The sequence below is a fragment of the Varanus komodoensis genome, unplaced genomic scaffold (assembly GCF_004798865.1).
Source record: "Varanus komodoensis strain SLA01 unplaced genomic scaffold, ASM479886v1 scaffold11, whole genome shotgun sequence".
Classification (NCBI taxonomy): Eukaryota; Metazoa; Chordata; class Lepidosauria; order Squamata; family Varanidae; genus Varanus; species Varanus komodoensis.
In genome coordinates, this window is record NW_025335317.1 from 32379640 (window position 1) to 32448734 (window position 69095).

A 69095-nucleotide genomic window follows, 5' to 3' on the forward strand; every position below is an offset into this window, starting at 1 on the left:
GGATTTTAGGAAAGCCAATTTTAATAAACCCAGAACAATGATAAGCAAAGTCTCGCGGCAAGTGATCCCAATGAGAAAAAGAGGCCAAGATGGGTGGGGATTTTTAACAGAATTCTAAAGACACAATTGCAAATAATTTCAACAAGAAAAGTGGGTAGAAGACAAGCCCATGTGGCTTCACAGAAGCTTAGAGATGATTTGAAAACAAAGGACATGTATAGAAAGTGGAAGAAAGTACAGGCTAAGGAAGAATACAGGCAGGTAGCATGGAATTGAAGGAATGGTGTCAGGAAGGCTAAAGCTAGGAATGAAATGAGGTTAGCAATGGATGGTAAAAGTGACAAAGCCTTCTTTAGATATGTCCATAGTAAAAGACAAAGGAAAGAAATGGGGGTTCAGCGGCTCAGTTGGGTGGCAAAATGTTAACAGATGACAAAGGCAGAAGTGCTCAGTTCCTACTTTGACTCAGTCTTCTCCTAAAAAAGATCTACGACCTTCTTGATGAAGGGAAAAGCTGGATGGCAACTCAGGAATGATAGGCAAATGGTCAAGCTTCATCCAATTGTGTTGAATGAGTTCTGCTAGGGCTTGATAAATTCCATCGTAAAGTCAAAAAGGAGCTAGTGGAAGAACTCTCAGAACCATTGTCTATTATCCTTGAGAAATAATGGAAAATAGTGTCAGATGACTGGACAAGGGCTATTGCCCCCATGTTCAAGAAAGGAAAAAAGAAGAACCTGGGAACTACGCAGCACTCAGTCTGACCTCAATTCTTCAGACAATTCAGGAGCAGATTATAAAGCAGTCAGTCTGCAAACACCTTGAAGGTAATGCCTGATTACTAGAAGCCAATACGGACTTCTCAAGAACAGGTCTTGCCAGACTAATCAGAATTTAATTTTTCACTGGGTAACCTCCCTGATAAACTGGGAATGCTATGGACATAGTATAACTTGACTTCAACAAAGCTTTTGACAAGGTGCCCCATGATATCTAGAATAGCAAACGAGCTAAAAACGGGCTAGATGGAGCAACAATCAGGTAGATCCACAGTTGGCTATAGAATTGGACTCAAAGAATGATCATCAGGCACATGCTCTCAAACTGGGGAGAGGTTACAAGTGGGGTCCCACAGGGTTCAGTCCTTGGTCCAGTGCTATTCCACATTTTTTAAATGATTTGGATGAGGAAGTGCAAGGAACAATGATCAGATTTGCAGATGACACAAAATGGGGTGAGATAGCTAATACCCTGGAAGACAAACAAGATTCAAAGTGATTGGGCTGAAAACAGAATAAAATTCAATAAGGACAAATGCCAAGTTCTGCACCTAGGAAAAAGAAACCAAATGCATCATTGCAATACTTGGCTCAACAATACCGTAAATGAGAAGGATCTTAGGATTGTTGCAGATCACAAGCTGAATGTGAGGCAGCACCGTGTCGTGACTGCAAAAAGGGCAAATGCTATTTAAGGCTGCATTAATAGAAGAATCAGTTCCAAATCACATGAAGTACTAGTTCCGCTTTCCTCAGCATCAGTTAGGCCTCCTCTCGAGTACTGTGTCCCGTTCTGGGCAGCACAGTTTGAGAAAGATGCTGACCAGCTGGAAGGGATTCAGAGGGCAAGCCACAAGGATGATACGGGGACTCGAAACAAAGCTCTGTGAGGAGAGATGGAAAGAACTGGGCATGTTTAGCCTGGAGAAGAGTAGTCTAATGGGAGATACGATGGCACTGTACAAGTGCTCGAAAGGCTTGTCACAAAAAGGAAGGATGGAAGCAAGTTCTTCTCAATCATCCCAGAGTGCAAGACACAGAAGCATGAACTCAAGCTTCAGGAGGCCAGATTCAGGTTAGGGGTCAGGAAAATTTTCCTTGCTGATACAGCAGTACAACAAAGGAACCAATTACCTACTGGAGGCATTTAAGATGCACTTGGACAGTCATCGAGAGGGATGGATGACTCAGGGTCCTACCCTGAGCAGGGGGTTGCACCCAATGCCCTCTGACCCCTTCCAACACCACCGTTCTGTGATACTATAATCCTAAATGCTAGTATCCTACAAATCAGAATGAAAACTTCTTATGTGCTGAAACCTGAAATGGTCTAGAACAGTGATGGTGAACCTGTTTAGAGAGCGAGTGTCCAAACAGCACCCCAAAACTCACGTATTTATCACAAAGTGCCAACACTACAATAAAACCTGAGAACTGAGGTTTTAGTTTAGGAAACACAAGTCACAGCCAGTGCAAGCAAGTATCGGGTGCTAGGGGAATGCAGGGGCGACTTGGCTCATGTGCTCACAGAGAGGGCTCTGTGAGCCCGCTGGGGGACACGTGCCATAGGTTCACCACCACTGCCCAAACCCTACCCTGGTGCACTCCCCAAACCCTAATATATGGGTAAAATACGATTGAAAAGGGCGATTTTGAAAAACCTGTCCATGAGGTTTCTCTGCACAGCTGATCACTTCTGCCCATTCCAAACACATTCCAACCATCAAAATCATGCCAGGACGCCATGTTTTTCTAGCACTAACCCTAACCTGGAGCACACCCCTAATCCTAATATAGGGCTGAAATACCATTGAAATGAGGGTGATTTTGGAAAAGCCTTCCATGCGTAGTTTTCTCTGCACAGCTGATCATTTCTGCCCATTCCAAACACATTCCAACCATCAAAAATATGCCAAGACACCTCATTTTTCTAACCCCAACCCTATGCTGGTGCACACCCCTAACCCTAATACTTGGGTGAAAGTTCCATTGAAAAGAGGGCGATTTAGAAAAACCCTTCACTGAGTAGATTTTTCGGCACAGCACATCATTTCTGCCCATTCTAAACACATTCCAACAATCAAAATCATTCCAGGACACATCGTTTCTGTAACCCCAACCCTATGTTGGTGCACTCCTCAAACCTTAATATAGGGCTAAAACACCATGGAAAAGGGGCGATTTTGGAAAAGCCTTCCATGAGTAGATTTTTCTGCACAGCGCGTCATTTCTGCCTATTCTAAACACATTCCAACCTGCAAAATCATGCCAGGACACCACGTTTCTTTAACCTTAAACCTACTCTGGAGCAAACCGTAGCCCTAATATAGGGCTAAAATACCATTAGAAAGAGGGAGATTTTGGAAAAGCCTCCCTTGAGTAGCTGTTTCAACATAGCTCAACATTTCTGCCCATTCTAAACACATTCCAACCATCAAAATCATGGCAAGGCACCATGTATTTATAACTAACCCTACCCTGGAGCAGACCCCAAACCCTAATATACTGCGAAAGTTCCATTAAAAATTGGGCAATTTTGAAAACACCTTCCTCGAATAGATTTTTCTTCACAGCGCATCATTTCTGCCCATTCAAACCACATTCCAACCATCAAAATCATGCCAGGACACATCGTTTTGGTAACCCCAACCCAATGCTGGTGCATACCCCTAACCCTAATACTGGGCAAAAGTTCCATTGAAAACAGGGCGTTTCTGAAAAAGCCTTCCTTGAATAGCTGTTTCTGCACATATCAACATTCTTGAGATCTGCGGGAGAGGCCCTTCTCCGGGAACCCTACGTGAAAGAAATTAGGAGGGTAGGTACTCGGAGGAGGGCTTTCTCTGCGGTAGCGCCTAATCTATGGAATGCACTCCCCAGAGAGGTCCGCCTGGCGCCGTCATTACTTGTTTTTTGGCACCAGGGGAAGACCTTTTTATTTAAGCGTCATTTTAATTGTTAATATTATTGATTATTTTATCTGGCCTGGACGACTTATTTTATATTGTTTTTCTTGTATTTTAACCTAATGTTGTGAGCTGCCCTGAGGCTTTGGCGAATGGGGCGGCATAGAAATGTTTTAATAAATAAATAAATAATAAATAAACACATTCCAACCATCAAAATCATGCCAGTACACCATGTTTTTGTAACCTGAACCCTACGCTGGTGCAAACTCCTAACCCTAACATATGGCTAAAATACCACTGGAAAGAGGGTGATTTTGGAAAAGCCTTCCATGAGTACCTTTTTCTGCACAGCTCATCATTTCTGCCCATTCTAAACATATTCTAACCATCAAAATCACGCCAGTACACCTCATTTTTCCAACCCAAACCCTATGCTGGTGCACACTCCTAACCCTAATATATGGCTAAAATACTATTGGAAAGAAGATGATTTTGGAAGAGCCTTCTTTGAGTAGCTGTTTCTGCCCAGCTCAATATTTCTGCCCATTCTAAACATATTCCAACCTGCAAAATGATGCCAGGACACCTCGTTTTTCCAACCCCAACCCTACGCTGGTGCACACACCTAACACTAATACTGGGTGAAAGTTCAATGGAAAAGAGGGCAATTCTGAAAAAGCCTTCCTTGAGTAGCTGTTTCTACATACCGCATCATTTCTGCCCATTCTAAACACATTGCAACCACCAAAATCATGGCAAGACAGCTCGTTTTTCTAACCTTAACCGTACCCTGGTGCACACCCTGAACCCTAATATAGGGCTAAAATACCATTGAAAAGAGGATAATTTGTTAAAAACTTTCCTTCAGTAGCTTTTTCTGCACAGCGCATTATTTCTGCCCATTCAAAACACATTCCAACCATCAAAATCATTCCAGGACACTTCGTTTTCGTAACCCCAACTCTACACTGGTGCACACCCCTAATCCTAATACTGGGCGAAAGTTCCATTGAAAAGAGGGAGATTCTGAAAAAGCCTTCCCTGAGTAGCTGTTTCTGCATAGCTCATTATTTCTGCCCATTCCAAACACATTTGAACCATCAAAATCATGCCAGGAGAGCTCGTTTTTGTAACCCCAACCCTACGCTGTGCACACTCCTAACATTAATATAGGGCGAAAGTTCCATGGAAAAAGGGTGATTTTGGAAAAGCCTTCCATGAGTAGATTTTTCTGCACAGCATATCATTTCAGCCCATTCTAAATAAATTCCCAGCATCAAAATCATACCAGGACACCACGTGTTTCTAACTCTAACCGTACCCTGGAGCATACCCCAAACCCTAATCTAGTGCGAAAGTTCCATTGAAAATCAGGCAATTTTGAAAACGTCTTCCTTGAGTAGATTTTTCTGCACTGCTTATCATTACTGCCCATCCCAAACATATTCCAACCATCAAAATCATGCCAGCACACCTAGTTTTTGTAACCTGAACCCTACGCTGGTGCACACTCCTAACCCTAATATATGGCTAAAATACCATTGGAAAGAGTGTGACTTTGGAAAAGCCTTCCTTGAGTAGCTGGTTTTTCACAGCTCATCATTTCTGCCCATTCTAAATCCATTCCAACCATCAAAATCATGCCAGCACACCTCATTTTTCTAACCCAAACCCTACGCTGGTGCACACTCTTAACCCTAATACTGGCCGAAAGTTCCATTGAAAAGGGGGTAATTTGGGAGAGGCCTTCCATGAGTAGATTTTTCTGCACAGCGCATCATTTCTGCCCATTCTAAACACATTCGAACCATCAAAATCATGCCAGGAGAGTTTGTTTTTGCAACCCCAACCCTATGCTGTGCTCACTCCTAACATTAATATAGGGCGAAAGTTCCACGGAAAAGGGGCAATTTTGGAAAAGCCTTCCATGAGTAGATTTTTCTGCACTGCTTATAATTTCTGCCCATTCTAAACACATTCCAACCATCAAAATCATGCCAGGACACCTCATTTTTGTAACCCCAACCCTACGCTGGTGCACACCCTTAACCCTCATACTGGGCGAAAGTTCCATTGAAAAGAGGGAGATTCTGAAAAAGCCTTCCCTGAGTAGCTGTTTCTGCACAGCACATCATTTCTGCTCATTCTAAACACATTCCAACCATCAAAATCATGCCAGGACACCTCATTTTTGTAACCCCAACCCTACGCTGGTGCACACCCTTAACCCTCATACTGGGCGAAAGTTCCATTGAAAAGAGGGTGTTTCTGAAAAACCCTTCCTTGAGTAGTTGATTCTGCACAGATCAACATTTCTACCCATTCTAAACACATTCCAACCATGAAAATCGTGCCAGGTCACCATGTTTTTCTAACCCTAACCCAGTGATGGAGAACCTTTTAGAGAACGAACGTGCAAACTGCAACCCAAAACCCACTTATTTATCGCAAAGTGCCAGCACTACAATAAAACCTGAGAACTGAGGCTTTAGTTTAGAAAAAACAGCTCACAGCCAGTCCAAGCAAAAAATATATATCCTTGGCAGTGCACTGACCGGCCATGCGAAAGCTCGAACGAGTTGCGGTTAATCGGTCATGGTTTGTGACACCATCACCTGGCACCGCAACTTCTTTCCAGGCATGCACATGGCCCGTACCTGCACAGTTATCTGATGCTCAGCTGCTGAGGCAAGACTTGGCTCGCCTGCCGACAGAGAGGGCTCTGTGTGCCCGCTGTGGCATGCGTGCCATAGGTTCGCCACCACTGCTCTAGAGGCATTTAAGTCGCTCAACTATCTTGGTTCTTATAATAATGATAATATGCTGGCTATTTCTGTTTTACAATAAAGGAACTAAAGCCCCTTCAAGAAAAAGAGAGGCACAAAGCGGGGGAAGGGGCAAAAGCGTTTCAGATTTGAAGGAAAGGTTTAATGGGCCCTCTCCGGGATGCACTGAAGATTAAATTGTCAAAATAACAGCAACCAAGCAACCAACCCCAACAGAGGCTTCGGCGAATGGGGCGGCATAGAAGTCTCCTAAATAAATAAATAAATCTGCTGTGGCTACAGTTTTTATACAGTGTTTGTGCTGTTACATTTTTAGTAATGTCCATAGCAATGTTATCAACGCAGGTCACCATTTATGCAAGGGATTGTGCCTGATTGGCTATCTAATATTTAGCATCAATACTCAGTGCTTTAGTAGAACTACGTAGTCCCTTGACTGGAAATATAACTGGGGTGGGGAAGAGATGCTCAGGGCGAGAGAGGGCTACTTGCCAAAAGCCATGCTGTGCCTTCTGGTCTCTTTCGCTCGCAGCCCAACCTACTAGGCAAAGGATAAAGCTGCCCTCCTAAATGGGCTCCTGAACTGTAACTTGCACAGGAGCATCACAGCATATGTGGAGGTCCTCTTCCACATACGCCGTCTGCAGGAAGTACCATCTCTAGTTCAATCTCGAAGCCATCAGTAATTCACCCAGTCCCTGGGAATGCCAGAACCTGGTGTTTGATGGAGCTTAAGATAAAAACAAGCAAGTAAAATATTTTCTAGAAATGTTCGCTCGCAGTTAGCAAGCCTGGCAAATGCATCTTCAAGGGCTGGCAACAGTTCCCCGTTTTGGTGCATCTGTGCCTCTTCTAGCCAAGTAAGCAGAACCAATTGGGAAGACAGAAATCCCTGTTGGCAGCTTCTTGTTGGTGCTGAGAGCTGTGCTTGCCTCCAGAGGAGAACTGGCCTCCAGGGCAAGGAAACGGACGGGTGGTTCTCTTTGCCAGCCTGGCAGCTGGCTCTAGCAGCCTGTTCATTTGAGAGCAATTCCTGTATACAGAATACACTATCTGTATTCGGGCATTTAACTAGCCCCGCAGTATGCTGCTGGATGGAGCAGTGTGATTTCAGATGCTAGCAGACCACAGGAAACTCCAGGCCCAATTCTGTCACCCCAGAGGCACTGCAGGGGTGGCTGCACTATAGCATGTGTTAGTAGCCTACCTGGGAGGGCAGGCAGGAAAGAACACAGCAAGCTGCCTCACATCAGTCAGGCCCTTGGTCCCTCTAGCCCAGTGTAGCCAACACGGATGAGTTGTGCCTTTCCAGAGTTTCAGGCAGGAAATTTTTGTTACCTCTGCTTGAAGATGCTAGAGATGGGTGCCGGCAGCTTCTGTATAAGAAGCAGGTGTTCTCCCACTAAACCAAATGCACCATATTAGCATCTTCCAGTCCTTGCTTCTCGTACCAAAAATGGTTGCTGATAGAATTTAGAAATCACAGCTGAAGAAGCCCCTTCTAAAAATCAACTCTACAGTAGTTCTTTGTAAGGCTAGCCGTTGACCAAAACCATAAGGCAGCAGCTTCAAATTACTTTCAGCTAGGAAGTGCATCAGAAAGTGAAGAGAAACTAAAGAGCCTCTTGATGCTGGTGAAAGAGGAGAGCACAAAAGGTGGCTTGAAACTCAACATTAAGAAAACTAAGATCATGGCATCCAGTCCTATCACTCCCTGGCAAAGAGATGGGGAAGAAATGGAGGTAGTGACAGATTTTATTTTCCTGGGCTCCAAGATCACCACAGAAGGGGACTGCAGCCAAGAAATTAAGACACTTGCTCCTTGGGAGGAAAGGTAAGGCGAATCTAGACAGCATACTAAAAAGCAGAGACATCTCCCTGCCGACAAAAGTGCGTATAGTCAAGGCTATGGTTTTCCCAGTTGCAATGTATGGCTGTGAAAGCTGGACCATAAGGAAGGCTGAGCGCCGAAGAACTGAGGCCTTTGAATTGTGGTGCTGGAGGAGACTCCTGCGAGTCCCTTGGACCGCAAGGAGAACAAACCGGTCAGTCCTAGAGGAGATCAACCCTGACTGCTCTTTAGAAGGCCAGATACCGAAGATGAAACTCAACTACTTTGGCTACCTAATAAGAACGGAGGACTCACTGGAGAAAACCCTGACGCTAGGAACGATTGAGGGCAAAAGGAGAAGGGAATGGCAGAGGATGAAGTGCTAGATGGAGTCACTGAAGCAGTTGGTGTGGGCTTCGGTGGACTCTGGGGGATGGTGGAGGGCAGGAGAGCCTGGAGGAATGTTGCCCATGGGATTGTGATGGGTCGGGCAGGACTTCGCGACTAAACAACAGGCAGTGCTTCCTCTTGTGGTGAGAGGGGCCGAAGGCAAAACGGGCAAGCCAAAAGCACCAATATACTTCAGTTTAGCCCTCTTACTCCCAGTACGCACGCTTTGAGGAGAGGCTTCTCTAATGAGGGGGAGAACGACAAGCGTGAGGGCAGCCCCAAGCGGGAAGCCCCCGATCGGAAGCCGGAGCACCCGCACCCCACTGCCGTAAGGCTTACACCGCCACCGCGGCTGCACGAAAGGCAGGAGCTCGCCAGATGAAGCTTCGCCTGCCGGTCCGACGCTCACACAAAGGAAAGCGCGCCCCGCGAGCTCTTGCAGCCGCCCGCCTGCACGCACCGCGACGCCCCTTCTCGGCCCAGAGGGTGCCGGCGGAGGAGGGGCCCGGGGCCAGGCGCCCGTCCCTCCCCGCCACGCTGCGCTCGCAAGCCGGCTGCGCTGAGTGGACACAAAGGGTCTGACGGCCCTCCCCGCCTCGCCGGCGGAGCCCGGGCTGCGCAAGGCGGCCACGCCACGCCACGCCCGCCGAGGGCTGCTCCCAGGCCGGGACCTCAGCTCCGGGGAGATCGCGCGGCGGGGCGGGCGGCCCGCCCTGCGTCGCGTCTCCCCGCGGCTCGCCTCCCGAGGGGCGCAGAGCGGCGGGGAGGGGCCGCCGAGCGCCCGCTCCGGCTCGGCTCCGTCCCCCTCCCACTCCCCGCCCCCGGCCCCGCCCGGCTCCGGGCTCCTCGCTTCCGCCCGCCGCTCGCTCGCTCTCTCGCTCGCTCGCTCCCTCGCTCGCGCGCTCTCTGTGTGGCGTCCTCGCTCACTGCGGCTGCGGGCGGCATCCATCGGCAAGGAAGGAGAAGGCACCGAGCCCGGCGCCGCCGCCGCCGCCGCCGCCATCGCAGCCCGCCTTGCTGCCGAGGCAGATGCAGGCCATCAAGTGTGTGGTCGTGGGGGACGGGTGAGCGGCGTCGGCGGGCATGATCGCCACCGGGGCGGGGCGGGCGGGGCGGGGCAGGGCCGGAGGAGGGAGGAGGGGGCGAAGTTGGCGCTCGGCCCGTGCGGCAGCCCATGTGCCGCTCGCCTGCTGGGCTGGGCTGGGCAAGGCAAGGGTGGGGCGCAGCCGCGAGCGCATGAAGGCTCCCGAGCGGGCGGCGGGTGGTGGTGCATTGCCGCTTCCCCGGCGCGCTGCCGCTCCGGGAGGCTCCAGGGGTGGCGGGGGCTGCTAGGTTCCCGCAGCTCGGAGGTCCGAGCACACACCCATTCATCTCTTGGCAGGCATCTCGCCCCCCGCCCCGCCACCTATTGTTGGCCCAACCAACCCGTCGCCCCCACCATTCCCGCTCCCGACCCCGATAGAAGGCTGCCCGTCCCCCCGTTCTTCTGTCCCCACGCTCCGCCCGCCTGCTGCAGTCTCAAGGGAGAGCTGCCGACTCTCCCCCCGTGTCTTTGCCCCCCCCCGCTCGCCATGTGGTTTGATGGGTCTAGCGAAGGAGTCGCTCGCTGTTCACCCAGTTCCGTGCCAGCTAGGAAGAGGGCCGGGGCGGCCGCTGAATGCATTGTGGTCCGATCCCAAAGCCCATCACGGCCATTGTGTTAGAGAGTTGGGAGAGATGCGCTTCCCCGCGTGAGTTCGAAGGTTAGACGGGTCCGCCTTGCTTCCAGGGTAAAGGAACACCAGCTCCACCAATGCCCGGCGCTGGGAGAGAGCAGAATCTCAGATGCCCAGCCCTTCTTCACCCTGAAACGAAGCCATGACTTTCCTTTTTCCTGATTTTCCAATACTCCAGCTGTGGGGTGGGCAAGCATTACCTCCAACGAGGAGGATGTGTGAAAAGGTAGCTTCGCAAGCTGATCCTGGTGGGTGTCAGGAAAAGGAGAGATTCAACCAGAGATGGTTTCCGGGCGCATGAAATGATTGGACCCGCAAAGGCATTTTCACAAAATGAATGTTGCAGAATTTAGGAGTCACTTGATGCGATGGCTACAGAATGCGTGGCAGTGATGATAACAAGTTGGAGTTGGAGCAGACAGTCCTGGGTTCAAATCCCTGCTTGCAAAGCTGAGTAGGTGGTCTTGGGTCAGTTGCTATCCTGCCCTATTGAATTATTATAAGGGAGAAAGGGGAAGACTCCGTGTATGACCCAGCAGCTCCTTAGAAGAAGGCTACAGTGCAGATGTGATCCATCAAAAGTGTGACATGTATTCAAGTATCACCTTAGCTGTGAACTTGGTGGATAACCTCAGGGGACCGACCACTCTTCCATGCAGAGAATCTCAGTGTGAGTGCACAACACACACCCATTTTGTGCAAAGCACCTGTTTTTCTTTGCTTGTCTACATCCGCCTAGGAAGGCCTCTGCAATTATAGGCAGCCTATAAATACATGTAAATTCCTGCCCTTGCAAGTTTATACCCCACTGCCCCAGACTCTTGAGTTTCAGGCTTCCTGTCCCAAGCAGAGCATTGGTCTTCCTCGCAGTAGTGGTGGCGATTAGGATCACTGAGATAATGTATGTGATTGCTTGGAATCATGAATGCAGAACAAAAATAATTGGGAACCAAATTGCCTCCCGCCAGGCCCCCTTTGCAGACTGGATGATGTCAGTGGGTGTGACCCAGTGGGGAGGGGCAACAGAGCTCAGGGGGATTCCCAATTGTTTTGTCAGTCATAACAGGTGAGTTGTCCAGAGGGGGAGAGAGGCTTGGAGGCCATGTCCTGCCCCCTGAAAGAACCCATGGAGGTGCCCCAGGCTGAATGTAGAATCTGTAAGGGGCGGATTAGGGATGCAGGCTACAAGTTCCACATCCCTGCTTAGTCAGGATGCAGTATAGAATGACAGAGGATAACAAGACACTAGATCGCAAAATGCTAAGACACTTGCCATTAGGTCTTTAATGCAGTCTGTCCAGAATTTTGATTGAGGAAGAGTTAAGTTAAACCTCAGAGCCATACTCAGTGAAATGGGGAAATGGTGAGGAATCAATGAGGCGTGCAGGGAAAAATGCTGCACATGGCAACAAATTGCTGTGAGTACAAGTGATGGGTCTCTCTCCCCATCCTTTAGTTTGTCAGTCAAAAATGCTAGTGCTGATCATTAGGTAATCAGTTTGTGAAAATAGAATAGAAGCGTGGGGGGGGGGCAGGATATATGTGGAACAAAAAGAACAGGGAGTGTAACAACCTCCTGAGACGTTGTCACAAGTGTCCTCATCTATGCAGTATGCCGCTCTTTTCTGTTGCTGGTATCTGCCTCGAACACGACGTTTTCTTGTGATCACATTGGTGAAATTGCCACCTGTGCCTACAGTTTTGGTGCTGCCAAGCCAGGCAATTGTCTCTTCTTGATCAAACCAGGAGAGAGATGGGTATGTGACCAGTAAGGAGGCATGCTGACAAGTTGGACTAAAATAACAAAGAGTAAACTGTCATTCTGCATAATGATTCAGAACTTGAATGTCTACTCTTTGATTTATTGATGAGTGCTCACTTTTTAGGTGGATTCTGTCCTGGTAGTCCATCCAGTAATGTTTTAAACTTGAACTAATGATGAATTGAACTGGGGTTCTGTTGAAAGTTTGTTTGGCATACTGAGCCCAACACAGAAACTTAGGTATCTAGACCTGATCACGTGACCTGGGATCCATAGCACATATTTGTCCTCCAGGTTCCACCACCCACTACCATACTACTGTGTCTGTTTTTGAGGCTCTCTTTCCCTTTTCCCAGGGCTGTGGGGAAGACCTGTCTGTTGATCAGCTACACGACAAATGCCTTCCCTGGAGAGTACATCCCCACCGTGTAAGTACTGGGAGATCAGGTTGCAGATTTCAGTACAGAATTGTTGCATAAGAAGATGCATAAGAAAGCACTGTGGTTTGTAAGAGTACCAAATGGGGATTGTGGGAGTCTAGGTTTTAAAAGAATTAGACACTCTGAGAGTGTACCTTGAAGGCCATGGAAATTCTTCAGATCTGAGTCCCTAGGATCTCGGAGCTGGGACTCCAAAGGCTGAGCCTTCACAGCCCTGGGCTTACACCGATTCCTGTTGGCACTGCAGCCTCCTTCTGTCTACCTTCCTGGTCCAAAACAGCTCTCTAGAGGAAATGAAAGGTGTGCGGTGCTGTAGCAGTGACAGATTGCTGCTGCACCTCGTTCCTCCCACTGGATGCCCAGAAGCCTCCCAGTTCAGTGGCTGATGAGCATCTACTGTGGGGGTGATAGGATTGCGCCCCTAGAGAGTGATCCTAAAGGTTTGGTCTTCGATAAACAGAGAGCTCAGAGTCCTTTGTCTTTTGAGAGCTCTCCTGGCAAGAGCCAGGCAGACAGGAGGAAGGAGGCGGCTTTCACGGGCTCTTGTTGCTGTTTTATGCAGCCAGACAAGCCACACAGCCTCTCTTGTTGACTTGCCGGGCCAGAAGGCAAGCTGCCATGGTGCTTTCTGTGGTGACTGGGAAGGGTAGAAATGTCAGACTCTAGAACTTGCTTCCTGCCCCAAGGAGCGGTACCCCATGGGTGCTGTGCCCTGGCCAATTCTGTTATGCCATCACTGATTTAGTGGCCCCTTCCAGTGATTCTTTCATGCAAGCAGATCCCACTGTCTGGGCAATGGAGATGTAACGGTTGCTAGAGGAAGCCCCTAAACAAGCAGGCATGCTAGTTTCTTGATTAAGACCCACTGGCAGAGCCCTTTTATGTGAGCTCCGCTGACATGCCCCATTCCTGAAACGAGCAGTTGCTCCTGAAGCAATAGATCTGAATTGTGCGGATGGTGGGTCCCACTTGCAGGAGGGAATCACAGCACCATAGAATCAGCAGCATGCAGCACCCCACTGGATAATGGCCATTGCCTGTGGCCTTGGGAGTGTGGAATGCATACCGTCTATATACTGTTGGAGAAGTTATAGGATTGTTCTGCCTGGGATCCCACAACTGTGACATGGATAAATAGTCTGTTCTATAAGTACGGCCACTGAGAGTTCAAAATTAGCTATTGTTTCCCAGTGTGTTTTCACACACAACAAAAATGCTCCTTGTGTAATGGTTGCAGAAGATGATCTATGGAGGGACCATGTGCTGTCTCATATATGAGATTTTCAGTGTAGGAATGTTGCTGCATCAAATAGCCCTAGCTAAATTAGAGCCAGTAACCCAAACATAATTTCATTATGAGAAATGTTCATGAGATTCAGGCTACTTACCTGCTTTTTTGGCTCAGAGAGTCCATGCAGAGACATGGTTGATTTTTAGCTGCTTTGATATATCTGCTTGTGAATGTTGTTCAGTAACTTGCTGCAATGTGATAGATTAACTAGGGTTGCTTCTGTGCTAGAGTCCACTAGCACTGCTAAGGCCTTTTTTTCCTGCCATCAGTAGGACAGAATTAAAACTGGTTTAGTGCAGCACTTGATCTATCTACTGTGTGATCCAGCAGAGCTGATCCCCATGGCTAAGATCATTCCATTACCCTGAAGTAAGTCCCACTGAGCAAAGCACCCCCCCCCGGCCGACACTTGCAAGTTTCCTGTTTGGAGGTTCCATGCTTTAGGGGTTCAACAGTGGGTGTACTGATGAATAGCCCGTTACCTGTCCCTTGAATGGCCCCTTTTAGGGTGCAATCCTATGCATATTTGGTCAGAAAAAGTCTGGTATGTCCCGGTATTCTCCAGCCTAGCAGTCTGGGCAGTGCTGGGAGTTGTAGGAAATAGGATTCTGTGATTCTCTAGAGCATGGGTCCTCAAACTAAGGCCCGCGGGCCGGATCCGGCCTGCCATCCTCATTTAACCAGCCCGCCCCACAGGTTTGCACTCACTGGGTGCGCAGCTTGCTTGCAAGGAGGTCATTTTGGACTAGCTCGGAGAAAACAATCTCGCGAGCAAGCCGGCACCTCGCTCTGCACCCCCCCCCACCCCCCCTTCCCCCCCGTCCTGTGTTCCTCTCCCCCCCCGGGGCCCGCCCCCCCCCCCGATGGCACCACCTTGACAGCCCGTGCCCACCACTGGCACCTGTCAACTGGCCCCCATTAGAAAATGTTTGGGGTCCCCTGCTCTAGTGGATGGCTTTAATTATAGAGTTTCTAGCACCACAAATTATTTTCCTTTTTATAAGGTGAAATAGTACTATCTTAATTTATGAAAACAAAAAAGAAAAAAGTGAGAGAAATTGGAAGGATGCTTGCACAGAATAAATGTAAATATTTTTAAAGTATATTAATAAATCAGATGGGGTAGAAATACCATGTTTTTACTAATCTTTTCTTATGTATGCAACAGAATGTGTTGGGAGTTAAATAAGCAAGTGATTGAGAAGACACCTTAATTAAAATTCATTAGTTAACTGATTGAGTCAAGAGAACTAGAGAATGGGAATTATTTTAGCATAATTAATCTGGTATGAAACTAAATGACCTTGAGCATATAGTATTGGATGGGGAGCAGGGTTAGAATTTATCTGTTGCTTGACAAGAACATTTTCTCGCCAGGTTTGATAATTATTCTGCCAATGTCATGGTAGATGGAAAGCCAGTTAACCTGGGTCTGTGGGACACAGCAGGACAAGAAGACTATGACCGATTGCGACCTCTTTCCTACCCCCAGACAGTAAGTGCTGGGTTTGTTGCCAGCATCATTAGCGGAGTTGGACTGTGTCCCTTTGCAAGCAAGACAAAATATGACCAAAATAAGCAGTGCTCCTGTAAATTCTGCACCAGATACATCATGCTTCATAGCAACTGAGTCTGGCTAATGATGCAAATCTTCAGCCCAGTTTAATGCACATTAAGCATATATTACATCTCCTTTCTGTAAAAATCTGGTATTCTGAGAGAGGGTGGAAATGGGCTAGAATGAGCAATGACCTCCGAGTGGCTGGTATGGGGGACATGGCCGAAACCAACTAAGGCTGTGCGAGGGAGTTTGCTGTACAGACTATTCCATATGAAGGCACATGTTCCTGTCCCTGCAGGATGTTTTCCTGATCTGTTTCTCACTGGTGAGCCCGGCTTCCTTCGAAAATGTTCGAGCCAAGGTAATATGCTCTCTCTTATAAGCATGGAGAAATGACCGTGCGGGGCGGAACAGGGCTGCTGGTGGCAGCCATGCTGCAGATTGGCAGAGGGAACTTCGAGTTAACCAAGGCTGACAAGGGATGGCTCCAGAACAGAATTAAAAAGCATGAGAGCTCATGGGGAGCTTGCAGGGAAGCACAATCAGCCCCCGCTCTCTGAAGCCCTCTCTTGGCAAAGAGTCGTCATGCCCTGCCACCGTTTTTCTTCGGCTGGACCAGCTCCCCAAGTCAGCAGCCGAGGAGATTGGCTCACCTGTTCCTTTCGTTTTTTTTAGTGGTACCCAGAGGTCCGACATCACTGCCCCAACACACCTATCATCTTGGTCGGCACCAAGCTGGATCTGAGGGATGATAAGGACACCATTGAGAACAGGGCTGCTGGTGGCAGCCATGCTGCAGATTGGCAGAGGGAACTTCGAGTTAACCAAGGCTGACAAGGGATGGCTCCAGAACAGAATTAAAAAGCATGAGAGCTCATGGGGAGCTTGCAGGGAAGCACAATCAGCCCCCGCTCTCTGAAGCCCTCTCTTGGCAAAGAGTCGTCATGCCCTGCCACCGTTTTTCTTCGGCTGGACCAGCTCCCCAAGTCAGCAGCCGAGGAGATTGGCTCACCTGTTCCTTTCGTTTTTTTTAGTGGTACCCAGAGGTCCGACATCACTGCCCCAACACACCTATCATCTTGGTCGGCACCAAGCTGGATCTGAGGGATGATAAGGACACCATTGAGAGGCTGCGTGACAAGAAACTGGCACCCATTACCTACCCCCAAGGTCTAGCCATGGCCAGGGAGATAGGTGAGTCATGCTATTGCACCCCAGGCCACGTAATCCAACCATAGCCTACCTGGGGTTTCAAGTTGCCCCCCGGGTTTCCTCAGATAGCCTTCCCCCTGCTCACCTCCGATCACTATGTGGTATTCCCCTGAATTTCACATTCTCTTCCTGTCGCTTTCTGAAGGGCTGAAATGCCTGCCAAGGATTTGTTACTTGCAGGAAGAACTTTAAGTGCAAATAGGCTGGCATTTGGGCTAATCTGGTCCCTTCCCATTAGCCTTCTGCCCCAACCGCTATTGGAATGCGATCCCCAAGAGCATCTCCTAAAAATTAGGACCTGAACTGAGCTCAGCCTTTAGCTGAAAGAGGCTCCATGTCTCTGGAGAAAGAGCTCTGAATTGTGGAAGACCCAGCATTTTACCCTTAGAACAATTCGCTTCTACAGCTTCCCTCTTTTTGCTGTCAGGAGCACCAGAAGTACCTTGCTGCTTTTTGACAATGCTGTTAATAAGGACCTAGGATCCGTGAGTGAAGGAGAGAAACCTCAACTTCCTCCCAAGCCATCTCATCTCCTTGCCTCCCGCAGGTTCCGTGAAGTACCTCGAATGCTCTGCCCTTACACAGCGAGGCCTCAAGACTGTCTTTGATGAAGCTATCCGTGCTGTCCTCTGTCCCCCACCGGTGAAGAAGCCTGGCAAGAAGTGCACTGTGTTCTGAGGGCATCTGAGTTGCAGCATGTTATGGGTGTCTCCTCCTTGCCTGTGCGAGGGGGGAGCGTTCGCTGGGTGTTCCCGCAAAGGGAGTGGCGGGGCCCTTCATCATGTACGAAGTCAGTGTTTTTTAAATGTCTCTTTGATTTAACGTCTGTGTCGATGTAAAAGGGCCGCATGGGAGGAAGAGGAGCTCGATGCTGTCCCACCCCCAGGGGCAAAGCAGTGGGAGAAGCATGCTCCCTGTGACTCCATGCCAGGGGTAATGCACGAGTGCACAGACCAGCCCTTTCTTACTACTTCTATTGGTGCTAGAGCATTGTGGTGGGAGCAGATAAGAACCCCCGCAGGGGCAGGAAAGACAAACAGGACACAGGTTGAAGAACTAGCCACTAGTGCTTTATTGTGCGAGACACTAGCTAAACTCCATGATTGTGCAGCTCTGTACCACCCGAAGCTGTCTTCGCCTTGCAGGGATTCAGCTTGTGCGCTGCTCCTGAGCTGGCTGACTGACCATCAACTCTCCCAAAGGTGGGGAAGAGAAGGACGGTCTCTTTACCTTGTCCAGCCCGGGCAGAACAGAGCCACATGACAGGAATCTTTCTGTAAGATTAAAAGAAGAAAAGTGGGGGGAAGGGTGCCAGTGGGAGGGTGATGGCCAACCCCTTCCTTTTGTCACGAGTGATGGACTGGGGGCTGGAGCAGAGAGAGCTTCGGAGGGGTTGGGATGGAGACGGGTCCAGTTTTTAATCATCGTGTAGAGTGATGAGCTGAACACCTCTTATTTTATACAATAAACATTTCTCCATAAGTAAGCAGGCCTGGTTTGCTTAGGGGCAGCAGCAGCAGGACGGACACCTCTGCTTCACTCTTCTCACAGATCCCAGAAGCGGAGCTTCGCCTCCCACGGGATTTCATTCCATGGCTCTGCGGCACTTTTGGATGACCATTCGGACTAGACTGCACGGGGCACTGGGAAATGGGGGTATAAGCCACCACTGTAGCTTCAGCAGGCAAGGAATCCCCCATCGATGGGCAGCATGGCACCGGTTGTCATGTTGCTTTGGTCACTCAGCAAGAAGAGGATGCCGTTCACCACATCATCCACCTCTGAAAGGAGAGAGTTGCTGAAGGAGAGTCTGGAGGCAGCCGTGACAGCAGAATCACAGGAAAGTAGGAAGCTGCCTTATAATGAGCCGGACCCTTGGGCTGTCTAGTCCAGTAATGCCAACACTGACTGGCAGCAGTTTATCAGCACTTCAGCCAAGGTTCTTTCATGGCCGTACCTTGAGATGCCAGGAACTAAACTCGGGCCCTCAGCATGCAAGCAAACCAGGTGCTCCATCAGGGCCAGCCCTCCCATGGGATGAGGCGAGGCCTCACCACTACGTCCTGGGCAGCAGCATGGCAAGTGGCGTGCGTCGCCCACTCCCCAGGCCCTGCTGCTGCTGACACGCCACCCTGCAATAGGCACTGGTGTCACCTCGTCTGTGGCTCTGCGGAGTGAGCAGGCACGTAGCCAGGCTCTCTGAAGGGCCACGCCAGCCAGAGCATGAGCACCTACGAACCTGGCTGCGCAGTCTTTCCGTGGAGCGCTCCAGGGCACCTCCCTCCATGCCTGACTGACTGAGCCAGGCTCCGCTGCCCTACAGCAGTGCAGTCGGTAGGTAGGAGGGTGGAGCTAGAGCAGGTCTGGAGCGGGCCAGATGCAGGAGAGGAGAGGGAGAAAGCGGGGCTTTCCTGCCTCAGGCACAAGGGGATAAGCAAAATTAAGCCCCTGTCGGGAAAAGGGAATGTTGCAATTTTGCTTATCCCCGGCAGGATGTCCAGTTGCCTTGATCAGGAATAGTGAGGACATCAGTGGGAAAGAGGGAGGCTTTCCCTCCATTGCAGAGATGTCCGTGGCTGGAGATGCTCCCTCCCGGTCCCACCAGCACAGGCAGTGTGGCTAGGAAAGCACAGGCCTGGGCCCAGATCTGGCCAGTCTTGTCGAAGCGGCCCCAGTCCCTGGGCTCCCTACTCCCAGGAGACTGCCGTGCACAGGTAGCCCTTCTTCCACCAGGTTTCCAAGTTTGCACAAGCCCCCCTTGCCCTTTAGCCCGGGGACCCTCTGCCCCCATTTACCTGCAAATTTCCGCATGGGGATGCGGCTCATCATCGCGCCAGCTTTTTGGGGATCGGTCCAGTTCAGGCGCCCCATGTCAGTCATGACTACAGTGGGGTTGACGCTGTTTACCCGAATCTTGAAAAGCAGGAACAGCAGAGAATGAGAGGAGGATCAGCCCATGCATGACAGCAGCTCACCTGCTCAGCCTTCATTCTCCACCCCCGTTGTCCCTAAACAGAGCTCTACCTTCCCACTGGCTTGCAGGGGGGCCCGCGGCTCACTCCACCGGCTCACTCCAGAACGAGGATCCAGCCGAGTCTGCCTCTTAGGTCAAGGGTACCTTTCCCAGCCTGGGCCCTGCTAGACGTTTTGAACGACAGCTCTCCTCATTCCCAGTTGTGTCATGCTGGGTGGGGCTGATGGGACTTGTAGGGCACCAAGCTGGGGAAGGCTGGCCGTGATGAAATCCTGTATCATGCTTCAACCATTATTTTGTATACACTGCTTTGTCTGCCCGGCACTCATCACAGACAAGGCCGCTCCCGCTCCACTTGCCATGTCACAAATCTGTTGTTACCTGATGGGGCCCCAGTTCCAGAGCCATTGATTTTGTCAGCATGTCCAAGGCGCTCTTGGTGGAACCTTCAGTAAGATAGGAAATGAGTGTGTGAAGTTACTGCCTGCTTTTTTCCTCTCACCCGACTGTCCCTTTTCACTCTCAGGAGCATAGTTTGAGGCAGAGGGGTTTTGGGGCAACCTCCTAGAGCTGGGGCCCCAAATCTCTGGGAAGCCCTCTCTCCTACCACCCTGCTGTCCATGGGCACTTCCTGAAACAAGGGTCCTGTAGCTCTGATAATCCATCTCTGCTCAACTGTCTCCTCTGGATTAGCCGGGGTCTCACCCACTTTACTTCCCCTGCCGCCCTTCCTGGAATCTTTCTGCCTGGGCTTTTTTCTGCAATCAAATCCCTCCTCTCCCTGTCCACACAACCCTTTTTACAAATAGAAGTGTCCTTAGGAAACAAGTCCTTAAAGACTCTCCCCACCACACGCACACAGACTTTAGGGCATATGTAAATCAGCAAGTGCAAAGTTGAGCTTTTGCCTCAATCCCATATTCTCAGGACACAGCATCATCCCTGACTTGGAACAATGCTGGCCTTGCTGTCTACTCAGTAATTGCTTGCAGTTTCCTTCTGTGTTCCACTAGAAAGGTCATCAGAGGAACTGGGCAGCTATACTCACAGTAAACGGTGTGATCAGTCAGAGCCCGCTGAGATGCCTGACTGGAGACATTCACAATGGCACCTGGCACGCCCCTGGCGATCATCTTCTGAGCAACAATCTGAAATGTGTGACAGCAAAGGAGGGCTGGGAGTCAGCATCTCCAGACAAATCTAAAACACTGCCCAACAGTGAGGTGGGGCTGAGTCCCACGGAACTGAGTGGCTGTGTTCCCAGGTGACACTAAGGAAGACCATGACGCCACCTTTCTTGCCTGGTGTCCTGTGTTCACACATTCAGGAGGTAACTACTCCTGAGTAGTTTCCATGCACCTCCATCTTCCCTCAGATGGTTCCATCACCCCCCACCCTGTGGCTGGGGGCCAATCCCAGCGTCCACTGCTTCTGCCTCGCCCCAACTGGTCTGCACGCTCTCCTGGGTGTGGCCTCAAGCAGCTGCCTTTTCCCCCCTGCTGCTCCACGGAGCCCCTGTTGACGAATTGCAGTAGCAGGAGCGGCAAAGCAGCACCCATCACCCTGTTGCTGGCACTCTCTCTGTGCATGCAAAAGCACCCACCCCCTACCCACTCACACGTCCCCCTTCCTTGCAGCATGTGCGCCCAGTGCTCACCTCCTATGCACAGAACTTACGCAGTTCAGCACAAGGAGAGCAGCAACACGGGCACGAGTGCCATGGGTGGAGGGCTGCCCCCATGGTTGCTCCCGCGGGACATGCCTCCCCATCCTTCCTCCGATGCTCAGCTGCCCCGCCAAGCCTGCTGCCTTGCCCACTTCATGCACTGCCATGCTGCCTGATGGGGGCCTTGCACTAGGGTCACACGAGAGGCTGGGCGCATTCCCACCCCGCACGCTTCACACAAAAGGTGGGCCCTTGCAAGGCGACAGAGCGCCACCACATTGCCAGGCAGGCATCTTGGCAGACCAGCCAGGCCAGGCAGCGTGTGAGATGGGCGAGGCAGCAGGCGTGGGGGAGCTTGCGCCAGGAAGGGGGACGGACAGAGAGCACAGAGAGAGCCGATCACTGCCTGCCCGCTGGCAATTCAGTCACTGCTAAGTGAACACGGCAGTGGGAAGTGGCAGCTTGTTCTTGCTGCCAAGCTTGCTGGCTGAAATGGGGAAACCACGGAAAAACACTGTTACTGACTTCACACAATGAAAAGCCATGCTGACATATGGAAGCATTAGAATGAGCTGTTGATTCTCCATGGTGTTACATGGTAACCAAATGTGCCACCCCTCACCATGCTTCAGCCATTCACTCACAATGACGGACCATTCCTGCCAAGCACAAAGGACAGAGCAGTCTCATTTCTCTGGGTCTGATACAGCCAGAACGCCAGACCAGTACTAAAGATTGCCACTTCAGTACTGTTCTGCTACTCGGGAGTGAACATGGTTATCCTAACACTGCACGGACTTTTTCTCACCTTAGAAACATGCAGCACTGCCCGAACGTTGACACTAAAAGACCTATATAAAATTAAAATCAGATTAAAATGCAAAATAAAATAGACAACGGTATAGGAGGATTTCTAAAGCCCAACCTCTGCCCAGGGCAGAGGCTGTAATCTGTAAACTGACACCCATCTTGTAGAATACTGACCATGGCAAGGCCCAAGCAGATCAAATATAAACTTGATCCCAGAGGAGAGGAAAAATATGTTGTTCCTCCCTCTGTGGTCGAGCTATTTTCCTTGGCAAGCTGTGTGACAGGTTAAAATGTAAGCATCTATCAAGGGTCAAGATTTTATTACACTTCTCTTTCCAAATGGGATGCAAATGGCATCCAGAGAATCAAAACCTAGAAGGTACATTGGTATCTCACAGCTTGCAACCCAAAATATCTTCCCCAAGCTACCTAGTACTGGCCATCAATAACCACAGTTGTGTTGAGGATTACCTGTCAAAGGCTTCCTTGGTCACCTCTAGGAATGGCTGCAGCAATGCTACAGCTGCATTATTCACCAGCAGGTCAGTATCTCCCACTTGGCTCAATGCTGCCTCTGTAGCTTCCCAATCTGCTAGGTCTACGCATAGTATCTGGATGCCAGGGCACTGAAGGACAGAGAAATCAGGAAAAGATTGAGGCACAGTTAGCAGGCTGGAAAGGGAACTTGTTTTAGCATTTAGGGTCCAATGCACAAGAAAGGGAGATTACATAGGTATGACGTGAACAATTTATTATTATATTCATCTCATTTCTAATTTGGGTAAGAGGCTGAGAACATGTGATTCCTGTAATTAGGGGACTGGTGCTTCAAGAATAGAGTTGTCAGGGCCAGTCTTAATTCTGAAGATGATCCTGTTGTTTCAATACAAACCCCAAAGTGTGTTTTGTATGCTCTGCATTTGTAACAAGAATGGAAGATCTTTTGATTTCGCTTGCTTCCAGAGAAGCACTCTTCCATTTTGTATCTTGCATTAATAATTGCACATCTCACAAAAGGCACTGAAATACCCTCTCAGTTTCATGTGCGAAAATATTTCAAGAATTGCACAGAAGGCAAACTTGTGCTAGGTGCGACTTCTCCTGTCATAGTGATTTTGTGATGAAACAATTCTGGCAAGACTCCTACATCTTTAATGCAGACAAAATGTTGAGAAATTCAGTACAATTAGAATTTCTTTCCCCTGCATCTCTATGCTGGAGAAAGGAGGATTCAGCACTGCTTTTGTCCTTGTCGTGCAGGCTGCATGGGGAGGGCAATGCTGGCAACTGTGGCCACATCTGACCAGAAGCCATCCCGAGTCTGGCAATCCTATCCAAGATCTTCTGAAGGTGGTAGAGGAGAAGTGCTGCAAATTTAGGTCAGTGGGCACTTGCCGGAGTGTCTTTCTGGGGGGAGGGAACAGGGTGAGCAACTTGTGACCTTCCAGATATTTTGGCATCCAAAACCCATGCTGGTTTGGACTGGTAGGATGTGCAGGTTACAACACCGGAAGAGTCATCAGTTGCCCTGACTTCACATGAGCTGAGAAAACCTACAAAGAAGTGTGAACTGCTGTACTGCTAGTGAGAAAAGGTGAAAAGGTTTAAGATAGGTGGGGTACAAAGGCTATGGGCCCTATCTAGTCTAGCTATCTGACCCCACATTGGCCAACCAAATGCCTTCGGGAAGACCTGAGGGGAGCAGCACTGTGGCACTTGTCTTCCCCAGTGATTCTGCCTCCGGTACCACAGGCAATATTTAGCTACCAGGACTAGTAGGTATTGAAATGAGGAAGTCTTCCCCGGGCTATGGTGCATAGATGGGTGGAAAGGGTTACTAGGTGGGGGAAATGAGCTCTACCTCCTTTTGCAGGTTGTCGAGATCCGCCTGGGTCCGGCTCAGTGCGACCACCTGAGCCCCAGCACGGTTCAGGGCCACCGCCACAGCCCGGCCAATCCCTGCAAAAGCAGTAGAAAGACAGGTAAAAGCGCAGCTCCCGGCGTGTCTTCGACAGGCCGAAAGTCCTGCAGGCGATGCTGGTGGCTGGAGGACTTGGGGGCCGTCTCAAGAGGCCGAGGATCGCACCCTCGAGGGCACAGCTTTCCACCGGAAACCCTCAAGATCAGCCCAGCCACAGCGCAGTCCGGGGACCATACCTTTGCCCGCCCCGGTCACCAGCGCCCGGCGGCCCGAGAAGCGCTCCATCTCCTGCGGCGGGGCCAGGCGACGAGGCTGGGAACGCCCCCCGCGAGCCACGCCCCGCCCCTCCCCCGGTTTGAGCCCCCGGGCAGACGGGACGCCCCCCCCGCCCCCGCTTTAAAAATGGATCCCCGGCAAGAATGGCTCCGGTTCCTGGCTTCTCCCACTCATAGAGATACGGAGCCTTTTTAGAGTGACCGGTCCTTTGTGAAAAGACGGGTCTTCCCGGTGACTTTTGGCGCCATCTTTTTTCGCATGCAAGCCAAGAAAATGCCACCACTGCTCCTTCTCGGAGGCACTGGAGAAAGCGCGAATTTTATCACAGCTGCGTGGGTGTCGCCCGCATCCGTTGCCGAAAAAGTAGAGCCACTCAAGTCTCCATGAAGATGAAATTCAATTTTTCTCGTGCGTATCGCTCTGTTTAGAAAGTTTAGATTGAGGGAGCCTGGTAGGGTGAAAAGGGCCGAGAGTGGTTTATAACAACCCTACAATACAGCCCGTTGTAAGCACTGTATTACCACATTGCCCCCTCCTCGAGCAACCACATCGACACCAATGAGCAACCTTTAATTGAAGTTGACTGCAGGTGTGTCTTGTGTTTGGTTCGCTCACAGGAAGAAACTGTACCTAATGAGGACTCCCAAATAAAATAAATGAAGTCGCTTCAGCTTGTTATCTATATGGCAGCCATTCAGTTGTTTTTAGGCCTGTAGACTAGAGCTTCCTTATTCCTCCATTTTTCTTTTATCTGATTGCTGCTGAAGTCCCTTTTTATTATGGTGAAGGTCCTCTCATGAGTACTGCTTGTGTCAGCTCATGAAGGCTGCCAAAGGATGTATCAGTGTATATTTATGTTGATGCGGGAACATGTACATGGCCCATAAGGTACCCAGGTCTCAAGCCATGCAAGGCTCGAAAGGTATGCCACTGCAACAGCACTTGGAATTGTGCTCAGAGAGGAAGCCCTTTTATCACTGGCAAAATGTGTTCACAAAAGCTAATCCAGTAATAGTTTATCCAATACATTAATTAATTGCCAGTTTTCAACAGTCTTCAAAGACAGCCCACATACAAATCTGAGAGGTTATCCAAAAGTGGGTAACTCTGTTCAGCAGTGGGCTGCAAGAGGTCTAGCGCTCTCTACAAAGTTTGAAAAGTTTCTTCTGTAAGAGTATATGGAGCTGTTATGATTAAATACCTGGTGCCAGAATAGTATTTATTTCTAAAAGTACTGACAACTTGTACTAATTTAGCACCACCAAACATATTGACCTCAGTGATCCTTATTTAAGGTACAACACTCCTATATCCTTTAGAAAGAATGCGATATAAAATATTTTGCTGACAAGGTTCAGTAAAAGTTACCAACTACTTTGCTATCTTTTAAAATATTTCTAGACAACTATCTGTAGCATCATGGCCTCTTATAAACTGAGTGGCATCTGTAGTCCTCCCCCACCAAACCTGGTTTCTTTGCCAGGATTGAGCATTAGACCACCCTTTCTAACCCACAAAGCCATGTGATTGCCCCATAAAACTTGCCACACACCATGTGCCTGGACATTACTTGCGGTACTTAAGGACGCCAAGGCCTTCATTTAGCAGAATGTTTTGTTCCAACCGCCCTGTGGATTTGGTAGAATAATATACTGCAGTTTATGTGGGTATGGGATGGTTGCTTCAGAATGTTCCGGAACAGCCTTGTCCCTGTGACGTCACTTGTTGTCTGCCACAGAGCTGGAACCTTCCCCTGGCCCATACAGGCCAGTCTGTGACTGCTGCTCCCTCCCTCCCTGTCAATGTTGAGCCGCAAGCAGCTGGTGCAGGCAGCGCAGCTAGCAGAACAATGTGGCAGATACAAGGACATGGCTGCTACCATGAGGCAACTTGTGATGGAAGGGAAAGAGCCACTAACCCATGAAGAGAAGACCCTGCTTTCTGAGGCCTATAAGCTCTTAATACAAGAGCGCTGTTCTTCTTGGAGACGGCTAAAGCAGTCAGTGGAGCAGGGGGTTGGAAAGCAGAAGGAACAAGCCCAAGCTTATCGTGAGACCATAAAGAAGGAGCTGGAAGCGCAGTGTTGGGAGATCCTTAGCCTATTAGATTATGTACTACTGAAGCACTGCAGTGAGGCGGATTATGAAAGCCAGGCCTTTTACCTGAAGATGAAAGGAGATGGTTACCGCTACTTAGCTGAAGTGGCCCTGCCTGATACCAAGGAGACGCTAGTGAAATCTGCAGAGAAAGCCTATGGGGAGGCTCAGGAAATCACTCAGAGGTACATGGAGCCTACGCATCCTTTAGCCTTGGCTGTGGCTCTGAATTACTCAATCCTTCATTATGAGGTTCTCAACAACCCGCAGCAGGCAACAAAATTAGCTAAGGCTGCCTTTGATAAGGCCATTGCTGGCCTGGAAACCCTCAGCCTAGAGTTCTACAAGGAATCTACAGTCATCATGCAACGCCTGAGGGACAATATTGTGCAGTGGACTGGTGACCAGCAGCAACAGGTGGAGAGCAACAGGGTTGAGCTTGAACACTAGCAGCTGGAGTTCCCAGACAAGCACTTAACCACAGTAAAATGAATTGTGAGAGTCAGCGACGGAGAGCAGTGATTCAGATTCCATTATCACTTGCATTACATTCATCCAGCTACCTGATCCATTCCATAAGTGACTAATCTAGCTGCAGGTATCTTTGGTCTTTAACTCCCTAATAAAAATAAAAGTCTGTTCCTGATTCACTTTGGTTGTACTGCTGAAAAGCTTTAAATCTTATGGAACATTATGCAGTGCTGGAGACTACCAAGAAATTAATCTTGCCATCATGCCCTACTAGTTGCCTTTGCCATCTATTATTTTCCATTACCAACTTGAGAACAGGTAGAAGTCATGCTTCAGTGAAAACCAGCAACAATGAGAAAGATTCTGCAAGTATTCATATGATCTGGTCAACACTTGCTTTTCATGTGTGTTTGAACACTGTACTTTCCAGTGTATGCCTACCATGGAAAGTGTTCAGTCATGGGTAAACAGTATATTGTGTTGTAAGTTGTGTAGTTATTGCTTTAAGGAATCATTATTTATTAGTGCAAAATCCTTTTGCAGACCTTAAGAATTTAATTATCTTCTTCAGACCACGTGCAGAAAGAGTGCCCGTGCCATTAGGTTATAGCTTTACCACATTGTCAGGGTGGAAGTGTCACATCTAAAGCCACAGATATTTCTAAATGTACATTTCCACCATTTAAAATTAAGCACTAAAATGTAAAATCGTTGTAGATTCTCAAACTAAAATGAATCTAAAGCGCTTAGAATCTATCTAATATTCAGCTGTTAGGTATACTAGGTAAAGCTTTGTTTCAACTGGGGAAAATGTGCAAAGGAGGAATCCTATGGCACCAAGGCAGCAGCTGAGGGACCAGATTGTTCAGGGCCTCCATCCCTCAATGCCTGAGACAGTACTCCAACCCGGGAAGGGGGAGCTGGAGATCGAGCCCCTGAAACTCTTCCCACCAGCACAGAAAGAAGCACACCAGCTGGCTTCAGAGGTCAACTTTTGAGAGGAAAAATGTGATACTTCGTGGGGCAAGGAAGAACCCAGGATGAAGCTATCCTGAGCCTCTCCCAGCTTCCTTGCACTCCTGCTGAAATGTTTTCACCAGTTGGGCAAAAAACCCCAAATAGGCAAAAATGCAAAGCAGGAGGCAAAGGGGGCTCACGATCACCAAGGGTGAAACTGATAGAACTGCACCCTTAATATATGTTTTTAGCAAGCACCCATTATAAGCAATGATGTACACACCTTAATTAGCTGTTGAAGGCAGTCTAACAAGACAAAATCAATTCAGTGCAAAGCCAGCAAATGAATATTTTTAAAGAACCAAATCAAATATGTGTTCCCATCTAGAAGAGAACTGTGAAAGCAATTGAGCTAGTAAATGCAAGCGTCATTTGGTTAACAAGAAAATTGATAGAGAAGCAAATCGAGCATAACTTCCTTGACAAAGTGGTGCACGTGAACCAAGTAATGGTCTTATTGACCTTACTGAGCCTGGAAAACTAGCACTCTCTCATTACATACTTGAGTGCTGTCAGTTTATTCCTCCTGTACTTCAAAATTATTTTCTGTCCGTGAGTGACATCCAGTCAGATTTCTCTGTATGTCACAGACATGGCTTCTGATTGTATTCTGCTACAGCTGTAAGACATGGCTAGGGAATGTGTGGCATTCCAGGTGCTGGTAGACAACTCCCATCAGCACTAGCCAGCATAGTCACTGAAAAAGATGATGGGAGCCCCAGACCAACAACACTGGAAGGGCCTCACCCCCACTTTAGCGCTGCTATGTTCATAGAAAGCCATTAGCAATATCATGCTGAAGATGCTGGGTCCACACAATCGTATTGCAGTGCTGTGTATGCATGCTTATCACCATTTCAACTTTTTTCACACATGGTAAGAAAACTGTGTATTTCTACAGGAGCTTATTTTTGGAAAGTGATGGCAGTTTCACAGGGAATGTTCCTGCATTCAGTCATAGAAACAAAGGCTGCAGCACTCCAAACATGAGTCTGAGCAGCTCAACCTACACCAGTGATCTACACTGGCACAAAAGCAGGGAGACTGTACAGTCCAGAAGGCAAAATGATGTGCCAAGGAAACAAAATTCTGTATCCAGAATTAATAATGAAAACTATATGGAACTAATGGGCATATTTCTATAGCTTTTTTGGAGGGGGATACAAGTAGGACTGATGATGAGCAAAGACAAACTAAAGACCATTGTAAGGAGGAGGTATACAACCAAGCAGTGTGAGGAAGAGATCTAAAGGGAAAAGCAAAGATCGATGCAGAACAAAAGCTACTTTCCACAACAAGAAAATGATACCTTGCCCTGCCCAGCTCTTTACAACAGATTTGTACACACCTGCAGTTACCAGAGTTTTTTAGATCACCAAGCTAATGTCAAATTGCACTCTCAAAAAAGCTTCATAGCTAATAATGTGATCCATTGCTGCTTCAGCTTCTAGGTGCCAATTCTGTCAAAAGATGCATCAAAGTGACAGGAATGCCTAAAATTGAGATAGCAATGCATACAATTGTCATCATAAGAGCCAAAAGGAGTGATGATGGAAAACATCAGAAGGCTATTATTTATAACCACAACTGTTATTCTGGTTCTTGCAGCATGCAGGCACGTCAGGCACAAAAGCTGCAAAAACAAACATTTAAGGAAATTCCTTCTCCTTTGTGAAGAAGGGATGGGTGCAAAGCCTCTGGAGAAAGGATGGAACAAATAAATATTTCAAGGAAATACTGTCTCCATCACAACCAGAGTTGCTCACTTAGTGCTTTCCCAAACACAAATTTCAACACTTACCGTAAAAGGTTAATGCATAAGTTTTCATGTTAAAGATCAGACTATCACCCTTGTTGCTTTCATGGGGGAAACAACTGCTAAGCTGTCAACATATCAACTACTATTTATTTCATCTCAGGACTCAGCACATATTATTCCTATTCTTTCACCTTATTTCAAAACATAACCTTCTGCCTTTTGGTGAACATTACTACAATATTTACAAGGATTATTACACCACATCTGTACGTAATGTATCATTTATGCTGGCCAAAGACAAACTGAAGGAGATTCTCAGCTCCGGGCTCAGAAGTGTGCTTTATAGAGCTTATTCACTCAATAACAGAAGACTCAAAGGCTCTTAAAAGAACACACCTTCCCCATTCTCTAAACAAGTTACAAATATTCTTTCCTTATCTATCCAGCCTATTGCTTGTGGATATGAAGATCAGCTGCAATATAAAAAGCAAGGATTATATATATGGTGGTCCAGCCAGCATACATGTTAACTAACCTGAAATACTTAGTGGTTAGGGCACAGAATATTCAAGTCAAGGCTGGTAACTAGTTAGTTTTTAAGAGGCCATAAAGTCAAGAGCCTAAACCACAGGAGCATAATAGTTCTGGGGCTGTGTCTTCTGTAGACACTGGTCGTCTATGCACTAATGGAAAAGCAATCTCCAGCACACCTACTGTGGTCCTAGGAAGATATACATGGAGAGACAGAGCAAACAGGCTGGTTTCTTGAAAGTGATGCTTTCCCAAACAAAACTTATCTTCCCATGTGCAATTTTCTCTCTCACACTAAGCCTTTGTGCTTTGCTGCAGATATACTGACAGAAAATTTGACCCTCAACCATATTGCTACAGTGCCAGACTGTTGCATTCCTGAGGTTTTATCAATATAGTCTCAGTAGGACCACCTTCCCTAATCTGGTATCCTCTAGATCAGTGATTCCCACAGCAGACAGTAATGTCCCCTGCCCCTCCCCGGGGCAGTGGAAAGATCCAGGAGGGCACTGAGTGGTTGTTTTAAATTTCCAGTAGAGCTAATTTAAAGAGATCCAATACAAAGAAAGAGGCATGGGGGCACTAGGGTTGTCACCCAAGAGGAAATGGGACAGCAGCCTGAAAAAGTTTGGGGACCACCACTTTAGATGATAACCATTATTTCCAACCAGAATGATGGGGACTGTAATTCAACACATCTGGAGAGTACCAGCTTGGAGAAGGCTGCAGTAGGGATTAGGTTTGATCTTAACAGGACATATATGAGGTTGGATAAGCGGTGAAAAGAGGCTTGCAGAAACAGGTTACAAAATGTTTCAAAGCCAGAGAGTTTCCCAAAGATCATTTCCAACAGTGGCTGACGTGGCTGGAAACTTGCTTCGACTTTTGCTCTTCTCCCGCAAATGCAGCTTTGTCTGCTCAAAGACACAGGAGATACATGTGACTGATGTCATTTCACCATTGGAGTGGGGCACCATACAGTGTCAGGGTAGAGGAGGCAATGGACAGATTTGAATCTGCAAAGAGAGGAAAAGAAACAATTGTCAAAGGATTCAAAGCCCCTTGGCTTACAAATATGCAAACCTGCTACTACTTTCAGGCTAAAGAAATGCCATTTTTTCCTCCAGTGCTTGGATTTCTTGGACAACTCAGAATAGCAAAGGATTTCATTTGGAAAGCAGTGATGTACGCACCGAGTTGGATCTTGTTGTACACTGAACACTTCACCCACGTTCACAACATTATGTTTATTCTCAGGACCACCATAACTCAAGGTCACCTGGAACAAACACACATGAGCAGACTCAGAAACTGCACTGGCCACAGCATGGCAAACAATACACTTAAGTGATCTGAGGAAAAATTAAAAGCTGGATGAGGCCAGAGAGAGGGGAAGCCTCATGTTATTTCCAACATACACAGCAGGAGTCATGTGAAAATGAATGGCTGCCATAAATAGGCTTCTGATGAGGCATTCTCACTCATCTTTCAGGAAGGTGCAAACACAGCTTGGGTCCAGATAAGAAGCGCCCAAGAGGGCACATTTCCCACCTATAGCAAAACGAACAATACCAAAACAAAGCATGTCTTCAATGTCCCTGCCCCAAGCCTCAAGTGGCCTGGAACAGTTCCTAAGTCTTGTCCCAAATCAAACAACCAACACCTCCAATTTTTAGAAATTATGCTTCTGAATTTAGTGTTCCCTAGCCACATTAGAGACCCATCTTTAAGAGCTGCCATGCATGTTTTTTGTTAATTCCAGCCAATAAAATTGGCCTTGAAATTATAACCACACTCATTCAAGTCAAGTCTAATCTTACTGAGGGTCAGCTTAGTATTTACATTTTCCACATGGAGTTTGTCAAAATGCTTTCCTATGACACTTCTCCATGGGGTATTAATAATGTTCGTTTTTTCAAACTCACATACCACCAGGCACCAGCCCTAATGGATATAGCACCTCCACATCATTGCAATACATTTGTAGAGGCTGCTGACACAGGGACAGGGATAGAGATTATGTTTCAGCAAATGGACACAACAAGATTTAAAACATATGGGACATTTCCACAGATAAACTCTCTTAGGAAGCCCTTCATGCGGGACAAATTTAAATTAGCCTCACTTTTAAGAGAGACTGCAACAGACATCTGATCCTTGGTGGAAAACTTTATTAAGCATAGGCTTGAATGTGCAACAAACTTTTGGAAGATTAGTATTTCTGCTGCTGTTAGGATATTTTGTTCAGGGGAGTATGTCTGAGACAGCCGCATAAGATAACCTGCTGGCCATGAATGAGAATGCAACAAAGCTATTCTCTTTTGCTACACAGAAATAGGATGAGCAGCAAAAAATGGAAGTGTGTGCTTTCTTGTTAAAAAGCTGATACAAGATGCGGCTCATTCCCTTTATCTGGCAGCCACCCATATCCACTGTTGCAGAAAACTTCATTAGGAAAGTTCTAATGTATTATCCTAATACTCAAGGATAGTATGGATCTAGAGAGAGAAGCAAAACAAAAACCAAAAAACACCAAGTGACCACAAGCATACAAGTAATTCATAGGATGCTATTTTAATAGTTATTGCCATCATTTGAGAAGAAAATAGAGAACTGGCTCTACTTTTAAAGTCTTCTTCAAAACCCACTTGGAAGCTCAACATCTCCCCAACTTTTCTTTGATGCACCCTGCCCTGCCACCCACTTTCGCCCCACTACAGTAACTTGAATGCACATTGATATCTATGGATTTTGGTTAAGCACCTGTACAGATTTCCCTTTTTCATTGTTTCCCTTCCTTAGTCTTCCCATGGTTGTGCTATGCCTTCACAAGCGTGAGGTTTTGCTGCCTGTGTGTGTTTGCATCTTCAGCATCACTACACCCAGTCAATCCTTAGACTAGGCTCATCTACCAATCTATGTAAATACATCTATTTTTAGGAAAGGACAAGAAAAGGCTGGATTTGTCTTTACCTGTTTGAGCACAGCCTCACCACGCAGCCGTTGCAGGTTTTCCAGATGGGAGTGGAACAAGGGGCTGTGCAGCAGTTTCACTTCCAACAGCCCCTCGATGATATAGCCAATGGTGCAGTCATCAGGGAGACGAATCCTCTCTGCAGTGCTGATGAAACTCCCCAGGCTGTTCAAAGAAAGGAACCAGAGAATGCAACTCTCCTAGACCCTGTCAGGGTTAGGACTAACTCAGAAAGTAACTCAGGGTTGTGGGGGTGGCAGCATATTTTCCAGAACGTACATACCTAGCCCAGGGGCTCATCTTTAGGGCAAGGCCTCTGCTGATACAGAATCCTGCACCACCTGTGGCAAACCAGAACTTTGCAGAAGTCTAGCAAGATAAACAGAGATGTGTGAAGAAAGCTAAGTGCTCCCTTTTTAGTCAAAACCTATCGAAATAACAGCAGGAAGTCTAAGAAAGCTTAGTCTTGATTTGCCAAACATACTTGATACATTTGCCCCCAAAACCTTGGTCTGTATCACAATCTGATCCCAGGATCAATCCGTTCGTGTTAAGCTTTTATTAAGGGGGCTTAGAAAATGATCTGACTTTCAATGGACTCAGAAATGCTGAGAAGACAATAGTGCAAATCTAGTTACACCCCAGGTCTTGCACTCCTTGTATGAAACTATTCATAAAACTGCAGCCGAATGAGTTCAGTGGACTTGCCTTCAAGTAAATGAGTACAGGACTATAAGTGTATATGGGATTACGACAAAGTGGCATAATATACACAAAAGTGACATAATACAAGGCAGAATAATCAGCAGCTTTTTTTCCCTACAAAGTACAGAATAGCAAGGACAATAATAAGCAATGGAAATATGACTTGCTTAGTGCAAGCACGGCCTAATCCACAAACTAGTTTGTTTTCCATTCCACATGGAACCCTAACCCATTTCACACTGCAGCAATTTACTTTCCTGGCTTCTTTACCCCAAAACCTGAGTTTTGCCGCTGTATTGTTATGTGTGGAGAAATCATATGTAGCTTACCAGCTACCTATGTCCGCTAAAACTGGTAGATATGTTTTTTACTGTTACATCTAATTAGCTCAGTAAAGTATGCCTTACCACATGCTACAGGTGAAAGACTACATTCACCTGGGCTTATGGCGGTACTGTCTGAAGATCTGCATCAGACACATCTGTCTGTAATGCCTGCACAATACAAATGCACCATGGCACTGACATGTACATCAAGAGCAGAATCACTATGCTGTGAAAGAGGCTTGTTTCCTTACAAAGGCTGGGTAAACAGGTCCTCAGAAATTATTAGCTTGCTTGTTGACAAAGGTGGGATGCCACCTAGGTTTCTATGCTGGGTGCAAAGGAGGAGGCTGAGCTCTTCCAGCATCCCCCGTTTTCTATAATGGGCTCATTGGAGAGATGAAGCAGTACATTCTTGCTCAGCCTCCTCACTCACCTATATAGAATTCTGAGCACTTACATGCATACCAAGCTGGTGCTTAAATATAAGACAAGCCCTGAAATTGTAATAGGTTTGGATTTCCTTCAGTGGAAAGCTCAGAAGTTACACAATGACTGCTAAAAAAATTCTTAGCTGACTGTGTCACTGACAAATGTTTCTGCTATATTGGCTACTGATGAGATGGGCAGCAATTGTGTATCTTGCTTTTGAAGGGTACAATATTTTTGTACCATTCACAAATGGGTTGTATTTTACAAAGGAATGCAAGTAATCACTTTAATTCAGGGAAGTGTGCATTTCCATCTGAGTCACAGACATTGTGTCCCTTCTCTCATATCAATATAGTAGAGAAGGCTATGATGATATTTGAAAAAAAAATCTGAATCTTCTTTTTTTTTTAAATGTGAAAAAAAATTGACTCTGAAGCTGCAGAAATTCACTTTGGGTCATGTATTACATAAGTGTTCCCTAGCCCCATGCTAGTGTAGAGTGGAAAGTAACAAATAACAAAGGAGGAGGAAGAACTCTAGATGAAAATTGAGAGTTGCTCCATTTTGGAAAATAAAGTCCCAATTTGTGTGCCTGCTTACTGATCCATCATTCTGGACATGGCCTACTGCTTCAATAGGATGGTCCAGACTTGGTCTTCCCAAATATACATCTTGACTGTGTGAAAAAGCAGATAAGAGACGCAGAAGATTCTTCAGGTTTACATAGTTATCATCATCCACATGACAAAACCACCTGCAGAAAAAGCAGATGAGAGACACAGAAAAGGTCAGAGCATGAAGTGTTCTTTCTATCAAACTTCCTTTGGGAAGCTCTCTACTTCTCAGGATTAATGATGGTAAAAGACTGATGAAAAGAGACATGTGAAGAAGCTTTTCTTAATTGCATAAATTTAAATCACAATCATAACTTGACTGGCTACCCATGCTTTCAGCCAAATTTGTTTTTTTTCCTTTTAGGCTTATAAACTGTGATCAGGGTAGCTTGTTCAGTCCAAAAAGGAGAATGTCAAGCACCAACAGACAAAATGTGTCTCTTACTTACTTTCGCTCAGATTCTAGGAATTTATCATATTCTACTGACATCTTGCAGCAGAGAGCTTGGCGGGTGTGAACAGCTGAGCAATTGGTATTGATTACACGGTCCCCTGTAAAACAAATAATTACAATGGGGGAAGCTACATGATTAGTAGAAGTCAACAGACATTGTGGGGCTCATGTATGTAATGGCCTGCCACATATTCAATGGGAAATAGAAACCTGATACTAGCAGAACAGGATCCTGACCTTGCATCTATGGGCTACAGGAAATGCAAACTGGAAACAATAAACATATAGGCAAGACAGTCTTGCTCAACATCATGGACATTACAATTTTCCATTGAGTAATATGGGACAGTATGCATAACAAAAACAAAACAAATGCAAGCTAAACTTTAGATCTACATTAGCGGTAAGTTGTGAACTTAAGACAGCAAAGTTCATTTATACAATCAGAATGATTAGGATACCCCTCAAAGAAAGCACATTCAAGGAAGGCAGAACAAGCAACTAATTACACAGGGACTTAATCTCCTTGCATAATCATATGCACAGTAGAAAACAAGGCCTTAAAACACATACTGCTTCTGCTCAAAGCAGTTTACTTTATTTATTGCAGAGCTGCAATACACAACAAGAATAATAATCTTCAACCACTGCGATCTTAGTCATATTTGTCAGACCTAAAATAGTTACAATAGATGCTTATGAAATTTTCTTTACAATATGAAATTTGTATACTTTATTATTGTCTACAGACTCAGTGAAAGAACGATTATGTTGAGTCTGGCAAATCAAGGGGTTGCAGTAAGTCTCCATGAGGAAAGGTTACAACATCTGGGACTACGTAGTTTGGCAAAAGGGTATCAGAAGGCATGGCAGAGGTGTACAGAATGATGCACACTGTGCAAAAAGTGGACAGGGAGCCCTCTCCTCCCTCTCCACTCTACAACCCAGAGCCATCCCATGAAGCTTATTGATGGGAGATTTGGGATGGAGAAAAGCAATTCATGCTGTGAATACTTAAGCTGTGGCATTAATTTCCACAAGATGTGGTGACACCCATCAATTTGGATGGTTTTAAAGGGGGACTGGGCGGATTCATGCAGAAAAAGGCTGCTAATGGCTACTGTATGCTACTACAAGAGACACCTATGTATGTCAGTTGCTGAAGATGATAGACAGAAACGTGCTATTGCACTCATGTTTTGCTTATGAGTATTCCATGGGCAGTTGCTGATAAGAGATAAAAGTTCCCCAAGGACAGACAGGGTAGAGCCATTGGGAAAAGCTACTAAGTAATTCAGTTCTGCTTCTGCTTCCAAGAAGACATGCAGAGGCTTGTCCTTTCCTGTGAACAGACATTATGCTCATGCTTATTTCTGAGCAGACATGCTTCTTACTGTATATGTATGCATAACAATGGCATTTGGGAGTAATGAATTTTTCAGCCCCAGTCACTTTTGTTTGTGTCCCTACCCACTAGAATGCAGCCCCAAGATCTTCTTCAAAATGAAATTTTGACTCTCATTGACTCTCCCCAATCTAGCCAAATATTGAGAACTCCTCCAAACAGAGTAAACAAGAGTCTAAAGCAGAGATAGTTTATATCTCCTGCTACCTAAAAATACTTCCACTTTTTCCACAAGAGATGCAAGAGACCAAAACATGGACCTCCTGCATGCAAAACATGTGCTCTATTGCTGACTTACAGACCTTCTCTTAAGACAGCAGCAACTTTAACATGTCATAGTATAAATACAAACCTCCAAACCTACTTTGAGAAATATGGGAAGCAGCTCACCTGCTCTAAGTCTTAGCTCCTGATCTTCCCAGTCAGTGAATATAAATGCCTGTAGGAAACATGAAAAATAAACAACTACTCCACTTCTTGAAAATTTCAAGGAAAAACTGATGATGGTTTCAGTCAAGACACTGAAAAGAGAGAACATTCTATGGGTTTCCAGGTGCTTCAAGCAAAAGTGTCTCTTTCCTACATGTTGGGCTGAAAAAGAACTTTCTAGTTCATTTCTAAGCTTTTTTCTGGTGGGGAAGGAAGGTTTCTCACCACATTAAAACAAAATATACAAATAGCTAGGTTTATAGAGTAAATGTAGCTGAGTACTAATATGCCTATCTCAAAACCAAAAGGTAAAAGTAAATATATTATTTGTTTAACTCAGGTCATGCTACAAAAAGTATATTTTCATTGTCACTCACTGCTCAGTTAGCAGATTTACAAGAAATATTAGATTTGTTCTTTGACACTATTAAGTCCTTTCTGTTGTTTTTGTTCATGTGCAACCACACTTTAATGATCTAAAGTGTTATGAGTGTGTTCCTTTAAATGTTGGTAAGTTTCAGAAGTGCAAGGAGGGGGTAAAAGGAGGGAATGAGTGAGGTGATTGGTTGGTGACTGAGTGTGCAGGAGCAGAGCTTGAAAGTGTACAAGGGGAGAGAAATAGATACTAGCAGTCTTCTGGCTGTTGACAGTCAGCGGTCTTCACAATCTGACAAGGCAGCCTTCTCATAAGAATCTCATAGGGTGCTTTGAAAAGCATTGTAAGATTCAAAAGGAAAGGGAAAGAATAGTTAGCGGACATATTAGCAACTTATACTCATGTCCAACTATAAGTGATCCTATGGCCAAATCTCACCACTTTTCAATCCTGTGCCACCTTTTTCAGCTGAACTATACTCTGGCCCGCATCCTCTTTGATGACTATGGAGAATCAAAACCTAATATTGTCAAATATTATAAGGTGTGAAAGTCAGAAGCTGACAGAAACCTAAGTGCAGAAGGGAAAGAATAAACTGAGATAAATAGAATAGACTGGTCAACGTACTTATTAAGAGAAAGAGAGGGAGATAACAAGAAAGTTAAAGACACTCCAGTCCAAACATATTAAAGGAGAGTAAGCAGGACATGCCTCTTCAGATTCTGCAGACGGCTGACTGACCACACCTGACTGGCAACTGATGACAGACTGCTAGTATCTCTCTCTCTCCCCTTGCACACTTTCAAGCTCTGCTCATGCACACTCAGTCACCAACCAATCACCTCACCCACTCATCCCCCTCTGCCACCTCCTTGCACTTCTGAAACTTACCAAAATTTAAAGGAAGACATGCATAACACTTTACAAACCTAACACTTTAAAATCATTACACATGTACTAAATGTGCAGTTCCAAATGTAAGTAATGTAAAAGTTGTATTATGGTAGCTGATAGCAGCATGAAAAGTAAAGTTAGCAGTCCAGGCTCCCTGAGAAACCTGAACTCTAACCAAATATACCCTTTGCTTCACCCATTGCCAAAGACACTCGCCACAGACTCCGCTGTTCCTGTTTACAGAGTGTTTCATTCTAGAACACAGGGAACCCGTTTTTGTTAAGTCATGTGAAGTTGTCACTGTTATTGGAAGGGTGGTGGTGCTCAAGCAATCCAATATGACATCTTTAAGACTGCTGCACTTCGTTTGTGTTATCTGTTCTCCCATGCTTTGTTCTTGGCTTTTATTTTAAAAATATATTTCTTCTTCCTAATATAGTCTTTTGGAGTTTATAATGCCTTTTGTATGAAGTTTATGTGCAATATTGTCCACTGGTGCTGTCAAATTCACAGAATTTTCTGCCAGTCTCTTTAGCCTTCTAAATATTATGAAATGCAACTCTAAACAACAAAGTGCACATAAAAGTACAGAAGTGCATTGCAGTGGTGCTTGATTTTTGACAAATTAGAATCACTTTCACTATATAAAATGTCTCCTCATCCCTTTCAGTAAGAAGATGTGAAAACTGAACTGTAGACATTACAACAGCGGATAGATAACAGAAGTTTTAAATCACATATGCTCCATGGGCCCCCTAATGTCCAAAGTTATTGTGGTAAAATATTAGAGTTGGCAAAATTAACACACTGTTAAGTTAGTTATTTGTTATTACATTATATTTATATCCTTTCTTTTTTCATCTTGTGAGGAATGTGAGGTGACTTACATAGTCCTCCTCCTCTGCACTTTACTCTCACAACAACCCTGTAACATAGATCAGGCTGAGACTCAATGACTGGCCGATGGTACTTGGTGAGTTTCATGGGCAAGTGGGTACTGGAACCCAGATCTCCAGAGTCCCAGTTCAGCACTCTAACTGCTACACCACACTGGCTCTAAATATTTTAGCTTTCTTACCTGCCCCTTGGCTTGAGAAATCCATGTTTGGAAGAGCAAGCTTAACCTTGTTTTATGGTATTTCCTTGTTGTTTTCACAGCAATAAAAAGATCCTTTAACTCCAGCTTTTCTTTAGTAGTGATTTCATCAAGTTCCATATGGTCTTTCTTCACATCGTACAATGGATGACTTGGTCTCCTGTTCATCTTATCATTAGTTTTCAGTCTGGATCTGCCAGTGTCTATGATATACGGACTCCATTTTTCTACTCGTTCCACTTTCACCAAGGGTACTATATTGTTAGTCTCATCATCCAAACGATCAATGGAGCCAGACTCCACCTGCTGTGGTGGGGTATCGCTCTTGCTGGAACCATTAACAACAAGTGGTGGTCTTGGCTGTGGGTAGCTCTTAGATTTCCAACTGGTCTGGTATTTGGGGATTAGCAAGAGGAGAACTGCACAAATGATAACTGAGAGCAGGAAGCAGATTTTACTAAGCCTAATGCAGGAAAAGCTCATTCTTCAGCCCCAAGGGCCCTTGCCATATTGTAAAGCTGGGACATTGTTTCCAAGAGACAATGAAGCTTCTGAGAACGATCATGAATTAGCTCAGTTGTGTGTCTAGTCCTAGGAATTTTCCAGCCATGCCACATCACCTTTAAGGGACTCATACACCACAGGGGCTGCCAACTTTCAATTTGTGAGTTCTGGGATGACCATCCTAATAATAAAACACAAAGTCAGTGCTTGTTCCATGGAAGAGAGGAAAATATCTCAAGTCATTTTATATGTTAATTTGCTTTAACAAAAAACAAGCTTTAATCCTGATTATTGAGACCAAATGTTTAAAGACAGCATAAAACAAAAAGCAAGCCAGATTAAAGCTCAGCAAAGAGGCGGCTTTCTTTGCATTTTTTCCTCCTCATGAACCCATGAAGCTGCTTTATACAGAGTTAAACCATTGCTCTAGTGTTACTGTGATGGGCAGCAGCTTTCCAAAGCATAAAGTAGAGGTGTCTCCAGTCACTTATTACCTGATCCTTTTGCAGGAGACTGAGCTAAGAAAAGTCTGCATACAAAGGATTTCCTCTGTTATGAAGGTACTGCCACTTCTTGGCATTGTGTGATGTCAGTATCCTAAATTTGCATCTCTCTGCAACGGGTGTGCCCCGCAAACAACTCCATAATATCTATCTAGATGTGATTTTCATGTACTTCAAAAAATAAGACTTACACTGAAGTAAGCATACATAGAATCAAGTTGATCGTTAGGACTATGCTAATTTTGGGCAATGGATAGGTTTAAAGTTGGGGTGAGCCAACCATTTCTAATAGACTAGATTTGGTCTCGTTTCCCCATATTGGCTCATTAGCCCCCGACAACGCCTGAAGCAGATAGAATGAATCACGGTTTATGTCTGAAAGCCCCCGTAGTAAAAGCCCTTCCAGGCCTTTAAGGCTCCCCAGGCCGGTTGTCATGGGAACCACTGCTCTTCCACACCCCCTGCTCGTCGCCCTGGCAACAAGGACACATACACCTGAGCATCCCCTTTCTCCCGTAAAGGGAAAGGACGTTCTGCCCCTCCTCTCGCCTCCCACCTACCTATGAGCAGCAACTTCAAACAAGTTTTTGCAGCGACGGAAGTTTGAGCCGCCGCTTCGCAATCCTTAGCAGCTCCTCAGCTCATGATTCGGAGCCATCATCAAACAAAACTGCAGCAGCTACGCGGGGGAGGGGGCGGGGGGAGCAGGAGAAGCACAGAAGGTGCCGTGGCCCCTTTAAGGGCTTCACCTGTAGAACGGACGTGTGCAAGTCTGAGAGAGCGACCCGGAAGTGGAAGTTGGAGGAGGGGCAGGAAGTGGCCCGGAAGTGTACGGCGCGAGGGTCAATATGCCGCTACCCGTTCAAGTCTTTAATTTACAGGTATCGTGGAAGTTTCGGGGGCCGAGTGGGGGGTTTCTTCAAGAGATGTGTGGTTGTATGGCCAGCTGGATAACGTGCGCAGCGGGTGGAAAGGATCCTGCTTGGTGGCGGGTGGGGATCGTGTCAAAATCTGCAAAAGAGCAAAAGAGCGCGCGTGTCATTCGCTGGGCAGCCACCGCAGGCTGAAATCTTGAGGACGGGGCCGAAAGGGGGATACGTATCACCACCAGACTGGCTTGGACACCGGCTTAGGCCCGTTGTCTGGATTAGGGAACGGTCCGCTGGCGGTGGCTGTGGCGAAGCAAAGAGGCCTCGCAACCTGCCCTGCAGTCCCATGAATTTGGTTCTGCGTCTTGCGCTGCGCCCCAATTCTGCTTTTGTAGGAGCTGCTAAAGCGACCTCTGAAGGCGTTAGTGCTGCTATCAGGGGAAAAGAACCACTCTTGGTTTTCTCTTATGTAGGTGGGAGCCACACCATGTTGTGGGATATAGAAAATTAAAGACATATTGTTTTTGGGATAAGTTAAGTGTACTCAGTTTGGATGTTTCGTAAGATCTTTCAATGTAAATTTCTAGTATGAAGAAAAATCCTAGTATCAGTTGTACGCTAAGACTGCAATGCAGCTTGAGAAAATATCTTTATTGTTTTGTCTGTACCCACTTTGCCTTCCCACTTCCTGATCTCCAGTTATGTTAATGCAAAGGGGCTATAATATAACTACTTAAATAGTAGAGATCTGCTTGATTTCACAACTATGAAATACTTCTCCAGACTGATTATGTATTTACTAGTAAGCTCACATAATAAGAAAATAAGTACTGCCACTAGAAAGCTGGAATAACTGGATAATAAGAATTATCTTAATTCTACTGGTGTGTCTGTTTTAAAGTAAACTGGTTCTTTGGGGTGTGCCTCCCTAATTTATACATTTGTATCTAAAGAGTAGCAAGATCAAAATCAAGAGAGACATGGTATCTGAAGTCTAGTAATTCTTGCATACTGTAACCTCTGCTGTACATGTGAGAAATAAGGAAAAAAGTAACTATATTAGTATGTAAGAACTTGTGTGCCAAGCTGCAGCTCATTATCATTACATTACATCTATATCTTACCTTTCTTCCTTTGCAGAGAACCCAAGGTGGTCCTCTTCATTTTGTTCTCACAACAGCAATCCTGTCGGTTAGGTTAGGTTAGGTTAGGTTAGGTTGAGAGTCAGTGACTGACTCAAAGTCACACAGTGGGCTTCATGGCAAAGTGGGGACTAGAACCCATATCTCTTGAATCACAAATCAGCACTCTTAGCCACTATATCACATATGTTCTCCTTTCCCATATTGTTTAATGTAGCCATATTTGAGTCTTTATTTAGGATAGGATTTGCATGAGGGACAAAGTTATGAATTTACAACTTATGCAATCCTTTAAGGTGTTCAATAGGTTTAGGTGAGGAACCACATTTTTATTTACTGGACACTCCATTGGTCAGGTGATGCCAATTGTTATGGGTGCATATCATATCCCTCCCTTCACCTATTTGAATTTTCTTGGTGCCTTTCTCAGCCCAAAGAAAGGGACTTGGGAAGTGATGGGAAGAGGAGCAGCATTGGCCAAGTTTCTGGCTTCATGTGGCATATGTCACTTGCCTTCTCATTGGAACCAAACTTCTGTAGGCTGAGTGGGGTACCCTTCTGGGCCAGGGGTTTCCCATCCTTTCTATAGAACATTTTCTAAAATGTATTTTATTACAGATATTCAGCTGAAATAGGCATATGCCTCTTCTAGCATCTACTTATATGGTATTCCTCTACCCCCACCCCACTGAAGCTGACCTTTTTCGGTTGCAATATCTGGGTTGTTACTCAGTTCATTTTTAGGGTGTAAAGATCATATAATTCTTTCAGACCATGGTTCATTCTTTTTCATCCTGACCTCTGTGGCTGGCTGGATAGGATATTTCTGAATAAGTAAAACATCTGACTGCATGTGGAAGTTAAGGCTAGGACACAGAACAGATTATGTTCAGCATGAACTTCTCTGTTCCTAGCTTTCAGCTTCGTAATGGTTCTTCAGCAAGTTCTGCATCATAGTATATCTCTCTTTTCCTGAAGCAGCTTCCCCAGCCCTGATGCCCTCCAGAAGTTGCAGACTTTAACTCTCTCATCAGTTGGAAGTTGTAGTCCAAAACATCTGGAGCATGCCAGGTTAGGGAAAGCTATCAATCTCCTGCTGAAGGCATTTTCTGCAGTGGAAATGTTGACTAGATTTAATTCTCATACCAGAGGTTTTCTGAGACTATAGAGCACAACTGAGAGAAATTAATAGTAAATGGCAGTTATGTGACCTAGCATATTTAAGAAATGTTACATGCATGCCAATGGTGTCTTGGAATTTGTTGCTCTTTCTCTGGTTGACACTGGAAGACAGGATCATTGCATTCAGGCCTATCTTTCTATAGTTCACTTACAGTGACCCTTGAATGCTAATGATGAAAGGGCATTGGCACAGTAAACTGTGTGGAATTAATGAAAGCCTTCAGTGCAAGAAAAGGAAAACCAGAGCATATTATACTAGCCCTCATGAGCAAGAGGTGTTTGTGACTGCAGAGCCATTAATTTCCTTTCTTTCCTTTAGCAGCCGGCGAGCTCTATGTCAGGGCGAGGGGTTACAGAGAGTCAGGACAGGATGAGGGATAGTTCAGTTCCGAGCTCAGCTTCCTCGTCAGTGACAGATCTATACAACGCCCCCCGCAGCAGTAGGTCAGACCTCTTCCTCCCAGGTACATCTGGAGACTTCAGCCTGAGTGCCTGCTTATCAGCCTGCACCCTGCTCTATGAGGTATCTCAAAGGAGAAAGCACTCAAGGATGACTGCGTGATAATGACTTGAGTTTTATCAGCATTAAGACATATTTATTTAACTTAGCTTCTTTCTGTGAAATGGATACAACTTTCAAATACCAAAAGCTTTTTCACTGTATTGTTGAGCACCTAGTCAATATATTTGTGCCACTTTATGTAAGAGTGGATAGGGGGTTGGTAGAACAAGGAAAAGAATTAACATAATAAAATTATAATTAACCAAAATATCAGTAGATTAATTAAATCAACAAGATCAGTTGATCACATTGAAGCCAAGAAAAAACAAGGCTTCTGTTTGGCAGCTAAAGGCTAACAACTGGGCCATGGGGAGGAGGGAGAAGGAGCTACCAGTAAGAAAGTCTTTCTTTAGAAGGAAACCACCCACCCACCTTACCTCAGAGGGAAGAGGCAACCAGAACTCGGTTTCCATGGAAGACCTAAACAATCAGCTCTGACCTCTTGGGTGCAACCAGCCTTTCCAATGAATTCTGTATTTAGGTTCCAAGGCTTCTAAAATTCTGTGTTAAATTCTCCAGATTCTTTGTCCACAAACTCCCCAGTTTCCATGGAAGGTTTTAGCTCAGTAGTAAGACAAATTTGGCTCCAAGACTGTGGAAAGCTACTGCTAGGAAGAGTAGGCCAGCAGTGAGGAACCTGTGCACCTCCAGATGTTCTTGAACTCCAACTTCTGTCAGCCCCATCCAGTGATTAGAGATGACGGTGGGAGTTGTACTCCAGCAACATCAGGAAGGACACAAGTTGCCCTCCATGCAGTAGTAAGAACGATGGACCAATGGTGTGACATCATAACAGTATTGTCATATGATCATATCCATTCTGCAGCTTTTAACATGCAAAATTGAGCAAATTTGTTGAAATCAGCTTTATGTCTTTTTTCCTCAGTCCTTATTGACATAGAGTCAACAGAAAGAAAAACAAGGTTCTGGGAGTAATGTGGAAAGCTGTGATTTTAAATATAGTTGAGGCATTTGCTTATAATCAGTTAACTTGTAGCATCTGAAAACTTCAGCACAGGGATGAGGAACGTGATGGACCACAGCTTGTATCATCCCATGCCATTGATTATTCTAGCTTGAGTTTTTTTCATTTCTCATGGAAACATACACCTTATAAAGTTTTTTTAAAAAGTTTACATGGAGAAACATTCAGATCGAGCATCATTATTTCACTTGCCTCCATATCTAAATTTTTGAGATAAGATTGCTCTTTTTTGAGACCAGGATATTATGGCCTTTCTTCCTTTAGGATACTCTCTCTCTGCAGCAAAACTACTATCATGGAAGTCCTGTGTGTTGCAGAGGATTCTGAGCTCTATTCTAGGGTACACATATAGGTCTAAGTGACATGTTACACATAAAGCACATGTGTATTTTAAATGAAAATCAGCCTTGGGAGCCTGTAGGTTTAAACAGAGGAGATGCTGAGGTGCTGAAATCTCTCACTTCCATCTTTCTCTTTTTGCTTGAAGTTGTTTTTTTCCCTAGTTGCCTTCTCCCCCTGCACACTTCCAGATTTGTGTCTTCAAGGAAAGTTATATCTAGAACCCTGCAGGGGGGAAAAATCAAGCTGCGAAGGCAAGGCAATTTTAATGGGAGGGAAGTAACCAGGAATCAAAGAATTAAACACTGCTCCCCAAAAGGCTGCTTTTTATTTAAAATCAATATCATCTTCTGTCACAGCTTCAGTATACACATAACTGGATGGGAGAATGCCAAAAATGGCAGTCCTACCCCCTTGGAAGGTTCCAGATTGGGGAAGCCTGCTTTAGATTAAAGTTTTTCCAGAAATGAGATGGAGATGGTATTTCAGTACACCTGATCAAATTCATGCCAGGGCCATTCTTAGGCCAAGTAATACCACAAGCAAGGAGTACCTTTAGCTTCCTATTCTTTTGTTCAGCTTGTTGAGTGCCTCCTTTTTCTTGCATTTCCAACTTATTCCATGACTTCAGTTCATGATTTGCACACCAGTTTTATCCCTGCCATATATTTTGGTCTCAGTATAAATTTCTCCAAACACCTTGGTGCCAGCCATACCTTAGGAAATGCATTTGCCCCATTTTGGATTAAACTCACTGTTGCAGAAGAGGACTTTCTCTTTCTTCCCTACCACAGAAAGCCTTTAATGCTGCCTAAAAGTCTGCTCCAGAGGGAATTTTGAGGGCACATAGTGGGAAGTGCAATTTGCTCTGCTTCTGTTGATAGAACTACTTCTGTCAGCAGATTCACACCCCTACATGCAACCCAGGATATTTTAAATTTGACTGAAAGTTTTCCATTAACAGTTGATTCTGCATGCAATGATTGGCAAGTAAGAGCATGCGTTATGGTTTCTTGGTGGTTCTGCAGAGCTATAGAACACCCCATTCAGTAAACCAAGATATCCTTTTCCCTTGGATTAGCCTATCAGACCCAACCTTTGCACATAGGGTGGTGGTTATAATTAATATTGTTTTCAACTATTGTATTGAATTTGGCCAACCTTTAATGCTATTTTAAGGGCTTGTCTACATTTGTTAGTATATTGACGCATGCTCAAATTTGTCAAGATGGGTGGACTGTATGAATCAGTATCTACATATAAACCTGGGTGAATACACTGTGAATCAAGAGAGCCACTCCTTTTTTATTATGTCATATAATCCTGTTCTATTGTCCTTGATCCCTGAAAACAAATGTGTTGTTATGTCATGACTTTGTAGAAATGGCTATACACCTGGCTGTAAGATGTTATTGAGCTTCTCTTTGGATTGGTCTTTTGCTTCTGTGATTGCCGCTGTTCAGAAAACCATCCAAACCTCTGTGCTTTCCACCTTGAAAAGGCATTCAGAGCAGGGAAATCTGCTGAATAAATGAGGGATATGGAGTGGGAGCTGTATTTCTTGCAAATTGAGATCTGTGGACTGGAATTCCCAGTATCAAAGAGCCATGCTTCAATTTTTATTCATGTCTGCTGATACATGAGATCCTCTTTCCCATGGGGTTGGGAAGGAGTCTGCTAGCTTCTATTTCACACATGCTTTGTTATTGCAGGGTGCAGTAGAACCCATGCAGATTGATGTAGACCCACAAGAAGATCAGCAAAATGCTCCAGATATCAACTATGTGGTGGAGAACCCGACTCTGGTATGTCCTAGAGAGCCACAATGGCAATCAGAATTAGGCTGTCAAAAATGTAGGTTCTGCATCTGTGATCAAGCAAATGATGTGCCCGTGTAAAGCAGCTTTTGCTTACCAAGTATGCATTGACTATCTGGGTTGCAAAAATGAGTTTGAATAGTACAGTAAAGGGTCCACATGAGAATTGGAAAGTTTATGTTTCCAGAGAATGCAGCATGTAGGAGATGGACAAAGTTGTATTCTTACTGCCAGAATTTTCCCACAAACTACTTATTAGAAGCAGCCAACATTTGCTTTCTTTTCTTCATAGTCAACAGCATTTGTATTACACTCCTCTGTTGCTGTTTCTTTTAAAGTAACACGTTTATGTAGTGCTTTTGAATTTTCCAAATTCTTTGCATTATCTTGCTGTGTTTGTTCATGTGTTACATTTATATTCTGCATTTTCTGCAAGGAGCTGAATAACCCTTTCCTTCTCTGTTCTGTGCTCATAACAATCCTGTGAGGTAGGTTAGGCTTAGCAAAGTCACCTGGTGAGCCTTGTGGTCAAGTGGGGGCTGGTACCTGGTTCTCCGGAGCCGCAGCTTAGTACAGTTAGCACTGAACCATGCTGGTCAGGATGATCATATCCTAGATGGAAGGGTTGAAGTTGAGAGGTAATGAATTATGTAATTCTGCCTAGTGAGTTCATAGAAGAAATGGGATTTGAATTGGGATCTTCCATATTCTTAGTACACTGTAACAGCTGACAGATAAAAACCAGATATTACAAGATTAGAAGGATAATGGCCTCCTAAAATACAATGGCCTGATGACTTCGCAGCACTGATAGTTTATGAAGATGTGGCATATAGATGTCACATTTAAATGGATATTTGAACATTTGGTCTGCTCTTGTTGTGCCTAATTGCTAGATTGCTATATGCACCATATTGGGGTCCCCTTCACAGGTGCCACTGGAAGTACCCACAGGGGCCACTTTGGGAGCTCCTGCTCTACTATAAGTGATACTATCTCTTTGCTTGGTGTTCAGGATCTGGAGCAGTATGCAGCAAGTTACAGCGGGCTGATGAGGATCGAGCGGCTGCAGTTCATTGCTGATCACTGCCCACAGCTGCGAGTAGAAGCCCTCAAGATGGCACTCTCATTTGTCCAAAGAACATTCAATGTTGATGTTTATGAAGAAATTCACCGGAAATTGACGGAAGCTACCAGGTACTGACATGGAGAAGGGGCTCTGAGGTTTTCTTTGGCAGGTGCTATACTGGCTTTTGAGAACCTCCATATTGGCCAAGCGACTGTATGGAACACAGTCCTCTTGTGCTGCTCCTGCTTATAATGCCAGTTGTTGATCTTCTGTAACGTCTCACAAGGCAATGCATGCATCCTATCAAAAGAAAACAAAGAGCTTTTTCTTTGTGTTCTGTGTTCTTCTGCCCATAGTTGAAATATTTGTGAAAAAACATTGAGGTTGGTGAAGAAGGTGAATTTGATGTAATTATGACACTCCAGTCACCTTCTTTCTTCCCTTATTATCTTGGGATATAATCCTTACATTGGGTATTTATTGCTGTTTCTTTGCTGAGACTAGTGATGAAGTAAGGCCATCCTGATTCCTTCTCCACCTCTTCTAGTTGTTCTCCCACACAGTATAATCAGATATTGTGACTACAATCCTTGGATACTTACCTTGGGGTCATTTCCATTATATTTGATGGGATTTACTTCTGAGTGTATATATGCAACATTGCACTGCATAACTCTTCTTACTGTACCTTTGATTGTGTCCAGGCGACCTTACCCTTCAGCAGTGATGTACATAATATGGCACAGGTGCCGTTACACTAAAGCTCTACTATATTGTCCTACCTGGTCATGAAGGTAGCACATTATGAATATGGGTGGGCCTCCCTTGTTCTTCAGTAAGATGATGCATGTTTATAGGACTATATTAATGCCACTCTCCCTTTTTTAATTTTCTGAATCAGTAGCATTTTCAGTAATCTGAAAAGAGCAGGATTATACATTATCTCTTTCTATTCCTAAAGCTTCCTGTAATAGGTACCAGTTAATAGTACCTATTAACAGATAATCATGACCCCCACACACTTATTATCTACTGCTTTCTTTTCAGGGAATTGCAGAACACACCTGATGCTGTCCCAGATGGAGGGATGGAGCCCCCTCCACTAGACACAGCATGGGTTGAAGCAACACGCAAAAAAGCTCTTCTCAAGTTGGAAAAGCTTGACACAGATCTAAAGAACTATAAAGGGAATTCAATCAAGGAAAGCATCAGGTGATGTGCAAAGAAACCAGCTGTAACAGAATATCCAGATATAGCAATGGCAGATCCTAAAGTTTATTCTAAATGGCATTGTGCATCCAGAAAGTGCTTCCTAAAATTGTGTGGGTTTATGCACACTTGAAAAAGCATTTTTGTTGGGATGAAACAATGGTTCCATTCACTTGTAGATAATGCCACACAGTATACTTGGCCCACAATCCAAGTTCAGCTCATGGACTCCTCTGTGTGGAAGTGTTGTACAGCTGGACTGTTCAGTCACAAGGGTTTCCACATCTTTGCACCTGCAAAACCATTCCAGAAGCCACCTTGTGGATGTCAGATGTTTGCCTGAGATGCTTCCCCCTCCCCATCCTCAGACCCAGATCTCAGAGCTCAAATAATGCAAAGTAAAGGAATTGTACACACGCATTCTGCTCCAATAATTCCCATAGAAGCCATTGTGGTTTTGGAGAGTCTGCTAAATTTTGCAATACAAGGTATGTGCGGAAGGACCGTTGAGGCTACGTGAAGGCAACGAATGCTTTGGAGCAAGAGCACATTTTGCTAATTAGCTATGCTCAGCAAACGGGCATATCGAATCTCTGGAAATGGGTTCTGTGTCTTCATTCTGCAGTTTGCCTAAATCTGTGGCCATAAATGCTTTCTGAGTATCTGTAAGCCCCGACAGGAGCATCCTTGCGCTAGAGCATGCTGTCCAGCAGCTGCATTTCTTGGATGAGGGTCAGGCCATTGGTTTGCTTGGGGCTCTGGGTCTTTTTGCAATCCTGCTTGCTTATCTTGCCACCTCCCTCTCCCTCCTTTCCAGGAGAGGCCATGATGACTTGGGGGACCACTATCTCGACTGTGGGGACCTCAGCAATGCCCTCAAATGTTATTCACGAGCCCGTGATTACTGCACCAGCGCAAAGCATGTTATTAACATGTGCCTCAATGTTATCAAGGTAAAGAGCGGTATATGTCAGGGGTCCCTTTTCCAGGGGATGGGGGACATTCCACCTGTGGGGTGCTGCCCTTGTTCAAGGCGTGCTTCCATCCCAACACTGCACCACCACTCTGAAACTCCGCAGTTTCCTCTACTTTCCCCTTCAGCATGAAACATGGAGCCCAGTGTTCCACCAGCAGATTTCTAGGGGTCCCAGACAATTGTTAATCGCTGGCCAGGAGGAGAAGCTTGCATGATCAGGGATGCTCCTGCCGGCGCTACCTTTACACTTACTCAGCTCCTGGTTAAGTGCTGGAGTGTGTCTGCTGCTTTCTTTGCAGGTCAGTGTTTACCTTCAGAACTGGTCCCATGTCCTGAGCTATGTCAGCAAAGCGGAGTCCACACCAGAAATTGCAGAGGTAATGTTTTTTATGACATGCCTTGCCTGCAGCTTTGATTTTATTGTGCTTGTCATTGATGTATCTCAGCCTTCTTCCAGGGAGCTCAGGAGTAGCATAGACAGAACCCCTTATTTGAGCTTCCAAACAGGTTGATTATGCTAAAAGAAAGTTACAGGTCCAAGGTTGCCCATCAGCTTCAAGCTGAGTGGGGATTTGAGCCTGGGTCACTGCTGAATTACATGAACTCTCTGTATGTCGCCTGGTGCCCTGAACTGATGTCTTGAGACGATAAAGGATTAAATCTAATGGAGTGCAAATTGATTTCTGTTTGCTCTTTTTCCCCCTCCTGTGATTCCTCCCGGATCTATTTCTAGTTATCTCCCAGCCCTCCTGAGCAGATCTGGGGCATATGCAAGGGAGTGAAAGTAGGAGGGGAAAACTGTTCTGCTGGCAGGCAGGATTGGCTAAAACCCCTAATCTCCATGCCTGATACACCTCTATGCCTCCAAAAGTTAATAACTTGACTATTCCTTGCCTTGGAGGTGGATTCTGTGAGCAGACTACCTGACACTGGATGTCCCAGTAATGATAGGATTCTGATGCCCCACTTGATAAAAGGAGTGGAGACCCAGTTTCCTTATAATCTCATTAGGCGATGTGTTCCTCTTCTGAGCTCTGCATCAGCTCATCTGCCTTTTCAGATGAGCTGCTTGGGCCATGCTGGCAGCCAGTGAGAATGCACAGCAGAAGTGGCTTAGTGGATGGAGTTAGATAGAAGGCTCCTGCTCATTTGCTGATTCTCTGTCTCCTCCCTCACTCCCCACCCCATAGCAAAGAGGAGAACGTGACAGCCAGACACAGGCAATCCTCACCAAATTGAAGTGTGCTGCAGGTGAGTGAGTGGCTTACTCTGGGCATGGCAGGGTTTTTTTGTTTTTTGTTTGGTGCTAATCCAAATTTGCTGGGTGCAATTTTTATCATTTATTTTATTTCTATTCCACCCAATAGCCAAGGCTTTCCTGGTGGTTTATAGCAAATAGTGCAATGTGCAGGCACAATCAAATTTTCTTCTTGCCTCTCTGATTTTTCTGAGCCAGGGTTACACAAGGCCAAGACCAGTGTAGTCTCTGCCATTTTAGTTCCCTGTTCCCTAGAACTGTGGATAGTTCTGAAGCTGCTCCCCTTCGTTTATGTATGAACTTAGCATTATGTCTCTCCCAACTCACCCCCTTAGTGTCCTGGACAAAAGACTAACTAAGTCTGGTTCCTAGGCTTGGCTGAACTAGCTGCCCGGAAATACAAGCAGGCGGCAAAGTGCTTCCTGTTGGCCTCGTTTGATCACTGTGACTTCCCTGAGGTAAGGATGAGGAAGTGTTGGGAGCGGGGAAAGTTGTGGGTGGGATGAGGGAGAATGGCAGGTGTGATCCCAGGTGCGGTCAACTCCAAGTTGGGCCTGTTTTAGAGGACATCTTTGCTCTTCCTTGGTTACTTTGGGTGTCCTGAAGACCAGCTTTCCCTTGGGTGTATGAACTGGGAGAAGGGCTCAGACTATCTGGCTCTCCTTTGGTCTACAGCAGTGGTTGTGTTTGAAGTGCTACTCTTCAGAAGGGCTCTCTGTTCTCTCTCTCTAGCTTCTGTCTCCTAGCAATGTGGCTGTTTATGGTGGCCTATGTGCGCTGGCCACTTTTGACCGCCAGGAACTGCAGCGTAATGTCATCTCCAGCAGGTGAGTGAGTCGTAGGACCTTGAATGTTCTGCTTTGTTACAACAAAATCCCATGTCAGTTTAGAGTGAAGTAGATGTCCTTTGACGCCCCATGCCCAGTGGGTGGATGGTCCAGTCCACTGACTTTCTCATAGGGCAGAGAAATCCTAGCCAATTTGGAGGAGGGGGGGTAGAACTGGCTGACTTCAGGCCCTGACTCCTGCTGTATCCGCAGCTCCTTCAAACTCTTCTTGGAGCTAGAACCGCAGGTCCGCGACATCATCTTCAAGTTCTATGAATCCAAATACGCCTCTTGTCTCAAGATGCTGGATGAGATGAAGGTAGGTTCTGGGTATTCCAGGTCTCCCAGTGGGTTTCACAGAGTGGCCACAGCATTTGTATTGGTGGGATTAATAGCGCCTCCCTGCCTGGCAAGCAGATTCATAAAGTAAAAGCAAAATATGGATGACTGAATGAGGAAGGAATGAACAACTTCAGCAGTAATGCCGGACCTTGATATGACTGAGCTCGGATAACGAGTGCTGCATTTGCACTCTCCTTTCTCTCCTTGTTGTAGCATGTGAGGAAGTGAAGTAGACCTAAAGTGAGTGAGGCACTGCCTCTGTGATTTTAATTTGCTAGATTTAATGTTGTCTTCCATTATCTGGACATTTTGCGGACGCCACACTCTTGCTGTGTAAGCTCGGTTTGGGGAGTACTTTCCCTGTGAATTCTTCTAATAATCCTATTCTACCTAGGATAATCTGCTATTGGACATGTACCTGGCACCTCATGTGAGGACACTTTACACCCAAATCCGAAATCGGGCCCTCATCCAGGTAAATCCCATCCCAACAGTTGTTCTCCCACTCAAGTGGTGGGATTCTTGCCTTCTGCCTTTCACTACACACAGTGCAGAGAATCCTTAACGGTTTCTTCCCTTTTTTTCTGCACATGTCTCTCTCATTCCTAGTATTTCAGTCCATATGTGTCAGCAGACATGCGTAAGATGGCCACCGCCTTCAACACTACAGTGGCAGCCCTGGAAGATGAGCTCACTCAACTGATCCTAGAGGGACTGATTAATGCCAGAATAGACTCACACAGCAAGGTGAGTATCGATCACACCTAAGGTGACGTCTGGCTACTGTTGAAGCGAATGGCTTGCCTAGGGGCGAAGTGTGGAATGGTTCGCACACTCCTTTTGCTGCAGTGTGGTAGATCAATGTAAAAACATAACAGCTGTATAAGAAGCAGCCAGTGCTGTGTACAGATACAGCCTGCATTGTGTGCCACGAAGTTAGAACAGCTTGGCAAAGACTGGAATGGTAGAAGGAAGGCTGGTTTGGCCCTGAAGTGCATTTGGCTGGATTTGTACGTTTGTAATGGGAAAGGAAAGAGTTGTGCAGAATGCACAAACTACAGTTTCTGTTTATTAGCTCCTGTCCAGATTTGTTTCTGGCTTCTGAGCCTTCAGCCAATACCAGTTTTACTATTTAATTTCCATATACAAACTCTAGAAACTTACTTTCTTTCAAAATTTAAAGATTTGAAGTCCCCAGTTCTACAAAGGTCCTCCACGGAGTCCTGCCTTCTGGCCAGACTTGTATTGCTGCGGTCACTTGCGTGGCTGCTGTCTCAAATGATCGTATGAACTGTTCAACCATTTCTGGTTCTCTCTGTAGATTTTATATGCCCGGGATGTTGACCAGCGCAGCACTACCTTTGAGAAGTCCTTGCTAATGGGAAAGGAGTTCCAACGTCGCGCCAAAGCTATGATCCTAAGAGCCGCTGTCCTGCGTAATCAGATCCATGTGAAGGTCAGCGAAAGGGCTAAGGGTTTGGGTTTGGGTAAAGGGGCTGTGACTTAATGGGCCGGTGGACAAATGGGCCCTGGGGGATGTAGGCTTGCGGTGAGTATCAGCGCAAGCAGAGTGACCAAGCCAGTGGGGGCCAACAGAGCAGCTCAGCCACTGCACGTCCCAAAGGGCCTTATTTAATCTGCGACTCTGTGTGGGCCCCAAGCAGGCTGGGAAGATGTTTTGCCTGTTTTTAAGTACCTGCCTGCCTCTGGGCGAACGTGACAATTCCTGCAACAGCTGCAGGGTTTAAGGTCAAGATGAGCACAGCCCAAATGCAGCCTTTTGTTGGCAAGCACAGACGGAAACTGCAGGCTGTCACAGGAGGCGGCATTTGCCCCTTTCCGATGGAGACAAGCCTCCAAATCCTTCTGTTTCACTACACATTCCGATTCTTCACGAGACCAGCCAGTGTGAGAGATGTGCTGGGCTTTGGCTGCCCGTCCAGGATTCTTCACTAAGGAGAAAATGAAGCCTGTTTAATGGCTTGATTTAGCATTTCCCATCGCTTGCTGCCAAGACAGAGAAATGCCCATTCATTCCTTGATTATTCTGACAGGATTGGAGAAAGCTCTTCTGGCCCGGATTTCCCTCCCCTTTCTGCTGCCATGACAATTTCAGGGTTGGGCATGAGGGTCTCTTTCAAGCTCACGGGGCCTGTGGTGTCTCTTTTGTCCTGATGCAGTCTCCTCCCAGAGAAGGAAGCCAAGGTGAACTCACTCCAGCAAACAGCCAGTCCCGGATGAGCACCAACATGTGAAGCGTTCAACTCATCGAAAGACTCTTCCTCCCCGCCACACCAGGGCCACGTGTATCATCCTGCGTCCGAGCCACCCACTGTCCCGTGGTGCCTTCTCAGCCTCTCTAGGTGTGGGAGGGGCCGGACCGTGGGCGGCATGCCTTTAGAGTCTGTAATTCCTCTTAGAACAGAAACTTCCATTAGGTGCAGCACTCCAAGAACATGTGCACATGGGAGTGCTGGGTGCCTCTGCTCCCTTCCCCAGGGTATTTCCCAAACAGAGGCTTATCTTGGCTTCCTTCAGCTGCCAACCTTTTTGTGGTTTCCATGCAGTAAAACCACACATACATGGCATGGATCTGGAGGAACAAGCGTGTTCCTGTAAAACGTCTCGTTCAAACAAACCCATGTTCTTAGACCTGGAGATTCCCTCTGGGGCCACCGCAGAAAGAAACCTGGCATCGATTCCGTTCACTTGCTCACGAGGCTTGTGTTTGCATTTACCCTGGGCCCGCTCCATGTCAATCTGCTCTTCCCATTTTAAAAGCCCTGCTTGTTCTCATATCCTCTGGCCTGGTTTGGCTTTCATACTTGCAGCTGCAGTGTGGGTGGCATTCGAGCCATTTTGGACTGCAGCGGAGGGCCACAATGGCACAGCAGTGCCTCCCTCTGCATCTCGGCAGGACCCTGCCTGGCTGCCTGCCTGCACTCCTGGCACCACCACTTATTTATCCTACACAAAAAGGGGGTTGTGAACACAGGCCGGGCTCGGATTGTGCTACGTTGATGGGCATGGTTTAATTGTTTGGATATTTCACCGTTACTTCTGTTTGGGGTTCTTTCAGTGGGATTCATCCCAGGGACAAAGTTAACAAATTTGGACCTAGCCCTTGACAGCTCATTAGACTTCCTACAGACACTGTTAATGCTATTAGTTAAAAACAACGTTCTCTCCTATGCATTAAAAGCATAATTGTAAAGATAACTGCGGATGTGAGCATGGTTGTTTGTTTCCCCCCTTCTCTAAACTTGGAAGCAAGGCGCTATTCCGGCACAGATGTCTGAGGAAGTGAGGAGTGCCGGACGCATGCTGTCCCAGGGAACGCGGTCCTTTCCCACTGTGCTGGACATACCTTTTTCTTAGCTGGGTATGGAGTTACAAGCAGATCCTGCAGTCTGCTGGGTCAGTCTTTGGCCAGGGAATATGAAGAGTAAGTAATTCTCATAGAAAAGTATCATATTTATAAAAAATACAGAAGTGAACCCATGACGCAGGTGTGTTTACATGACCCATATTTATTCTGGGCCCTTTGCAGAAGTTGCTTCTTTGAGATAGGAGATTTAAAAGATTTATTTATTAAAATATTTCTAAACTTACTTTATGATATGAGCCTAACCAATAAGCCATACAAAATAAAAATCAAGAGGAATGACCTGATCCTACTAGGGAATATAATAAAACAATAAAGAGTATTAACATAATTTAATTGAAAAGAACCAAATCTGCAAGATGCCTGGACATATTAAAAATCTTTTGACTTAGTGGCAAAAAGATTGTAGTGTACTGGTTGTACCTTTATGGCCCTCACTTCTTGTTATAATCCCACCCATATATTCCTTAATTGCTGAGTCACTGATGAATATTACTACAGAAATCTAACCACTGGTTTTTAGTGAGAATGACTAGAAATTGGATTTGTGTTCTTTTTAAATCAAAACTGAGATTATCAGAATCTGTGCTGCATAATGCACAAAACCCTGGAGGCAATTTATAAAAGAGAAATAGTTTGTCTGAACCAAACTAACATAAAGCAACCTTGCCGATCATTGGAACTTTAGTCAAGGGAGATAAAGCAGAAGGGGGAAATTCCTCTTGAGTTTGAAAGCCTTCCATACTCCATAATGTATTCCCTAGCCCTGATTGAAGTAAGGTAAGGAAACTACAGCACTCATAATTGTTAGTGGTTGCTAATGTCTCCTGTTGTTTAACTTACGGGTTGGGAATTGAAATACTCCTAATTTTGTATAATGATGTGAGTTTGGCCAACAGTAGAGTATAAAATACAACAAGAACGAGATGAAACTTTCCATCCACAGTGAAAGCTCAGCCTGGACAAGGAGACCAGGAGGCTGGCCATACCTCCCGTGTCTCCGCTGAAAATAGTTTTTGAGGAAGTGTCTAGCTTTCATTGAGAGAGCCTGGGGTTTGCCTTAACCCCCACTTGCACCCTCAAGAAAACCAAGCATTCAGAGAAGAGGGCTTGTTAACTGGGGCAGGGAGGAGTATTGGTAGTCTGTGGATGAAAGGAGCGGATTCAGTCCCAGCCACTGAACTCGAGCTTCTAGGAGTGTAGACAACGTGTTCCATGCCGAGGCTCCCGTGAGCGTGCCCAGAACTTGCTGGCCATACTGCACTTCAGCTATAGTCTTCCTGCTTGTAGTCTTCCTACTCTGAAGTGACTGCCCACAACGGATATGTGGACCTTTTAAGAACAGCAGCAGCTTTTTGACAAATCGATGAAAACTGGCCTGGGCAGCTTATCCTGAACAAGTAAATGCTCTTTGCCATCCCATTATTAAATCCTGCAATGTTGATGGCTAAACGTGTGAGCGTTGGGGTGCAGGAGAGCATTCTCCTAAATGAAAGCCAGAGCTCCTGGGACATGAATGGCAAGAGTGTCACACTGTGTGTGTGACCTGCTTGCATTATAAATATACAGTGATGGTATTGTGTGTAATGTCACTTGAAGGCAAGAGGGTATAATTCTACTTTCTGCTGAATGTGTGCTACACTGGAAATGGAAAGTAAAAGTAGATGAGTAGAAATGCTTGTATGACTGGTATTTTCCCTGGGAGCAATAGAAAGAACTGTTGTGAATGTTTGCAGCCACATGGGACGGACACTTCTGCATTTCTAATTTTAAGCTCACATGTACATTTAAAAGCTTTGAGTTTCTTGGTCACTTTTTAGCAGGGTACACTGCTTTAAAGTCCACTACTGCATAAAGGAGAACATTTGGCAAATACAGGGGAACGCAGGATTGGTATGTCTGGAACGCCACATTTCTGACTTATGTATACTACACTTGCTATTTACTGCTGCATGTATTGCCATCCGTCCTGCTAAACCCCACCCCTCAAATGAACATAAAATCATAAAACAGCAATACATTTCCAACTTGAGCAGCTCTTGAAATATCTGGCTCCAGCATCTTATCAGAAAAATCAAGAGTGCATATAAGCTTCGTAGTACCTTACATTGCTTATTATGCTACCCATTTATAAAAGATTGAGGAAGGGCCTGGCCTGCTAACAGATTCTTTCTGTGCATGCTTATGCCAGGAGTAATTCCTGCTGAGATTAATAGGTACTAAAAGGTTTTAACTTCAAAACAAAGCTTTTTGTTTAATGGCTTATCTCTCGGCTTCAGTTTCTGTCATGTAGCAGTTCAAGGCCGAAGTGGTAATTGTACAACAATTGCTAGTATATAAGGCTGCCCAAAACCTTTGGGGAGAATGGGCAGTATAACTGAAATTACCATTATGGTCATTTGTGAAATAAAACCTCATACGTGAAAGCAGCCCAAAAAGTATTGCCTGATGATGAAAAATGTTCCTTAATCTGCTTAATTCTTACAGAGCATATATTGCCACAGAAAAGTGTATTATTCTTTTGTCCCCGCTGTTTCCTGATGGACAAAAATAGTGGATGAGACATTACCTCTCAGCGTGATCCAGCAAGGCTGTAACCTTCCTGACTTGGAGGGTTATGGGCGTTTATCATCTCCACACTTCTCCCACCTTGCTTAGATAGGCAGTCTTGGCCTTTTACACCTGCAAAGATTGATGCTCTCCCAGGATATTCTCTGTCTCTTCCGTGCCCACCAACCCTGGCTCTGAGATTGGCTTGCCATCTGCAAAGCCATTTCCAGAGTCAGAGCTGAAACTCCATCCTTTCCTCTGCCTGGCTAGACAGGATTGTGCCTTCTAAGACTAAGTATAAATGGGACACTTTCCATGTGTAACTTTATTTTTAGGTTCAGGGGAGACTGGAAGAACTGTGTGATTTTGATTTAAAATGTAACTAGTTCTGTTTTCAAGCTTTATTACAGACAATGCATCTTTATGGATTTCTTTAAATACACATTTAAACTTGACAGTTTATATTTCTAGGGACTTGTAGAAGTTGGCAATTCAACATTTTTAAATGAAAGGAAGACACGTTATGTGATCAGCTTTGTTAAATGTGCGCATCTCCCAGGACTGACACTGGGAACTTGTGAATTTCAACTTAAAGCTGAAAACATTCTTATGCAGGGCCCAGGATAGCCCCGGATAATGAGAGAGGCAGCTAGTGACAATACACTCCTTCCAAAGAGCTACAGGAGCAAGGCTGGGGCTGAACTCTGAGCTCTTGCAGTCTTGCTCTTCCCTTGTGCCAGCATCACATGGGGCACAACTGCTGGGGATGGATTTCTGCCTTTCTGCAGCAGAGGGCAGAAACTATCCCTCCAGAAGGCCTGTTCTAGTGGTGCTAAGGCAAGAGTTTAGCTTCAGGGAATGCTTATGCGGAAGGCCAGTGGTATTGGTACTAGCAGGCAGACTGTCGTGGCAGTGCCAGCACTGGAGAGAATGGCATTGAGAACAGCTGCACTGGCAAGGAAGAAGAATTCAGAAAGCTGGCATGGAAAGCTATACCGCACATGCTTGCTTTTACTCTGCATTTTCATGGCAGTCATGGCTTTCTTGGGCTACTAAAATCTGGGCTTCCACCAGTTTTAAAGCTACCAGAGCCATTGTAAGAGGCTGTTGTTGATGTCAGTCCAGGTAGCTTTTGTCTTGTCTATGATCCTGAATCTGAGCCAGTGCCCTTATCCAGAGTGGGATAGCGTATCATGTGAGGCTCAGTCAGCAAGCTTATTCATGCATTTTGGTTCTACTGGAGTAACTAGCTTTGGTTTTGACAGTTCATCAGCTCAGACAGAAGCATTAGTTGTTTACGCTAATGGCCTCTGCATCAGCTGTTACACAGCTCTGTCTGAGAGAGGTGATTGATTCTAATCGACTGTTTCTCTCAAGGCACCTTCAATGGGCCTCCTCCCTTGGTGAACCTACCTTCTCAACACCATTGTCAGTAACTGTTCCTGCTCATCACCTTCTTTCTTCTCATTGCTTCCAATGCTTCTTTATGACTGTCAGCAAGCAGCCCATGGCATCTACTGCTTCTCCCCACCATTACCTGGGCCACCATGAAGGGAAGCAAACAAGCAGGTTGTGATGTCTGCAAGGCAGAAAAGGAGAAGCAACTACTGGGGCTTTTTGTCATTGGGGCTGCTTTCACCAGGTGCCCAGTCATGATTACTCATGATGCCAGCTTGGCGGGTATGGCAGAACACCATGCACAGCACACCAAGGAGCGCAGTTCCATGCTGGTAAGGAAAGATGCACCCATTGGTTTGACTAAAGAGGCAGGTGCAGGAAGCAGCTCTCTTGCTCCTGATAGTCATGAAGTTTGGGATCCTAGACACCCTGCAGCTGCATGAGAATGATCCATGGATGCAGCACAGCATCAGCATGATGTATGACCTTCACTGAGTTTTTTGAATATTTACTCTCAGGGCTCGAGGGAAGGTCTACTGAAACACTCAGGCATGCGTCATTTTGGTGATGCAGCTGTGCAGGCTCTTGAGCTGTTTACCCTCTGTGGTCCTTTGCTGCAGGCAGAGACCCAGTCTTTGGGATAAGCAGGTTGGTCACCCCACAGTAATCCTTGGCAGCATCACTCCAAACCATCATTACAACAGGTCTAATGCTCTGGCTCATCTTAGAAAGCTGCAGGCAGGGGCTCACAACAGTTGGGCGGTGCCCATACGCAAGCTGCTTTCCAGCACCTGATCAAGGGCTCTTCTTAACCACCATCATTGTACAGAACTTGAATCAGATGCACGGCCACCATGTTTCTCTTGCCTGTCCCACTGCCAGTACAAACTAAAATTTGAATTTAGGCCTTTCAATGAAACCATGGGTTGTAGACATATATATGTAGACAGTTAGAGCTTCCTGACGTTGCTTTAGAAGAGTATTATCTAATATAATCCAGAGCACGTCAGGTTCTAAAAATCTTTCAACTAGTATATTTGTAATGCTATGACATTATGAAACAAGGGTGGATCTTTAAAGCAAGAGCATGTGATAATCCCAACATCTGTGCATTGCCTGCCAGACTGGCCTCCCTGTACACTGCACCTGCAACTTGTGCTAAAGGGGTGTAGACAACCTGCAGCAGGAGCGGTCAAGTTTTGGCCTGCAACTCCCTTGGTCCCTCTCTATTGGTTTTGATGAAAGGAGCTGTAGGTCAAATCTTAGGAGGGCCACAAGTTGTCCATCTATAACCTACAGAGATGCTGTGAGCCAAATGTATGATGAGCAAATGCTACGATGGGCAATAAACAGAACAAGATTCATGTTCCCGAAATGCTGAAAGATAGCTAGGTGTGCCTGATGTCCACGAGGAATGTTTTATCTTGGTTCAGTGACAATGTAACTCATAAATGATCCACCTGAGCATTTTATTTACTAAGACTACAACCGAGTAGCCTGATGAAAGCTTAGACTTGCAAAATCAAACTGGCAATTTGGTGAATCAGGAAGCTGCAAGGATTCAGTGGTGAATCAGGAAGCTGCAAGGAACCGTTTGAAAACCTTCATGAATAAAAATGTGGGGGACAACATCTTCTCATATGATCAAACTTTTGGCTGTGGGAAATATAGTTGCCTACATAATTTATTCTTTTTGCTTGCAGGTACAGCCAACTTGGCTTTCAGAATGTATTATATTGAGCTGAAACTAGATTCTTAACAGTTTTAATACCTTAAATGCTTTCTAATTATGTGGAGGTTATGTAAATAAGAACTTTGGTTAAGAAATAACGTATCAAGCCAAAAGCCCTAACCACAAGTGCATTTTATTCCTTTCTCTGTCCTTGAAGGAACTATGACAAAGGCTTTGGCTACAATGATCTTGCAAAACTATCATATCTAAGAACCAAATAAGAGACTTTATTGCATCTGTGGGATGTAAGTGCTACCTTAGCAGCAATCATGGTGTTTTGCAATTAATGCTAGAGACAATGTAATCTTTCTTGCATGGAAAAGGGATTGCCAACCTGTGCTGGCTAGAAAAAATTCTGGGTGTTCTCCCTCTCCCACTCTCTTGTAGGGAGAATGATAGATGGAAACCTGGAATCATGATCAGTAATTGAATTCTTGTTTGTCCTCATCTATTCGCAGCATCAATCTGAACTATGGTGATAGTGTTGGCAAGCACATGAGTAGGACGAATACCCTATGTCATCTGGTATACCTTCCCTACCTTTCTATAATGTCCCTTTCTTATGTATATTACTTAGAGCATATCATTTCTCAAACTGAGGTGCATATAATTAGGCCACAATAGAAACTAAGGCTGCCAAGTCTAAGTACACTTCCTTGGAAGTAAATACCACTGAATACTTACTAGAAAGTTATATTGCAGGAATGGGGTAGAGGGATCATTTTGCTGTTGATAAGGCTGACATTACCTCAGTCAAGCCTGTCCAGGACCAAATTCCAGCACAGCAGTAGCTGAAGTCCAGAGTGAGAAGATTACAGCTGTGACTCTTTGTTCAGTATACCATTTTAAAATGTCTGCACCTAGCTATTCTTCTTCCCCACTTTGTACAAAGTTCCCCACATGAGTTTTATAGCTGGGAGGCAGAGTAGGACAAGAGAAATAATATCAACACCCACAGTGGGACTGGTGAGGGGGGTACCATCCTCAGAGATAGAGCAAGACCTTAAGAGTCTAGACAGAGAGTTCTGGAGCACCATGCTTGGCCCAAGGACAGAAGGTCTCTACCCCAGCTATACTGGACTGGGCTGTATGTTTCTTAACTTTCTGAGCAAGCAGCAACCTTTGCTAAATAAATGACACAGTTCCTGCAAATTTAGGTTTAGGCTGTTAGTCTCAGGCAAGGTCCTTGAGGCTCCTTAGTTGGTACAATAGAAAACCATCACATTAGTACATCCTCTAAGTGTAGGAACTCATGATCTTCTTGTGTGTTTAAAATTAATGTGAAAACACATTGTGTGAAACTATTGCACACTGAATTTTTAACATTATTTTTTACAAGGCAAGTTGAAGCATCCTACGTCATACTGCAGTAAGTTATAATAAGTTACAATCCAAAGGACATGTTTCTTGTTAATTCCTACATCTGGGTGTTCTCTGTTCAGGAACTCTGAACAATGCTTCCTCACTAGGTTTTTTGTCATTCATTTTTCTGGGCAAGCCCTTGCTTCTAGAGTCACCCCATTCCCAAATGCTTTTCCTTGTAATCCAGGAAACTGTACTTATATAAAAGATTTATTTGCCAATTTTAAAACCACACAGAAAGTTTAAATTAGGCAGGTCATGTCTTTAGAGAGGTCTCCAATGCAGCATGTTAAGGCCAGCCCTTCTGGCTCAGTCCTCTGAAGTCTTTCAAACACAGCGTTTCAGTGCTCCCTTTCATTTCTGTTACAGGACATTTCCCTGAGAAAGAGCCTTTTCCTTAAACAAGCCTTGTCCATCATTAAAGAACAGGTCTGAGGCGTCGACTGCTGTGTTCTGGAGGCAGAGATTTCTTTGGCCCAGGGAAGGAGACAGAGGCTGTTGAGCAGATCCTGGTTGAGGTTTTCCAGCCTCATGCTACACCATCAATAGCTTCTTTGAGCAATATAGCAGCTTCTACCTTGCCTTCTTGAGCTGCCACTTCAATATTTTCCATACTAGACTGGCCACTTTTCCACAGAAGGGACTTTTCATATTTGGTTTTAAATAACAGACCATGACCTGAAGGAGCATAAAGGGAAATGCACCTTGGTTAACACGCAGCTGAAGTGTAGCCATTAGGAGTAAAGAAACTATTTAGGGAATTGAGGCATTGGTAAACTAAAATACCCAATATACAAATGATTCAACATAATTTCCATCAGCAGTTAAAATGGAATTTAATCCTTTAACAGGATTCACAGACATGAAAGAGCTGCCAAAGGAAAGCTCTTTGTTATTAATATCTGGAAAGGCCTGAGAAAAAAATATTCTGTAATTAAGGAAGTCATCCAATGGCCTCCCAAAATCATCTGGGAGACTACAGTCTCCACTCTGAGACCCTGTGGCCTCAGAGCTGGGACTCCAGAGGCCAAGCTCCGGCCCTCTCACAGCCACTGGCTGCACCCCTTGAGGCTGTAACTGCACGTGGGAGAAGGGGGGCATGCAGTGCAGGTGGGGAGGGGAGGAAGAAAGGCTGGGAGTGCAGCCTTGCGCTGATTGCAATTAGCACCCCAGTCTCCCTCCCTCCCTGGCATCAAATTTAGATGACCAAAACTGGCTGACTAGCTAAAAAGTCCAGCACAAGATTCAGGTGTAGTGGCAACTGCTGCCACCATACCTCATTCTGGACACATGATGCACGTAAGCTTCTGTATTTGGAGATCGGTATGTATAGAGGACTGTGACCTAAATGCTACATAAAAGTTTAGTAGCATGATGGATATATGTTTAACACTTCCTGGACTACTGAGGGGGTATGTAATTTTCCAAAACTTGCCAAAATTTGAATGTGGGCTTAAACTGATCAACACTATGCTGCTAAAGAGCATCTAAAGAAAACCCTTTCTGCTCCTCTCAACGCGTTTCCCACTTCAGAGACACCATCTGCAAGTGAGCTGGGTTATGTAAAGTCCAATTAGTCAAGATTTGAGATCTAGACTTTATTTTTTGAGCCACTAATGTTTACAAGCATCAAAGTGCTCACTAGGCTCAACCTACTATCAAAATTTGACTTACACATTCATTTATTTGAAAATACCCTCCTATTCTGGAAAACTGACCTCGCCTATACTTACCTGGACAATCTGCTGTTTCTCTAAAAGCCCTTTTCTTACAGCATCCTCGGCATAAGTTAAACACACATTTGTTGCCCTGGCAATGCAGAAAAACTAATTAGCTTGGTTTTCACATTGCAATCCTAAGTTCTCAGTAAACATGTGGCTTTGAAGATAAAGTCCTTCCTTGAAGTGAATGGTATTAGGAAACAAATGTCAAACCCCAGTGATGTTCGAAAGTTTTTGTTAATGGACTGTTCTTTCATGGGGGAAAAATCCCCAGCAAGGTCCATGGGTCAATTTCTTAATGGATGCCAAGGTATAAAGGTATTTATATGGCACCCATGCATGTATGCTTGATTACTAAAATTCTGTTGTATCCATAAAGAATTGTGCCATATGTAGTAATGCCTTTTGTGCTTTTTTGTTTATCAGTGGAAACTCTGCCTTGATTTCTTATAGCTTACTAAGTGCTGTGTGGGTTCTACAAATCACATGGACTTGATCATAGGCACAATTTCTGGTATTCTCAGGATAGGAAGTTGAGCTTAAACACTTATAGGCCAACTTTTAAATAGTAATAAGGCAATCAAGTAGAAGAATTCTTATTTAACACACATTTCTAAGATCTTCTGCTTAATTTACACTACATAGTTTAATTTCACCCCAATAAGCATTCAATCCAAAGCAAATGATCCTTCAATTTCTTGTCCCAAAAACTCACTGATCAGACAGTGGGCCCAACCTTTACCCCTCTACCTCTGGAACACTGTACAGATCAGACATAAGGAGACTTGTAATCAGTTCTGCTGTACAAATTAAATTTTGCTAAAGAGAACATCTATTTTTTTTCTGACTAAAAAATTGTTCCTCTACAAAGCATCAGCCAATCTCAGTCACCAAGGTCATTTAAGTGTCCCTTCTAACTGTACCATGTTTGTGTAATTGTTCACCTGTTACAGCATTGACATCTTCCCCTGCAAAAGGAATTGTCCTCTAAAGGTTTACTTCACTGTATAAAACAAACTCCTATTTGGTGTTAGGAGCAAAGAGTGAGCTCAGTGATCTTTTCAAGCTGCCTTAAAATACCTTCCTCATTTTGTTCTGCCAGTTCTTTCTCACCCTGGCCACCGAGAACGCAAGTTCCTGGCATAGATACTACCATCCTTCACAGAGCAGGTGAGAAGCTGGCTCAGCACATCTCTGGGGCTGTGGGAGGAGAGGATGTGGTTCCATTCTGCAAGTGCTCTCCTATGACATGCACATGGTAGGCCTGTTATGAGCGGAGCCGGCTGGAGCTGGGGGTCAGGCTAGATGACCCAGGAGACTCCTTCTGTCTCGCTCTGGTCTATGTTTCTGCTGGCAAAACCACATCTTGCTGCATCTAGCCAAGGTGTGGGCTAAAACTCACATCTGCAGCCGCAAACAACTCATCACAATTTGATATATGATAAATTCTCTGCAGAGAAACAATCTCAGGGAACAGCTTACCCAATGCCTGAACCTCTTTTTACTCTACCAAGTCCATTAACATTAACATAAGCTTGGTACATTTTATCACTGATCTCTCCCCAGTCCTGTTGGACTTAATAGACTAAAAAACAGCCTAGATTCCTTTCAACCCTCCTTGTTTCTCAGTTGGGAAAAAAATCAAGAGAAGCCAGAAAGGCCACTGGTGGTAAGCTCAAGGAGGCCTCCCAACCAAAATTAAAAAGTCGTATTCAAACCCCAACATTTAATAAACACATGTCTAATTAATCATATGGAGAACACCCCAGCAGGTAGGAATTCCTATCTTCATCTTGTTCCTGAGAGGAATTTGGACATAATCACTGCAGATCTTTATGTAACTTTCTTCTTCGTCACTTTCTAGCATGGAAAGAATATAATGACTGGTTCACTTGATCACCATAGCCCACCGGGATTTGCTTAAGCAACAGGCAGCTAAGGTCACACTAACAGTTATTCCAATTATTCAGCTCCTGACTGGGGTTCCTGTGGTTTGGCGAGTCACCTGAATCTGGGTGGCAGGAACTGTTGGAGAACTGTTGCTAGTTGTGAAGTCATGTCCAACCCTTCGCGACTCCATGGACAACACTCTTCCAGGCCTTCCGTCCTCCACCATCCCCTGGAGTCCACTTGAGCTCACACTGACTGCTTCAGTGACTCCATCTATCCACCTCATCCTCCATCTATCCACCTCATCCCTTCTTCTTTTGCCGTCAATTGTTCCCAGCATTAGGCTCTTCTCCAGGGAGTCCTTCCTTCTCATTAGGTGGCCCAAGTATTTGAGCTTCATTGTCACTATCTTCTAAAGAGCACTCAGGGTTGATCTCCTCTCGGACTGACTGGTTTGATCTCCTTGCAGTCCAAGGGACTCGCAGGAGTCTCCTCCAGCACAATTCAAAGGCCTCAGTTCTTCAGTGCTCAGCCTTCCTTATGGTCCAGCTTTCACAGTCACACATTGCAACTGGGAAAACCATAGCCTTGACTATACGCACTTTTGTCGGCAGGGTGATGTCTCTGCTTTTTAGTATGCTGGAGAACTCAACAACGTTTAACCATGACCCATGGTTGTGGGAATTGTGTGGACTAGGCCAGCCATTCTTGTGTCTTCCAGACATGTTTGGACTCCAACACCCAGAATTCCCAGTCAATGGCCCTGTTGGATAGGGATTCTGGGAATTGTGGTCCAAATACCTCTGAAGGACTAATGTCCAGCAGGTGGCAAGTCACCACCATAAACACTGAACCAAATACCCAGAGCATGAAGCCGCTATAAATCTAAGTCCTCTTAAACCAGGGGTGGGGAACATCAACTCTAATGTCCCAAACTTGTCGTCTTGGCTTCCTCATACGGTAACACCCTGTTCCTCTCTGCTGGCATATACAGGTCTCTTCCTTAAATTGTGCTTTAGCATATTATAGCAAAGCTGCAGTCTCAGAAGTTTCCAGCAGATGGAAGCACATCTGCATGGCTCAATCTAAGTCGGTTCCTTTCTGCAATTCGTGATACTCCATTGGCTTCTAGGGTTGACACTGAAGACTGTAACAAAGATGTTTCAGCAATTAACTCCTGCTCAATAAATTGGTAAGAATGCTTTTTTGAGAAAGAGGGGACTTTAAGACTATCAGCGTAACTAGGACAGAGCTATTTCCTCAAACAACAGATACAGCATTTCTCATGTCCCTCAAGGTTTTAAGGATTAATGGAGTACTGAGGAATACAAGAGGAAAGACAGATGAAGAGAGACTTACCTTTGGGTTTCCACACTGATCACACTTTGCATATTTAGCTGAAATAAATAAATAAAATATTAACTCTCTGAATATTCAAACAACCGCTATGTACAAATAGGAAGAGAGTCCCACCCCACCCCCATCCAGTTCTTGACACACCATTTATGTATTTGGTTTAAAAATTCTAGGAAAGCAAAGTTTCAGTAACTCAAAGGAAATCTGCTGAAAATTAA

General features: G+C 45.5%; 6 protein-coding genes across 10 annotated transcripts in view; 3 read left to right on the forward strand and 3 right to left on the reverse strand.

The window, feature by feature from the left end:
- Window positions 1–9587: 9587 nt before the first annotated feature.
- Window positions 9588–18162, forward strand: RAC3 (Rac family small GTPase 3). Its single transcript, XM_044419932.1, has 6 exons — window positions 9588–9759; window positions 12529–12600; window positions 15281–15398; window positions 15763–15825; window positions 16499–16658; window positions 17224–18162. Exons 1-6 carry the CDS (start codon window positions 9725–9727, stop codon window positions 17352–17354), a joined length of 579 nt encoding a protein of 192 aa, XP_044275867.1. The 5' UTR covers window positions 9588–9724; the 3' UTR covers window positions 17355–18162.
- Window positions 17725–24361, reverse strand: DCXR (dicarbonyl and L-xylulose reductase). The gene is made up of 8 exons (XM_044419930.1): window positions 24284–24361; window positions 23988–24085; window positions 22598–22752; window positions 22125–22167; window positions 20699–20798; window positions 20032–20096; window positions 19472–19589; window positions 17725–18457 (listed from the first exon to the last, which is right to left on the reverse strand). Exons 1-8 carry the CDS (start codon window positions 24330–24332, stop codon window positions 18354–18356), a joined length of 732 nt encoding a protein of 243 aa, XP_044275865.1. The 5' UTR covers window positions 24333–24361; the 3' UTR covers window positions 17725–18353.
- Window positions 24362–24475: 114 nt separating this feature from the next.
- LOC123018128 (14-3-3 protein gamma-like) lies at window positions 24476–27053 on the forward strand. Its single transcript, XM_044419941.1, has one exon. It carries the CDS (start codon window positions 26126–26128, stop codon window positions 26867–26869), a length of 744 nt encoding a protein of 247 aa, XP_044275876.1. The 5' UTR covers window positions 24476–26125; the 3' UTR covers window positions 26870–27053.
- A 1129-nt stretch (window positions 27054–28182) lies between these two features.
- RFNG (RFNG O-fucosylpeptide 3-beta-N-acetylglucosaminyltransferase) lies at window positions 28183–41678 on the reverse strand. Its single transcript, XM_044419939.1, has 9 exons — window positions 41467–41678; window positions 39882–40584; window positions 37495–37543; window positions 35695–35797; window positions 35232–35385; window positions 33455–33540; window positions 33171–33336; window positions 31391–31476; window positions 28183–31213 (listed from the first exon to the last, which is right to left on the reverse strand). The coding sequence occupies exons 2-9, from the start codon at window positions 40380–40382 to the stop codon at window positions 31147–31149; spliced, it is 1212 nt and encodes a 403-aa protein (XP_044275874.1). The 5' UTR covers window positions 40383–40584; window positions 41467–41678; the 3' UTR covers window positions 28183–31146.
- A 23-nt stretch (window positions 41679–41701) lies between these two features.
- GPS1 (G protein pathway suppressor 1) lies at window positions 41702–56702 on the forward strand. Of its 2 annotated transcripts, none has more exons than XM_044419937.1 (14): window positions 41702–41787; window positions 47698–47790; window positions 48818–48999; window positions 49919–50083; window positions 50898–51033; window positions 51356–51433; window positions 52247–52307; window positions 52687–52772; window positions 53047–53141; window positions 53355–53460; window positions 53878–53958; window positions 54093–54230; window positions 54805–54939; window positions 55664–56702. In XM_044419937.1, exons 1-14 carry the CDS (start codon window positions 41755–41757, stop codon window positions 55736–55738), a joined length of 1464 nt encoding a protein of 487 aa, XP_044275872.1. In that variant the 5' UTR covers window positions 41702–41754; the 3' UTR covers window positions 55739–56702. The 2 variants fall into 2 exon arrangements, with proteins under 2 accessions (XP_044275872.1, XP_044275873.1); XM_044419938.1 differs by lacking the exon at window positions 41702–41787 and adding an exon at window positions 44440–44622.
- A 7400-nt stretch (window positions 56703–64102) lies between these two features.
- The window catches only part of DUS1L (dihydrouridine synthase 1 like), a 21994-nt gene continuing 17001 nt past the window's right edge, over window positions 64103–69095 (reverse strand). For all 4 annotated transcript variants that reach the window (XM_044419934.1, XM_044419936.1, XM_044419933.1 and 1 more), the window contains exons 12-14: window positions 68881–68918; window positions 65644–65719; window positions 64103–64588 (exon numbers count right to left, since the gene is read on the reverse strand). In XM_044419934.1, coding sequence (XP_044275869.1) covers window positions 64440–64588; window positions 65644–65719; window positions 68881–68918 — 263 coding nt within the window. In that variant the 3' untranslated portion in view covers window positions 64103–64439. The remainder of the gene's footprint in view (window positions 64589–65643; window positions 65720–68880; window positions 68919–69095) is intronic.

What these genes read in the sequence shown, in the direction of transcription:
- DCXR (XM_044419930.1), bottom strand. Translation starts at nt 24,332, where the DNA reads ATGGAGCGCTTCTCGGGCCGCCGGGCGCTGGTGACCGGGGCGGGCAAA. An exon ending in CAGTGCTGCATGTTTCTAAG is followed by an intron (nt 20,799 to 22,124) that starts GTGAGAAAAAGT and finishes CACACATTTCAG; the next exon opens with ATTGTTGCTCAGAAGATGAT. An exon ending in CCCCATGCGGAAATTTGCAG is followed by an intron (nt 18,458 to 19,471) that starts GTAAATGGGGGC and finishes CTCTCCTTTCAG; the next exon opens with AGGTGGATGATGTGGTGAAC.
- RFNG (XM_044419939.1), bottom strand. Translation starts at nt 40,382, where the DNA reads ATGAGCTTTTCCTGCATTAGGCTTAGTAAAATCTGCTTCCTGCTCTCA. An exon ending in AAGATGAGCCCCTGGGCTAG is followed by an intron (nt 33,337 to 33,454) that starts GTATGTACGTTC and finishes TTCTTTGAACAG; the next exon opens with CCTGGGGAGTTTCATCAGCA. An exon ending in GTACAACAAGATCCAACTCG is followed by an intron (nt 31,214 to 31,390) that starts GTGCGTACATCA and finishes CTCTCTTTGCAG; the next exon opens with ATTCAAATCTGTCCATTGCC.
- LOC123018128 (XM_044419941.1), top strand. Translation starts at nt 26,126, where the DNA reads ATGTTGAGCCGCAAGCAGCTGGTGCAGGCAGCGCAGCTAGCAGAACAA.
- RAC3 (XM_044419932.1), top strand. Translation starts at nt 9,725, where the DNA reads ATGCAGGCCATCAAGTGTGTGGTCGTGGGGGACGG. An exon ending in TGTGTGGTCGTGGGGGACGG is followed by an intron (nt 9,760 to 12,528) that starts GTGAGCGGCGTC and finishes CCCTTTTCCCAG; the next exon opens with GGCTGTGGGGAAGACCTGTC. An exon ending in CTCTTTCCTACCCCCAGACA is followed by an intron (nt 15,399 to 15,762) that starts GTAAGTGCTGGG and finishes CTGTCCCTGCAG; the next exon opens with GATGTTTTCCTGATCTGTTT.
- GPS1 (XM_044419938.1), top strand. Translation starts at nt 44,470, where the DNA reads ATGAGGGATAGTTCAGTTCCGAGCTCAGCTTCCTCGTCAGTGACAGAT. An exon ending in TCAATCAAGGAAAGCATCAG is followed by an intron (nt 50,084 to 50,897) that starts GTGATGTGCAAA and finishes CCTCCTTTCCAG; the next exon opens with GAGAGGCCATGATGACTTGG. An exon ending in GAAATCGGGCCCTCATCCAG is followed by an intron (nt 53,959 to 54,092) that starts GTAAATCCCATC and finishes TCTCATTCCTAG; the next exon opens with TATTTCAGTCCATATGTGTC.